We start from the raw sequence: 72,089 nt of genomic DNA, 5'->3' as shown, positions 1-72,089 counted from the left end.
TACTCTTTTCACTCTTATTGTCCTCTGATTTTTACTGGCTTTATTGTTCTTAACTAAATAAGCACCTTCATAAACCGGAAACTATACTTTTCCTATGTCCATCTATGGAGGCACTCTCACTTTCTGACCCTTAACACTTTTTTTCTTTCCCCTCCTTATGTAACATAGCTACCCTCCCAACTCCTTTCCCACAATCCTAACAACCAATACTCCCTTACACATAGAATAACTTAGGTATAGTTTGAAAGGTTATATCAAGCTTCTGTTTGGATCTTACCTATCAGCAAACTTCACATCCCGAGCTTGTTATTTTTGTCACAAATATATAGAACAAATAGCATAATCAACTATTGCTTTATTCTGGTTCTCTTCCTTAATTACTTCCTTAATCATATCTTCTGTTTCTGAAAGAAAAATATATACATTTCATGACATCTGATTTATGGACTACAGATTTTATCAAGTAGAGTTACATGGCTATAGTAAGACATTAATTGAAATTCAGTAAGAGAAACCTTGCAGATATCATACCTTACAGTTTAGTTAATGATTTATTTTAGTTTATAAAATATGTAGCAGCTAATTTGTTCCAATTACTCTAAATACAGTTATAAATTCAATTACCTTTAGCTACACTAATTTCATTTCTATATAATGTAAATTATTGCACAAGTTTACCTTTATTTTTACTTATTTTTTCTGAAGTATATCAAAATGATAGGTTCCACTCCTCAATTCCTCTCATACACTTACTTCAACCTATAACTTTGATTAACCCGCTACCGTTGCTGTCCTCAATTTTTAAACTCTCTAAAATCTTAACATTGATGAGCTTAAAAGCTTCACTGTGGAAAATGAAGAGGTGAACTACAATTTTGTTAGATCATCCCACATTCAATCAAGTCCCTTCAGGCTTTCCTCAAAGTTAAGTTAAAAACGTATTCCACATTTCAAATTAAAAATGGGAGAAATAATTATTTCACCTGCATTACACAGTGAACATCAAAATTTGAAATGAATGCAGCCCATAAAACAGTGTACTTTCTCTGGAAGAAGAGGATATGTATATTTCTTGGTGAATGCCTTAATGAATACAATGTATCTTGCTATTAGCGAGTTATTCTTAGCATAGAAGGAAATAATTAATGGGCTCAAGTTACAGGAAATGCACTCTGAAATTAAAGGAACTGAAAGACAATGATGAGGTTTGTTGATGAAAATGCAGTCTAGGAGGAAATGGTTATAGCTATGTTTAAGTCTGGCTGAGACATAAGTACCCCGGTAACAGAGTATTTGAATAATCAGGATTCCCAACAGGGTGGCCAGTGAAGGTTAAAGTTACTCTTCATATTGCAGTTACCTTTCATTACAAAGTGATCTTGTATTTCAAGAAGTATGCTAATAATGAACAGTGTTCCAGTTGGAAGGTGTCAGGCAATTGCCAACATTATCTTCAAGTGACCCCCCCATCAGAAGTCAATGACCTTGTCTTGGCATCTAGGTATCATTCACAGTGAAGGCGATATACTGCTTAAGACCAGTGGCTTTCCTGCCTCTAACACAGACATACTAAGTTTATGTCCCTCTGTATGTCCCACTGGGTGCAGTGCCTCAGGTCATTCACTCCCATATGGGCCACCACTAGGTTGTAGTCACATATATCTGGTCTAAGATCTTTTCACTGGACAAGCAGCTTACAGTAGCCCTCTTGATTGTGGAGTCTGAATGCCTAACTATAGAGTCACCTACGACTTAAAACTTTCCCTCTGTGTAGACAGACTTGGGTGGTCTTAAGGGGTTTAGGTCTGCTTTCCTGTTGACTCTTGGGTGATCTGTGTGGATTTGTTAAATGCGAGAGTAAGACTGGATGTTGCCTTGTGTGCTGGAGTACTAGGAAGCTTTGGCAAATTTTTCTTTACAGCCTCAGCAAAACTTATAGGCTTAGTATAGGCTCAGCTGAAAAGTGTGCAATATTTTTTTGTTTGTTTTTGGGTTTTTTTCTTTGATGGAGCTTTATATTTTCTTGTTCATGTGCAAATGCCTGCTGTTTGTCTGATGCAGATGAACAAAGGAGGACAATCTTAACATGTGCAATCCTACTCTGTCATGCTGCTGTGTACAGTATTCTTCTTATGACCGTCTTGGGGGGGGGGGGGTTTGTGTGCTTTTGCTGTTATTATTGATTTATTTATGCGTCTTTAGGTCTTGTATTGAATATCTTTTTTAAATTGAAATGTTATACGGTTGTTCTTGTTATCCTTGCGTCCTATGTACTCTGTGATGAGTTGATACTCGGAATTTCATTTAGGCTGCACTTGTGTCATCCTAAATGGTAATAAAGTTTACTTTAAATTTGAGTAGTGGTGCATTGTGATTGGTGTATATCCATATGGGTATGATGCTTACCAATAGTGGGCTGAAGTGAGAGGTTTGCTTCTATGTTTCATAAATATTTACATCTTTTGCAAGTTGTACTATCAAGTGATACAAGCAGTAGTCAATCAGTAAGCATGAGGCAGTTGCTGCATTGCCTCAGAATGCTAGACTGGCCACAGATAGGGTGAGATCAGACTGTTGAGCCAAGTTGCCACAGAGTGCAAGACCAAATCTGTCAGACCATTCAACTGTTCAGATTTTGGAAGGGCACCCCTATTTTTTATCAGGCATTTGTTCCATCCCTTCTAAAACCTGAATTTATTTTGAGAAATTCTAAATTAGTAGTACCAGCATTTAAAAAGTGTCACTAATTTGGTGCATTTTCACATAATACTTTTTGCATTGCTTCGTAATCTGGAGATAAATATTGAAACATATGAGGGCATGTCATAGTAATCAGGGGTTGGAGGGAGACTATTACAGAAGACCCCTGAAGTTTCATGGATGAAGTAGTTAGGGTGATGCTTTGAATTTAGGTTAGATGATTTCTAATCTAGCAATACTTAGTGAAAAGGCAGAAGAAGGTTTGCCTTGAATGTTAAACAGTGATGATTTGCCTATTGGCTACTACCTTGCTACTACAAGTTCTGGTCTGCTGCTACAGTCGGTTAGAAATCAGGCACTTAGTTTAACAGCACAACAGTATAAAGGCAGGTGAGTGGGAAAAATATCACAGAACAGCAGCAGAAGTCATAGATCAGTGGCAGTTCCCAAACATTAAAACTTTCTCCAGTTCTGCTTACCTTAAATAATGAATGCTATTTTTCATCTCTTCCCACAAATCACTTAGATTTAAACCCTTTTCAGTTACCTTGCCCTAACCAATAACCAATAACTTTTAAAACTCCAAGAAAAAACAACCTTACAGTAAAGAAAATTTTAAAATAAATCAAATTTAAAGCAAAGCAATCTGCAACAGAAAGAGTAAAAAAAAAATAAACAATGCAAGTATGCAAACCTGAAACGAACTCCAAAATAGTCATGCAACAGCAGCTGCCACAGACCAGTGGCAGATCTCATAGATTAAAATCTATTTTGATTACCTTAAATTAATGAATGCAAAAATGTTGGTAATACAAAAAACAAAACAAATGTTTTGTTAAGTCTAGCTAAAAAACGTTTTTCTGGAGAGTGGCATGGACTGTATCTAAGCTAGATGGAACATTAGCCATGCATTTATTTTTTTAGTTTTTTTAGTTGAATGTGTTTATTTCTTAATAGGGTAAATAAATAGATCATATGCTGACCCTTATCAGGCACAATTCCGGCCACAAGGGCAATGATAAACACAACTGACTGGATTCAGAAAACTTTCCTTCATCACGCTAAGTGAATTTGTAAGATGTGTGGCCATAAGCAGGGTGTGTGCAATTCAAAAACACATACACCGCTAACAGGCAATGCCAAACAGCAGGGTGGCTGTGTGCAATTCAAAAACACATACACCGCTAACAGGCAATGCCAAACAGCAGGGTGGCTGTGTGCAATTCAAAAACACATACACCGCTAACAGGCAATGCCAAACAACAGGGGGGCTGTGTGCAATTCAAAAACACATACACCGCTAACAGGCAATGCCAAACAACAGGGTGGCTGTGCGCAATTCAAAAACACATACACTGCTAACAGGCAATGCCAAACAACAGGGGGGCTGTGTGCAATTCAAAAACACATACACCGCTAACAGGCAATGCCAAACAACAGGGTGGCTGTGTGCAATTCAAAAACACATACAACGCTAACAGGCAATGCCAAACAGCAGGGTGGCTGTGTGCAATTCAAAAACACATACACCGCTAACAGGCAATGCCAAACAGCAGGGTGGCTGTGTGCAATTCAAAAACACATACACAGCTAACAGGCAATGCCAAACAACAGGGTGGCTGTGTGCAATTCAAAAACACATACACTACTAACAGGCAATGCCAAACAACAGGGTGGCTGTGTGCAATTCAAAAACACATACACCGCTAACAGGCAATGCCAAACAGCAGAATGGCTGTGTGCAATTCAAAAACACATACACCGCTAACAGGGAATGCCAAACAGCAGGGTGGCTGTGCGCAATTCAGAAACACATACACCACTAACAGGCAATGCCAAACAGCAGGGTTGGGCTCAGTATATCCTAATGGCCATATAATGACATAGTAATAAACAACATTATTAAAATGAGTGCTTAGGGTATGCAAATGAGGCAAAACAAGATGGGAAAGTGATTCATAAATGTATATAAGCTGTACCTCAGAAATGCGCCTGACATATAATTGAACTCAGATGAATGTTCACATTCATGCTAAGGGAATAGCTTAATAATATTTGAACTTGATAATCTAGTAGTGTGTATCTGTAAGATGTTCTTATTGCTGCTGTTGTACATGACAATGCATGTTACTGCCCCCAGAGACTCCTGGTAATCCAACCACTCTTAATGTTACAAGGACTCCTCAGCACTGACATAATGGACCACTACTGTGTTGATAGGGACTTTAGGTAAGATGTTGTGGACATGCGTTGGCCTTGTCTGCAGCTCTGTGCATGTCCCTGAGTGCCTATCCTATACTAAGGTATGTGTGGCTTTATATATATTAGCTATGGGAACAGCAGTCTACTGGGGATACAGTGGAGACTTTTCAAAGCTTCTACCTCAAGAATACTCCATCAGTTTCTCAGTGACAACCTTCAGCATCTGAGGGAATATATGTGGTTCCCATGTACCCCAAATGAGAGAGGGAATGCCATGCAGGAAGTCTATGAGATAGTCTGTTTCTCTGAGTTACTGAGGGCTATAAATTGTAGCCACATTGAAATAAAGGCTCCACCTGGTGAACTGGGAAGGGGATACATGAACCACAAAGGGTATTAGTCTGTCAGCTGCCAGGTGGACTGCAATGCACAGGATATCACCTGCTATGTGCCTACAAGCCATCCATGTAGTTATCAATGACTCCCATATATGGTGCATCTGTGTCCTACAACAAAATTTTGTGAGGGATGACTTCCCCGGGAACATCTTGCTGGTAATTCTGGATATGCTGTCAAACACTGGCTGATGTCACCCATAAAAAAAAAATCACAAAATGAAAATGATCAGGGGGACAACCATGCCAAATCACAAATAAGGAACATTCAGGCTGCTGATGACATGCTTTTACTGTCTAAATTCATATGGTGCTGCCCTGCAATATGACCCTGGCAAGTGTGCAGAACTAATTTCAGTAGGGGCAATGTTATACAAGATCATAATTAGAAGGCAGTTACTGCAGGGTGGGCATCTGCAGGACCACCAGTCCCCAGCACAGCAGGCAGTGGAGACTGAGTCATATAAGGAGTCAGTGGAGGTGCCAACAGCAGGGGATGATCAGACAAGACAGAGGTGAGTGCAATATGCCTTGGCAGTGGCAAAGAGGCAGCAGAGCTGCACATAATTTCAGGACATAATAGATAAAAGTAAAGCAGATACACTACAGTAAAAGTGATGCACGCAAAAGCAGCACTAGGCTGTGCTTACCTGTTCATAAACTAGCCACACCATATATTAGATATAGGCAACCCAAGTAACTCTATACAAAAAGTAGAGTACAGTTATCATCACATCCACAGATGAGAAAGGGAACACATGTGCGAATACCTTTCACAGGCAAATATGTGAGTGGTGAGGACCATTAAAATAAACAGTGCTTTTGTGTTTATGGAATTTCAGTGCATGATGCTACTTAATGTAAAATGACCTGTGAAGGGCCACTATCAGTGGAAGTGTGTGTATGTGTGTGTGTGTGTGTGTGTGTGTGTGTGTGTGTGTGTGTGTGTGTGTGTGTGTGTGTGTGTGTGTGTGTGTGTGTGTGTGTGTGTGACATAGTGTAGGCTGTGGTGGTGTGAATGTGTGCATGCTGGGACACAGCCTCAGCAGTAGTTGCAGCACTGTGGCTCGATTTACTAGACAGGCACAGGACATGCATGGTAGAGCTATGTCCAGCCTATGCATGCACCTGCCCATGATAGCCAGCTCTGTCAAGAGATGCACTGATTGTACCATGATCCTATCAGTATGCTGTATGAATGTGAGCCATGTCTGCTATCAGATTTGTCCCTGCCATGACTGTCACAACAATAAGGACATCCTCTCCTGGGCATAGAGACCTACACAAAAGATGCAGCCATGGAAATGCTAGTGTTGTGGGAGTGTGATCTAGGTCATCCATGCCCATGCTAACTACCACCTTTGAAGGTAGTAGTGGAATGGCTTAGTGGATGGTGCCTCTCATCTAGCAGATGACCTTGAGAAGACCTGGTATGTTTCTGTATATGACTGAGTTTATCAAAATTATTACACATATGGGACATGCACTCATATAGGTCATCTTGCACACGCTGTATCATCCTTCCAAACTCCATCATGGCCATGGTAATACTAACCTGTGCTTCCATGATAGCCTGCATGTATGATGACTTGCACCCACTGACACACCAATCTCAGAGGAAGGTCAGTAACAATGTCTCCAGTGACTGCCATTACCCACCCTCTGTAAATTCCTCTCCCACCCATGTGAGATCTGTCTAGGGACAGATCTTGAGATGTCCACCAGGGGGTCCGACATTTCCCTAAATGCTAGTGTCCCCAGTAGTCTGTGCTTTCTGTATAGTGCATGTCTCAAGGGTGTCCACAGGAATAGAAGCTGTGTCCAGGGTCTTTGTAGGGGATGCAGAGTTCACATCCCCTATGTACAACACACATCCTGCTATACCCCATGACTGCATTAGCTCATCCTCACCATCATCATCATCAGAGGTTGCATATCTTTCAGCATCAGATGGAGACAGTTCCCGTGCTGGAAATGAATCACCTGTGAACCTACCAAAGTCAACATCCTGTGTAAATATGACCCAGCACCAGAAGTATATATGAAACTGTGGTGAAGAAGTAGTAAGAGAATCAAAATACAGATTTATTAATTGTGTACCTTGTGCAGATGGCCATGCAGAGGGAATCCCTGATGTTCCTGTGTACCATAAATCAGACAGGTTTAATAAGTTGGACAGTGATGGAGGGGTTAAGGGGACTCACAGGCACTCTTACCTAGAAAGGGCCTGAGCATCTCTAGTACATACTCTTGTTGACCACTCAGTCCCTGCCACAGCATCCAGCAATGCAGTGTCAGATCATGTGGAGATGTCACTGCATCTGACAGAGGCCAGAAACTCCACTGTCTCTGTGAGTGATGGCTTGACCAGTGGCCCAGCACCCATTGACCTACCTTCCTGTATAATATGGACAGTTCTTTGTTCAGCAGCATGTGTAATGTAAGTGGTCTTGCAGTCCACCATTGCATAAATACAGTCCTAGATACCAATCATATTAATGACCACTACCAGGTCTTTCAATGCATGATCCTGTTAGTCCCAGTTGTTAGCTTCCAGCCCAAAGTCTTGTCAGCTGGGGAGAATGAGGCCCTGGAATAGCACATCATTCTCTGCACTGAAGAACTTTGCTTTACATGCAGTGTTTCCAGCAGACTGCAGTATTTTTCTGCGAAGAACTTTGCTTTGCATGCAGTGTTTCCAGCAGACTGCAGTATTTTTCTGCGAAGAACTTTGCTTTGCATGCAGTGTTTCCAGCAGACTGCAGTATTTTTCTGCGAAGAACTTTGCTTTGCATGCAGTGTTTCCAGCAGACTGCAGTATTTTCTGCGAAGAACTTTGCTTTGCATGCAGTGTTTCCAGCAGACTGCAGTATTTTTCTGCGAAGAACTTTGCTTTGCATGCAGTGTTTCCAGCAGACTGCAGTATTTTTCTGCGAAGAACTTTGCTTAGCATGCAGGGTTTCCAGCAGACTGCAGTATTTTTCTGCGAAGAACTTTGCTTTACATGCAGTGTTTCCAGCAGACTGCAGTATTTTTCTGCGAAGAACTTTGCTTTACATGCAGTGTTTCCAGCAGACTGCAGTATTTTTCTGCGAAGAACTTTGCTTTACATGCAGTGTTTCCAGCAGACTGCAGTATTTTTCTGCGAAGAACTTTGCTTTACATGCAGTGTTTCCAGCAGACTGCAGTATTTTTCTGCGAAGAACTTTGCTTTACATGCAGTGTTTCCAGCAGACTGCAGTATTTTTCTGCGAAGAACTTTGCTTTACATGCAGTGTTTCCAGCAGACTGCAGTATTTTTCTGCGAAGAACTTTGCTTTACATGCAGTGTTTCCAGCAGACTGCAGTATTTTTCTGCGAAGAACTTTGCTTTACATGCAGTGTTTCCAGCAGACTGCAGTATTTTTCTGCTTTATCTTTTCCTTTAGGCTTGCTCTGTTGGTGTGGAAAACACTGGTATTAACAGCTTGTTCATGAGCGGCCTGAAAACCCTTAAGCAGCACTTTCTTACTAGAACCCATACAGGTAGTTATTGGGAATCTTTGTAAAGGCTCATTTCACTTATATAACAATGTATGTACCCTTGAATAGGTCTAAGTATATCAGGAAAATCCGAAGAAAATGAGTAAATCTAGGGAAGGAAGGAAAAGTTTGATGGAAAAAACATAGTAGTTTCCCTAAGTCATAGCAGTTGAGAGATATATCTATATGTAAAAGATACGTAGCGTAAAGAGTGTCATGATTACATTCCAAAATTGGGTAGAGATAAACTCAAGCATATATGCTAGTAAGATTGGGGCTCACTCTATGGATTTAAAAGAGACAGTGTCAGCCAACAAAGAACAGTAGCAGAAAATAAAATAGGTTTTTGAACAGCTCTTGGGCCTTCACTCTACCTCACTTACAAACAGAAAGTGTGGCAGAATGAAGTGTCTTAAGTTTTACAGTCATTAGTTCTACAAAGGGTCACTTAGTTTCCACCTGCTGTCTGTTTGACAAAGCTAAAGCATTGTCTTGTTTTTTCTTTTTTTTCTTTTTGTGTTGTAAACTGATAAAACGCGTTGTGCTCTTGCACTTTTTTCTATAACTGGTAGTACATAGAGCAGATAAAGCTCTGTGTTGGGTTTGATACAAAAAGGGGTGAGTTTGACATAATGGTTAAGGTCTTCACCTCATAAACACAAGACATGCGGTTTGATTCTGAACTCAAGACAGTAGCTAGGCTTAAATAGTCTTTTAAGACAGTTAGCCTAGTATTAACCTATGTACTGTAAAGAAATATGATCAAGACTGACCAATCATAACTCTTTTTAATTGTTCACAGCATGGATGCCAAGAGTCCTCTCTCAAACTTCACTGTTTAGGTGAAATTCCTGGCATCCTTGTCTCAATCACATAATTAGCTGCTTATGATTAGAGATCTCATCATAATTATCTCTATTTTCTTTAGTTGATAAGTTAAAGGATCATAAGTGGAAGTAAAGACAGTAGTTAGTAGTGGTAGATGTGAAATCAGTTTACACTTCTCCTAATTGTGAAACAGGGGTAAACAGGGGAAAAATAATGTGAATGGTCACTACAGTTGTTAGATTTTTATTTTTTTAATTTAAGAATGAAAATGTATGCAGTCGCCAAGGGAATTTTCCACAAATATCTGAGATAACAACTAGACAACCAGTAAGGGATGACTTTGATTCACAAGTAACATTACCCAAGGTTTTCGATAAGTTGCAGTCTGGTAATAGTTATAACAGTATCATAAAGGCACAGGATTAACAGCAGTATAATAGTAAAAATATTATGTGTTTTGCAACTGGTTATACGTCTCATATTGAAATCCTTGCAGGGATACTGCAGAAATATTGCGGTCTTCTTTCAACAATTAAATACTCCAGCAAATGTCACAGAGTTTAACCATTTCATACTGAAGTAATAACATCTATTTGATTAGCTTAATGAAATCTTGGAAAGTGAGAGGATGCCTCAGGAATGGAGAAAAAGTGTTTTGGTACCGATTTTTAAGAATCAGGGTGATGTGCAGAACTGTAGTAACTACAGAGGGATTAAATTGATCAGGCACAGCATGAAGTTATGGGAAAGAGTAGTGGAAGCTAGGTTAAGAAGAGATGTGATGATTAGTGATCAGCAGTATGGTTTCATGCAGGGACTACAGATGCAATGTTTGTTCTGAGAGTGTTGATGGAGAAGTACAGAGAAGGTCAGAAGGAGTTGCATTGTGTTTTTGTAGACTTAGAGAAAGCATGTGACAGGGTGCCTAGAGAGGAGTTGTGGTATTGTATGAGGAAGCCAGGAGTGTCAGAGAAGTATGTAAGAGTGGTACAGGATATGTACGAGGGTAGTGTGACAGCGGCGAGGTCTGCAGTGGGAGTGACGGATGCGTTTAAGGTGGAGTTGGGATTACATCAAGGATCAGCTCTGAGCTCTTTCTTATTTGCAATGGTGATGGACAGGTTGACAGACGATATCAGACAGGAGTCCCCGTGGACTATGATGTTTGCAGATGACATTGTGATCTGTAGTGAGAGTAGGGAACAGGTTGAGGAGACCCTGGAGAGGTGGAGGTATGCTCTAGAGAGGAGAGGAATGAAGGTCAGCAGGACTAAGACAGAATATGTGTGTGTGAATGAGAGGGAGGATAGAGGAATGGTGAGGATGCAGGGGGTAGAGGTGGCGAAGGTGGATGAGTTTAAATACTTGGGGTCAGTAGTTCAGAGTAACTGTGAGTGTGGAAGAGAGGTGAAGAAGAGAGTACAGGCAGGATGGAGTGGGTGGAGAAGAGTGTCAGGAGTGATTTGTGACAGACGCATACCAGTAAGAGTGAAAGGGAAGGTCTACAAGAGGGTAGTGAGATCAGCTATGTTATATGGGTTGAAGACAGTGGCATTGACAAAAAGGCAGGAGTTAGAGCTGGATGTGGCAGAGTTAAAGATGTTAAGATTTGCACTGGGTGTGATGAGGGTGAACAGGATCAGGAATAAGTATATTAGAGGGTTAGCCCAGGTTGGAAGGTTTGGAGACAAAGCCAGAGAGACAAGATTACGTTGGTTTGGACATGTGCTGAGAAGGGATGCTGAGTATATTGGGAAAAAGATGCTAAGGATGAAGCTACCCTTCTGTGAGGGTTATGCAGCCAGACAAGGGGGAGGACTGGTAGTGATGGAAGAGGTAGATTACATTCAAAGAATGGAAAATATTCTGGCATCTGAAACCTATAGGGAGGTTTCAAAAAATGAGTTGAATCAGAGTGTGACCAGGGTCTGTACTTATTTCAATGACATGTTCATTAATGGAGTCATTAATGTGGAAGTTATTAACTATATCTGTACCCCTAACCCCAGGATACCTTTCCTGTTTGGCAATCCGAAGATTCATAAGAATGTGCATGACCCCCCCTGCATGCGCCAATTGGTGAGTGCAAGGGGCAGTGTGACTTACACTGGGGTGAAGGTGGTGGACACAATTGTGAAAAAGTATGTGTCCAGTGAGTCCCACATTTCTAAAGACTCCTAGTCATTTCTTAAGAGGGTTAATCATACTCCTTGCACAGGGGAGAATAATTTCTTGACAATCGATGTTATTGATTTGTACTCCTCCATCCCTCATTCCATAGCGTTAGAATGGATTGAAGCTATCATGACCATTAAATAGGCACCTGTTGGAGACATTCTGATGGTGAGGGAGTTATTGGACACCATTCTGACCTGCAATTTTTTCTCCTTTAACAACCGTTGGTTCCACCAATTAATAGGGGTCCCTATGGGGTCTCCTTGTGGGGCCAGCATTGCCAATTTGGTGATGACTTACTGGGAGAGAGAGTTTGTTTTCCCTAATTCTATCATTCAGGAGAAAACCCTGCTTTACACTAGATTCTTGGATGATATTTTATCATCCTACAGGGGGAGAGGGAAGTGGCTGAGACACTGTTAGATAGTTTTAATAACTCCACCAGTTTTTTGAAATTTACATTCAATTTTTCCAAGGAGAGAATCTCTTACTTAGATGTGGAGTTATTTAAGGATATCCCTCTAGGCTGTTTTACTGCCAAAATTCATCATAAAGTAACTTTTTCTAACAGTTATTTACATTTTGAGAGCAGTCACCCCTTCCATCAGAAGAGGTCGATAGTAAAGGGGCAGTTGATGAGGGTGGCAAGGATGGTGTCTAAGTTTAGCGACTTCCTTGAAGAATGTGAGTTTATTCGTGGCCTTTTCTTGAACAGGGGATACCCGGACCATCTCATATCAGAATTGGTCAAGGAAGTTTGTGGTAAGAGGAAGAATGGGTTCTACGTACCAATTTTGGGCAATAATGTAGCACCCCAGAACCCCAAACCATCCCATATGCAAGCCCATGAGAATTACCTTTGCAGTTTTATTACAACTTTCAATGTTGATGCAGGGGACATTTCCTCCATCATAAAGAAAAATTGGAGTATTCTACTATTAGACATGCAAGGTAACTCACGGTTTGAGATTACACCCAAGGTGGTGTTTAGGAAGGGGTTGAATCCGAAGAGTATTCTACAGATGAAATTGAACCATGCCCCGGTTAAGGGGATGTACAAATGCAATATGTGTAAATACTGTAGGTTTATTAAAGCAGGGACCTTTTTTAGTATTGGGGAGACCAAATACACCATCAGGGATAGATTTAACTGTGCCAGTTCACATGTGGTATATTTGGCTAGGTGCTCTTCATGCCCGGTGTTTTATATAGGAAAAACTGACAGGAAACTTCAGGAACGCCTTTATGAAAACCTTTATGCCATCAAAAAAGAGAAGATGGAGAATGCCTTCAAATCTTTGAACATATTAGAGACATAAAAGGTGCATATTAGCTAGCCCACTGGCATAGCGGTAAACACTTTGTTCAATTAAAGATGAAAGTCAAAGTTTCATATATTTTTTCAAATTTTACTTAATTTAATTGCTGACAAAGTGAGTAGATGACTACAAAACAATAAGTCATTTTACACTGAAATATTATGCACAGAAACCAAAAGATTTAATAATGATTTCATTTGAAAATGATGTTATAAAAATATTTAGTTATGAAAATATAACTGCAGCTTGCAATCTAAAGAAATATTCTTCAATTTCCTTTCATTGTGTCTCTAACTAGTACCTGATAGAACAATGCCTGATAGATGAAACATTTTGATTATTTGCTAACAAAAACGTAAGGTGCTATAAGATTTTTTGTAAAACTGTGTGCTTTGAATCTCTTAGAAAACATTGAAATGAGGTACCAATTTTCAGCATCAGTGTTGAAAAGAAATGAAGTGCCTTTATGCTTGGTGTGTTTAAATAAAAATGAAACTGTATTAACAAACTGATGACTTGTGGAATTATTGATAGATATTAAATTCATCTGGAATGAAATTTCTGTAGTGAATCCATGCTGATGTGAGTGCTGTGGCCCATAGGTTTCCAGATATACAATAGCAATTCAAGAACATTTACTAAAGCTGAGCTCAAACTGACATATTTAGGGCACTCTAGCTATATGGTATAGAGGAATAAAACCTTGATTATTATTCAGACCAGCTATTGTTTGATTAGTGACGTGGACTTTGAAGGAGAGCACCTGTGAGGGTAAGAGCCAAGAACTGGCACTGGCTCATCTACCCTAGAAGCAGGTAGGTACACCAGCAAATTGTAATGGGGAAAACTGCTGAAGAAATTGATATACAGCATGCAACACAGGCCCAAGGATAAACATGTGGGTCTGTCAAACTACACATGTGAAGTAATCTTTCATGGGGCACATGCCCAGGAGGGTGCATATGCTCAGAGATGAGAGACAGTGTAGCAAGGTGTCATGGGTGTTGTGACACCCCACCATTGGCCCAGTAATTAAGAAGCCTCAATCCTTACCACTAGCACCAGTGGTGGATGTACATTTGGAGGATGACAGTTACACACACAGCATTTCCAGATGCAGCTCTCTGCATCCAGTGCAATTTCCCTTAAGAGCACACAGAGACCACAGTCAGTCTGGGGCTGGTTTCTCTCTCTTTCTCCAGATCCCCCAAAAGACTTCCCACTGGTACACCTATAGGGCTGAGATCTCAGCTGACTGGCCAAGGCAAGACCTCCAGCACCCTCTCTGTCCAACCAGTGCTTTGTGTTCCAGCCCAAGTAGCTGACATACACACTCTTTGAGGTTTGATTTACACACCCACACTCACTCACACACACACACACACACACACACACACACACACACACACACACACACACACACCCACACACACACACACACACACACACACACACACAGCTGGGAAAGGCTGGAACAGGTTTACTAGCTATACCCCCTTTTGCCCAGACTATAAGTAGTTATTACTGCCACCAGCCAACTCCTTATCAGCTACTCTAAGGCACTTACCAAAGGGTGTCCAATCTTACTGTGTAATATTACTATTAATACAAATGGTAGTTTGACCAAGAGCAAGGCTATTAAGAGTGGCTTACACAGTGTCACCAAATGAATATGCAAGTCCTCTCAGAACTTAAATATCTCTACACAGATCAGCCACAATGAAAGGTTTAAATACATTTAATAATAAGTAATAAAAGAACAAGACAATACTAAATATCTATTTACAGCAAAAGAATTCAAAATCACAAGAAATATTTAAAACAACATTGCAGAACAGTCTCAAATAAATAAAGTAAAACATCTAAACTATGCTTCACTATATTCCTGACTGAATCTAAGAGAATTATACTGTTGCCTAGACATACTTACTCATAGCAAGGCAGGTGTGTGGTGAATGGATCTTGTCAGGTCAAAGACAAAATACAGAATGCCATCTCTCTCTCTCTCTCTCAGAGAGGTCACACATTAATATCTCAAATATTACTGCTGGGATAGCTTGCCAAATGACATTATTTCTTGACATCTGACTCTATCCCAGGTAAAACCCTACTGCTGAAAGCTAGCAGTATTTAGCATCCACCTGTGAAAATACATGGACCTCAGATCTTTTGGCAAATTTATTTATTTTTTATTTATTTTATTTTACATTTATTTTACATTTGTTGACCGGGCTAGTCTAACTGGATATATGTCCATTTTCAGTAGAGGCCCGGGGAGATAAGCTCCATAATACACAGATAAAACAACAGCAAATAACATAAAACAACATGAGTTGTATATACAACAGACATTTCTGGTTAACACAGAAATATTCAGTGAGGGCAGAAATCATTACAGTGTAAAATGCAGGTTCAAAACAACATATAGGTACAGTACATAATGAAAAAAGAGGCATACAGGCAATACAACATACAGGTACAGTACATAATACAAAACAAGAGGCAGTTTAATGTATAATTATATTAATAAAGAGTTTTTCCAAAAATAAGTATCCAGAGGGATAGAAATAATGAAATGTAGTGGGAAATGGTAATTATTGTTAATAAGGAATGGTGAAAATCGTAAAATAATTTGCATTCCTCCATGTTTAAAGACAGTACAGAAAACTTCTCAAGTACAGACATCTCCCAGGATTCAGCAAGCTCTGCACTACGTGCAGCAATAGTGCAAAAGCTGCTGCAGGCAATATGGCTGCTGTGCGATTCAGGAATAAGATCCCGGGACGTGCACGAGCGCTCCTGCACTATTCCTGCACGGACACAGCCCCTGTATGCTAATTACCTGCTGGTGAAAATCATGCAAATGAGGTGAATTAGTGATCCAGGAAGCAGGCAGACGTCCATGTAGGAATAGTGTAGACTGTAGAAATGTTTTCAGCCAGTAGATGAATACATTTCTGCAAACTACAAAACTGAGGCATGACAGCTCGTACAAACGCATGTATTAGAAGGATTAGGCATGCCAAAGGCCAAATATATGGCCATAGGCATGAAAAATAAATTAAAAATTACAAAAATTAACTTTTTTTGGCCAATTTGGCCATTTAAGTGCAGGGCAGCGGTGTGCAAACGAGATCGGCCCAAAAATAATAAAAAAGGTGGAAATAAGCTTTTAAACCAAAATCATAATTTTGCCATAATAGTCAATGGCATACATAACACAACAAGACCATGGAATAGTGGTTACTAGGGGGGAAAGCTGAGTGTCAGATTTGTAACCATGCATTAGCAGTCAATCCTATGCAAATGAGGCAATGATACTGAATCACAGATTTCCCCTTGGTGCTAGCTTGGACCCAACCATGTAGGTGCACTAAGACCACGGTGGGCTTAAGCCTAAGAGTTAGATGACTTTATAAGAGGGTATGTCATGCATGCTGTAAGCTTATTGGAGCCCTGGGGCCCATGATTGCGCTTAACTAAGCACAGCTAAGGCAGGGGGTGTGTCTAAGGCTGTATTGTCTTCTACCAAAAAATGCAGAGTGTGATCGTGTCCAGGGAGGGCCAGTTTCTGCTAAACGATGTTTACCTTGCCTAAACGGGTGTGCTCAGTGTGCACTGGGTTTAAAAAAAATGGAAATAGCAGCTCCATTCACATCTGAGCACTGGGTTTGTGTGGCATGCTTCGGGGCTTAAACAGGAAGGCAATGGGAAGGGAAAATAGGAGTAGGAAGGTAATCAAGGAGAACTAGCATAGCTGGCAGGTGAAATGTATCAGAACCAGCCAATTACACAGGCAGCAGCCCAGCACACTACTATAAACTATGCAAACACCTTTCCCCCTGGTTTTTCCCACAAACTCTACACCACCGGTGTACACAAATGGGGACATTTTACCCAAGAAAACCAACAAAATGATAGGGGCTGCTTTTGCTCTCATAAATCAACATGTGGAAGAGGCTGAGGGTGGTGAGGATGACAGTGCTGATGACCAACCCACAGTGAAGGGAAGGAGAAGAGTGTACAGACCCAGGGTAACCCACCAGGGGCTACATGAACTGGAGATAGTGGAGCACTATAGGCTGGACAGGGACCTCCTACAGCAAATTGTTGAGCTGTGCCGGCCACACCTCACACACAGAACCAACAGAGGGGAACCCATCCCAGTGGATATCAAGGTATGTGTAGGCTTAAGGATACTAGACACAGGTACTTTCCAAAGGCCAACTGGGGATATCATGGGGATCTCACAGGCATCAGCATCCAGGGTACTCCACCAGTTCCTGGATGCCATGTCAGCACATGCAGGTGAGCACATATATTTCCACAGCACCCATGAGGTGTTGACCAGCAATATGCATCTCTTCCACCAAATAGCAGAATACCCTGAGGTAGTGGGTGCTATAGACTGCACGCACCTACACATCAAAGCACCACCCGGTGAGTGGGGTAGGGTCTACATAAACTGCAAGGGCTTCCCCTCCATCAACTGCCAGGTCATGTGGGATGCCCAGGACATTATAATGAATGTGTGTGCTGGCAGCCCTGGAAGCTATCACTACTCCCACATCTGGCTTATGATGCAGCTGTACCAGAGATTTGCCAATGGGGACATCCCATATTGCCACCTAGTGGGGGATGTTGGTTATGCACTGGAGCCATGGCTGATGACACCCATCAAAAATGCACACACACCCGAACAAGAACTCCATAATGAGGCACACGCACAGACCAGAATCATAATAGAGCATGTGTCTGGGATGCTCAAGTCACGGTTCCAGTGCCTGGACATATCCTGTGGAGCCTTGCAGTACTCACCAGCTACATGTATCCAAATTGTCATTGTATGTGCCATGCTACACAATACGATCCTGCGGAAACAGCTGCAGCAGGAACAGCATGGGGCAAGGCCAGACAGCCCCCCACCATTGCCAAGGCCAGCACAGGCACAGAGTGACTCAGAGGAGGAACAACCTGAGTCTGCCCATGTAGGCAGAAGGAGGCATGCCCAGTATGTCCAGGCCTTGGCAAAGAGGCAATGCATAGCACATACACTGACACAGTAGGAACCCAGGGAATGATACCTCTCTGACTTGCACATACAGTAAAAGGGATGCCAAACATGACACTACCTGTGCTTAACCATGTATAGGGAGTGTACTATGTTCATCCGACATAGTCAGCCCCCTAGCATCATCATCAGTACTGGCACAGCCACAAGGTAAGTCACTCTCACTATCAATTGCTGAATGGAGTAGTATGTTCTGCTACTTGTATCTATGGTACGGATGTGAGCATGCAAGTGAATCTGGTGGCTGAATGGTATGGCAGCAGATAGTAGACACCTATATAGGCAGCATGAAATCCATAACAAATACTGGTGTCAACATAGTAGGCAGTACTAGACAAGGTGACAAAACCCACTGCAGGACATGTGGTGAGCCGAATGTGTGTCCATAGGACACAGACATGCATGTCAGTGAGGCTCACGTACCCAACAACAGTCTCAGCCAGCAGGGCAGGTGTAGATGACCCCAAAGAAAGGCTGTGCTAAGGCCTCCAATTGATGACAATGGAGAACAGCCCCCCTCCAGACCTACACAGACAGACTACAACAGGTCAGGCAGTGGGATGTTAGTTTTGAAGGGTAAGAAGTCTGAAACTGAAATGTAGGTCAATAAAACCTAAGATCTGTACTCCACTGATATGCCTCTAGTCTGCATGATAGGTCAGAATACAGAATGAAATGGAAACCAACAGAGTACCTGAAATACTAGTACATTCATAGCAAATGTTTACAGTTGTCAGGTGAGCCCCCCCCCCCCCCACAAGTCTATGTAGAAATGTAGTAACATCTACATGTGGGTATAATAGTAGAGCACAGATTATCTGAGCTGGCCAAATTAGCAGGATAAATTGTTGCATGTGTACAATATGCAGGGCACTGTGTGTTAGGTTGTTGTGTGTTGTATATTGTGTGAAAGTGGTCAGCATGTAGGCATAGAGGGTTGTGTCCCAGTGGCCAGTGGCCAGTACTGTTGATGACAGGGCCAGGTTCTCACAACTGCAGTGCCAAACACAATGCATCCCAGCAAGACACAATCCAGCAGTAATCCATACTAATTGTTTGGATGTAATATCTGTCACCATCTGAAAGATGGACATGGCATGAATGTGGGCCCAGACATACAAACAGTACACAGGTGGAAGTACCCTAAACAGAGAGTGAATAAAATGTTACTGTCAAATGGACACACCTTTGGATTTGTACATACAAGTTAGCAGCACATTAGTTGGCTGTGTAGTATGGAATACTGATGTAATCTTGCCAAACTTTGGCAGCCACAAAAGGCACAGGTATGAAGTACTGAGAAACCTCTGATGTCCCCGCATAAGCCAGCATAAGGGGAATAGCCCATGTATATCTGTGAGTCAGCTGCAAGTAGCTTCCATAGCACACATGCACTCAGCACACCCCACCATCAGCCATAGGTACCTCATAGGTCATATCCCTGCTGTTGGGAATGAGTATAAAATGACCCCCACTTCTGTATGGCAATACCCACTGAATGCAGCATGCTGAAGAGGTGTCCCATGTGTGTCCCTAGCTGTAAGCAACACCCTGCCAGCATCCACACCACTAGATTAATAAGAACAGAAACTATTGCCATTAACACCTTGCACACCTACCCTGTCACCCCAGGGGAATACAGTGGCTTGCAGCCTGGGACTGTAGGAGTGACAGAATGCACTGGCCTGCTACAGATGGCCTGCATCACTACCAAATGCCCTACAGTCCTCTGTCAAAGGTCTATGTCTCACCCATACTGCCAATGTATGTCATCTCATGGACTCCCAAATAACAACATAACACAGTTCACAGAACACAAATGCAAGGCCATGTTGACAAATCCGGGTAGCATGTCCACCATGTCCTACTGTATGAACTGTGGACCAACCCCCTAAATAATGCTGGGATGAAGTGATAACTATAGGGATACTTATCAGATATCATTTGCATAATGTTAGGAAGAGGATAGAATAATGAGGGGGGGGGTAGAGACATGGATGCCATGGAGTGTGTGAAGTCTGAAACTCTGATGTGTGCACATACTATCCCTGCATGCAAACTCAGGAATGGGTGGCTACAAACCTGCTCGTAAACCACAATGTGAAGGGGTAATGACCAGAAATATGAGCCCTGCCTCTGGGTAACCTGTGTGAATCTGTACAGCTGTGATGTATGGCCACAGCAGGATATGGCCATTCTGTCACGTCAATAGATGTACAAGCATGGGATCCTCAGCCACCACAGTACCAAGGTGCTGGACCATTTACACAGACCCATCAGCAAGTGTCTGCAGCTCCCCCTCCAGAATGGCATGATTGTGCAAGAATATGTAGGTTGCAGACCACAATACTGGACACAGCTTCATTCATGTTGTATTCCCCAGGAAATTACTGCGAGCAAATACGTATATCTGTCAGTAGTTGATGACATAAAGCATCACAGTGTAAAACAGTACATATGTCTGAATATCTCTGCTAACACCAAAATAATGGATCAGAAGCAGCACAGACACAATTATTTACAGTATCCCACTATCCTTTGTCCATTGTGACCCCATATTGTCAACCTATCTACAGATATCCTGCAGAAACAGGTTGATACCTGTAGGTGTAGAACACAAATGCCTGCACTGGAGTACAACCTACCTGGAATGGATTCACACATTCAATACAGAAGGTCATACTGGGCATGCTCATACACTTAGAGAAACAAAGCCCATGTCTGACAACAAAATACAGAAGGGTCTTACTGGACATGCTCCCACACTTAACAGAAATGAAGTCCATGTCTGGCAACAACAGTGGACTATACATATCTATCAGTCGCAGATGTCTGTGCACACACTCCACATTGCACACCAGTCAGGCTTTGCACACACATTGGCTAGGAATACACACATATATCCAAAGACAACACACTATAATAAGTCAAACATACACATATATAGATGTGGGGAAGAGAGTAATAGACAGTGACAAAGAGCTTCCTATCACGAGGCCTGTCCCACCCAGCACACATCCAATTGGCCAATATCATATGATGTGCAAATGTTTATCACTGTAGACATTTGCTTCTGGTAGCCCTCAGCACTATAATGTCTGTGGTGTTTGTGATAACTGTCTAACATGACAGTACAAGTCATTATTCATCTAGCAGTTGTATACACAGTCCTGTTAAACATGAAGTGGTGTGTGACTGAGTGTTGTGTGAGTGCTTCTGGAGGAATGGTTTATGGCCCTTTCACACACTGCACTCCCCACTGCCCTACTTTAGCTAGCCTGCTGATGTCAGTCACCTTGAAATACCCCTTTGGACAAGTAACATGCCTATAAGCTCTGTGGCTCATGCAATAACTGAGTAATGCTATAGTGTAATATACTAGTTAGGTAGGAGTTCTAATCCCAGACATGACAACTGTGAACTCTGTGAGTGTTTGTAGGGATCAATGCTTTTGAGGCCATTCACAGTCACTACACTTTCCATTGCCCTACTTTAGCAAGGCTGCTGATGTCACCTACCTTGAAATATACCTTTGGAGAAGGGCTAGCCCTATAAGCTCCATGGTGTGTGCCATAAATGTGGAACAGTGTAGTAGCAGTAACTGCACAGCTATGGGCTTGAATCCCATCTGCGGCAACTGTTTGTGTGTGTAGCTCAAAGTATTTGTCCCTATTTACAGCCTGATTTTAGCAGTCCTGCAGATATCGCCCACCTTACAAGTATCTGTTGCAAAGCCTATACCATGTTAGGTCAGTGGTGCATGTGGTAAATGTGTCACCATAATGATCTGTAAAGGTTGTTAGATAGAGGTTTGATCCTCACCCCTGGCAAATGTAAATGTGTAATTAGGGTGGAATTATTTTTGGGATCTGTCACCCACTACATCACCCATTGCTAGTATTTACAAGGGCTGGTGATGTTCCTCACCTTAGAAGTACCTTGGGACAGCATCCATCCAATAAACTCTGTGGCGCATGCAATAAATGTGATAAACTGTAGTAGTAATACATAGCTAGGTAGGGATTTGAATCTCAGTACTGGCAAGTGTGTGTTTGTCATCAGTATCCTGTGTGGAGATAGCTGTGATTGTGTAATAATAGGATTCATTGTGGGGTGGGTTTTGCTAAATTCTTATATTGAGGACCTACTATTTGTCACAATGTCCACCTTATAAGGACAACAGATGTCAAACAGCAGAGGCTGGTGTAGACACTCTATACCGCTACATGTGACATCATGGATCGGTGAACAATATAGGCAACACTTGTATTACCCAGAGAACACTCTCCACCCATGTCTCATACACAAATACACTTGGCTAGGCAGCAACCACTATACTGGTAGTTCCCTGCATATTGCCCACACATAGTAACCACGGTGTGATTGCAGTGGACTACAGAGGACATAGCACCCTGTTCCATCCCTACAATAGGCAAATAATTGCTTACAGTGGTCCTTTGCTATGTTCCCCACTGGACACCTGCAACAACTATAGAGTCTACAAATGTAACCCACAAAGGGAGTACCATGCCTTATACACATGCCCTGTATGGACAGATGCCACTAACACCAGTGAATACCTGTATAATGCTGTCAGTGTAGGTGCAGGCATGTCCTCAGTTCCATAGCCAGTTCTCACCACATGAGGTCAGGAATGCCACATCAGATGATAACAATCTGTCAACACAACATGCCCCACATGTGCACAACCCAGACACTGTCCATGTTATGGAATATCAAACACATACATGGAAAGCATTGCACAGCACTGGTCACCCACAATAGTAACCCAGATGAGTGAATGGTGAATACAATGCCCACCTGTGTAGGCCAATCCAGGGACTACACCCCTGAGCCACACTAGAGACCATTGTCGTGTGGCCCAATGCCAAGGTATGCCCTTTTGCCTAGCCTTGTTCAGCCTTCTGGCACAGTCAAATACTACACACCTGTGAAGCAATGAACCCATGCATGTCAGTACTGGCAAATGTGTGTCTCTCTGTGTGTGGAAATTAATGATAGTGAAGCCAGTCACATTCTCTACACCTCACATTGCCCTATTGCCACATTGTCAGTCACCTTGAAATACCTTTTGGCTATATATCAGCCTGATAAGCTCTGTGGCGCATGTGATACCTGCGTAATACTGTAGTGTAGCAAACTAGTTAAGTAGGAATTTTAATCCTGATCCTGCCAACTGTGATAATGTGTGCAATTCCCTGAGAAAGTGTGGGTGTGTCTTCCTTGACATCTGCTTTTGTGGACAGCCACATGTACTACACTTCCCTTATCCCTCCTTTATCACTGTTGCAGATGTCACTCACCTTCAAAGATACCTTTGGACAGCTCTCCAACATGTAAGCTCCATGCCACATGCAATAACTGCACAACAATTTAATAGCAATACATAGTCAGGCAGGGGTTTGAAACACAGTACTGGTAAGTGTGTGTTTGTGTGTATTATTAGTGTCCTGTTGGGGTGATTGTGCAATGACAGGGTCCATTGCAGTGTGGGTTTTGCCACACCAACATATTGAGGAGCTTCATGTCCCATTATCAACATTACAAGGCCAACATTTTCCAAACATTGTAGAGATTCTAGTCAACAATCCTCAGCCATAAATGTGTACAGCCATGCACAATTACTATGTGACAGTATGGATTAGTACACAATATAGGCAACCATCATAATGCCCAGATACCACTCTCCACCCATGGATCATACACAAACATGCTAAACTCTTATTCTCCTACTCCCTTCCTTTCTTACTTTGTCTCTGTCTGTCTCTCACACTCCCTCTCTGGTGAAAGTGGAAAAGTACACCTGCTTTGCTTAGACAGCAGTTTGTGTTTTGTAAGTGATGCTCATGATCAGCTGATGGCCTGTGCACAAATTGCCATCCCCCACTAGCTAATTGCATGTGGAACAGCTGTGATATCATTCATATAGCCAATTGCATGGAAACACACTCCTATAACTAAGAACATCATGTGGGTGTTGGTCCTTTTCATTCACTGTGAGCAGGACTTCATGTTGGTGTTTGACAAACAGCATCACAGAGGGTAGTTGGATATACCTCTTACAACATACACTGTGGAGACAGGCCAACAAACAGGAGGGGAATGTTCCAGACATGAGGACAGAATGTAAGTATTGCTCTTCTACATTTGAAGTAATGTTGGTTTAACAGAGTTTGTGTGGATATGGCTGGTCTACATGATTTAACATCTGTCATGACAGTGTTATGTGGTTGGGGAAACTCCCACCTCTAGGGCTACCTGCAGACTGGTCAGTGTTTGGAGTCTTACATGTGTTGTGTTACTCACACATTTCCTATCTTTAGAAATGCAGTAGCATACTCTGATGATTGCAGTCAGTGCATGGTGACAGCCATGTGAGTTACTGACTTCATATCCCTCAGAAGAGATATATCACAACAAACCCTGTTACGTCAGTAAATGTATGGGTTTATCACAGCAATATGTCAATATTGGCCCTGTGTTTGTGCCTCTGTCCCCCAAGTATGTCACCCTTTGTCCATATGTCATGCAGTAAGAGGTGCACATGTACAGTATATCATTATTTACCGACATCATACCTGGTAACAACCCAGTGAGATATCAGAAAGCTAAACATGTTATGTATAGTAGGCCTTATATTTGAAACAAAACTTGGATATTCTGTTGTAGTGTGTACAGTAGTGAGGTCTGTGTACTTATGGTGATTGCCAACAGAGTGTGTAATGTGAATATGTACCTTGGTTTATGTACAGACTGTGGCAGATGTCATTGTTCTTGGTCCTGTTCTATGTGATGTTGCATGCTGCTGCAGTGTATGGTACCCTGTTGGTGTACATGTTTGTGGGGCCAGCCTGACACATGTCCCATACCACAGTCAGGCATCAGAATACATTGTGTATTGGCCCAGTATATGTAGGCGTGGTGCGTGAGTGGCAGATATGAGGATGCTGTTGTTCACACAGTCCATATATTATAATATTAAGTACACTTAACATATGTGACTGTGGCTGTGTTCAGATTGATTGTGGGTATGCACTTTCACACTAGTGTCTGTTACTCCATGCTGTTACATGCCTGTAGTGCCTGCTATATTTGCAGGTGCATTTGTATTCCTCCATAAGAAATGTAGGCTAGTGCTGTGGCAGTCTACCTGTAGTTTGCACAGTACTTTGTGACATGCCTAGCAGCTCAGTGTATTTACCCAGTGTGATGTTATGTCCAGATATTTGTCACATGTACTGTTGTAGGACCACCATAACTGTTGTGCATTTCTGACAAAGCAGTGGGATACTGTACTGATATATGTCACTAACTAGTGGGTAGTATGTGGGCTTGTGACCTCTTCTCCTCCAGTTGTTATGTGTCAGGAAAGATAGGTGTGTGTGAATGCATAAACTGTGTGAGCTTGTCTATTCCAGTATTTTCATGATATCCCCATTTACATGGCTGTAAACATCCACTTTGTCAGGCTTGGTCCACACAACTTGCAGTAAGGGGTGCTGTGTATACAGCTGGGACTGACCAGAGTGTGTCAGGCTGTCCACATTTATTGGTCATATCTCTGCTGTATTCCACAGGATCATTACTGTGATTTGTGTGGTATTGTACTATGATGATCTTAAGATGTCAGTCAGTAACTGATGGTGTACATGTCAATATCAGACGTGACTTCTCACACAACATTTCTGTTAAGATAACCCCTGTTGCAGTAGCAAAAGTCTACATGTATACCTGCAATATTTACATGACATCCTCTTGCACTAAGAGGTTGTGACTATGGCTGCTGAGGTATAACTCCACTATGTGTTATGGACATATGTCATACATACATACACACATATTTATATATATATATATATATATATATATATATATATATATATATATATATATATGTATATATATATATATATATATATATATATATATATATATACACACACACACACACACACACACACACACACACACACACACACACACATATATATATATATATATTTATACACACACACACAGATAGAGCTGTATATGTCTATATAAAGCAATATACAGATGTATAGCAATACATATATATAAATATATATGTGTATGTACATATATACATATATCTACATATATATCTACATATATATATATATATATATATATATATATATATATATATATATATATATATATATATATATATATATATCCATATCCTTGTTATGTGTGCACATGACTGATGCATATAGCTTCCCAGATGTACACACCGTATTTATCTGATATGTGTATATTTAGATACAACTACATACTTGATTCAACACTAATATCACTGACAAGTACTACACAATTGTTGAAGTCAAAGCAGTTGTTCACTACTATTCAGTATGTGTACTGACATATATTGGAAAAAACATCAAATGTCTTCACACCTGTGATGGCTTAGTGGTTAAGTGCTGCGACTGCAGTGTACAGCTTCCTGGGTTCAAGACCTGCAGGGACTATTTATTCTGTTGTTAGGCAGAACAAGGCTGTTGGATTCAGAGTGTTTAAGAGAGTTATGAGCAGCTTGATCACATTCCAGTCTAATAAAAAAGCAGGGTAATGACATGTTTAATAAGTGTATTTAATTCCATGTACATACCAGGCATCTATGTGCTGACATTACAGTAGCAAGGGGTGTGAGTCTACTGTCTGGGACACCTGAGTATATATGGCTTGTACAACACTCTTTTCCATTTGAATGTGCTACATACATGGATAGTATCCCAGGTTATATGCAGCCACACTGGCATGTAGTGTATTATTACATTACTACTGTTGACAGTGCTTTCCCAAGTAAGAGTAGATTGCAGACTGTAGTACTGGAACCAAACACCCCTGCATGCAAAGATGGACTCTGAGTCCTCACTGTCATGGTCTTGGTGTATGAGCTGTGTGTCATTAAGTATTCCCTACCGGATATTGATCTGATGTTGATATTAACTGTAGACTACTGTGTGTATAGGACATGTCATTGAGGGCTGCTGTTGTGTAGTAATAGCATACCTATCAGTGTCAGACATCAGTCTGTCAACACTGTCATCCTACTGCATAATCAGTTGGCTAGCTGATGTCTGACTGTCCTCTGTACAGATGTGCAGATGTCGGGAATCCATCTTGGCTGCTTACAGGCAATCTATGCTTGAGTGACACTGACATGTCTGCCCAGCTGTGTTATGAATGCCACAGCTAGGAATCCACACCCTGTATGCACCACATGCCTTGGATACCTCAACTACACTACCACAGTCAACAGAACATGCTTGGGTACAGGTCTCCAAGACAGACACTGACCATGTTATGTAATACATGTTGCAGACATGTCAACTGGAGCACCTCACTGGCTCTCTGCAAGAGGCAACCAGATCATTGGATGTTGCATGTAACTCTCACCCTGAAGATCACCCCCGTGGCATCTGTTGATAGATGGCCTGCTGGCAAATGGCAGGTGGCATGATACCTCTGTACACACATACCCTACTCTTCCCATCTCTCCATGGACGATATCCTGGTACACACCTATGAACACCTGCCCCTATGGACCCCAGTATTGACAAATGTGTCAGTGTGCATTACTGAGAATAACAGTGTCTGTGTGTTTGTAGGCCTGTAGTTGATAATACCCTGAGGCCCACCCCCCCCCATTGCCATACTTAGATATGGCTGCTGCTGTAATGGACATTACATGTACCTTGTTACACTCTTCACCCTATGGGCTACCTGGAGCTTGAAGTACCAGCACAACACTGTTGTACACATGGGTTGATAGGCATGAGTTACCCTCTGAGTTCTGGCAAGTGTATGTGTGCAAGTGTGTATATATGTAGGATACAGCATGCTGAGGCCACATTCTCCTAATACAATACACCTTGCCACACAGTATTAGGGATAGTGATGTTGCTGACCATAGGAGAGCCATGACAATGCAGCACCCTACTATCCCTGTGGCATGTGCAATAGATGCATATCCCTGTAGTAGCACTCTTGAGATAGACAAGGGGTCATATTGCAGTCCTGGTCATTGTGTGATGGTGGGCATGTCAGAGTATTATCATGGGTTTCAGTGAGTACAATATCCAATGTGGGGTGTGGGTGCTGGGTATACTGTCTTTACACCTTGGTACCTCCAGTACATGTCCCAAGTTCCACTGTATGGGGACCACTGTCAACAACAGCCATACAGGTAATGGATAACACTATCTGGCCCAGTGATGCATGTGCTGTGTGCAACTTATCTGTGACAGAATGGACACACTGACAAGGTAGTTAGCACTGATAAGCCCAGGTCTCTCAGATGTGTGTATAACTGTTATGTGTTTGTCAATGTGTATATGACAGTATGTCACGCTATGTATTATTCATAAACAACCAGTACATCCCCCATTGCCATATTGTACAGGGCTTGGTGATGTTCTTCACTTAATATGTAACCTGGAACACACCTCATCCTAAAAACTGTGTGGTGTGTGCAATTAAGGCCACACACATCAGTAGCACTACATACCTAGGTAGGGGTTCTAGTCCCAGTGTTGCCAAGTAAGAGTGTGTGTGTATGTGAAGGGATCTACATCAGTTTGCCGAATATACATGTCCCAGGAGGTCATCTGTCTGAGAACTGCCTGGCAAATGCTAACATTTCACAGGTATTATCTTGTGGAAATTCATTCCATCACAACTAGTAGTAGATGCGTAAATGCCCTCTTCCCCACTGTATAGCTGTACAGTGATACTGAGGTTGGTATATATAGCTGGGGGTGGATCTTGTGAACACAGCCACCATCATTGCAGTTATTGTTGAGTGTATCCCCCTGCTTAGTTGGCTGTAATACTGTACAGTTCATGTTAACAGGTTAAGTAGTTGTCAATCACACTATCTGCAGTTCTACACCTCCTCACACCCTCCAAAGGGTAGGACTGTGCCACCCACACCAGCACACCTATGTTTACCCAGTTGTGGATTGCACTACATTGAGGAAGGGACATATACCCTGCCGGTACCATCGTCAATGACATTAAACTAGCAGACTGCTTATTTTCCAATGCGTTGTTGCGCCTATTATGTCTTGGTGGAATTACATAGTCTAAAATGGGTTCCTTGCACAAGTACATACATCCATGTGTACAGTATTCTCTGTGTATTGCATCAACACAAAAGCCTCTGTGTGTGTTAAACACAAACATGTGGTGTGTACCACCCAGTACACTTACCATTGTCAACTGTAGAAGGGCTGCTGACATCAGCCACCATGCACTCACCTGTATACACCCCCAGATCTATCAGGCATGTGGCACATGCAGTAACTGTTATACAGACCTGTGACGTGTTCAGCTGTACTCAGGATATGGCACAGTCAAGGTGTCACCACAATGCCTTACCCCTTGTAGAAAACAACGCATTTATATTACCCTATCATACAATTTAAATAGTGAATGCTATTTCTTCATATCTAAACCACAAAATATTGAACATTCAGAACAGCGAATTTTTTCCCAAGGAAAAAATTTGCTGTTCCAAAACACAAACACACAACACAAGCACACCAAAATAAATAAACCACACACATACACTTAACAAAACCATAATTCTAACCCTACACTACTACCTATCCACTCACCGTAACCCAACCCTAACCCTAAAGTCCCTAACTACCGCACACTCACCTTACCTGCTCCTTAAGCCTAAAGTCCCTAACTACCACACATTTACCTTACCCACTCCCTAACCCTAAAGCCCCTAATAACCACACACTCACCTTACCCGCTCCATAACTCTAAAGTCCCTAACTATCGCATACTCACCTTACCAAATCCCTAACCCTAATGTCCCTAACTATCGGACACTCACCTTACCCCAATCCCTTCCCACACTTACCTTAACCCGCTCCGTAACCTCCATTCGCATACTTACCTTACCCCGGTCAGTAACCTTCCCACCATAGTAGAGTAAATAGTGAAGCCATGGAACGGAAAACCAAAATCTTACAGTAGGTAAGATTTTGAAGTTCCGTGGCTTCGCTATTTTCAGTTTTTGACAAAAACAGGTTGATATTATAGCATTCGAAGTTTAAAAACTTTGATACTATAATATAGACCCGAAAACAACAGCAGACCAACAGCCTGATAATACATACACACCTACAACACAAACTAAATACGTTATGGAGACCACAATCAGTCAGTGTTAATAACAGTTATAATGCATCATGGCTAGATAGCTACACATCCTGACATGTAAGCATTAAACCTTAGTGGTGAAAACATCTTACATAGCATTACATTGGTACACCTTAGTACAGTCACCCTGTGCATCAGAACCATATTAGCCTGTCCCTGCATCGATGCTATGGATGACAGGGATGTGGCACAGGTTTCATCATATGCACAGGGTGTGTTGTTGGTTTGCCAGGGACCGAGGCTGAGCCATACACTTGACATCATGTGTGTGTATTAGGAGGTTTCATTATTAATTGTGATGTTGCAGTGTGGTGTGTGTAGATATGGGATTGCCCTAGCGGTGTTGGTGATTGTGTGTGTGTGTGTGTGTGTGTGTGTGTGTGTGTGTGTGTGTGTATGCATGCACACAATTCTGCCATGTGGCTGCCCTATTCAGGGGGTTTCTGGACTGCTTCAGACTGTACCTGGCAGGGTGTGCAGTTCACAATCTCCGGCCATGGACATGAGAACTGTGCCTGCCAGGGCTTCCACGGGCACCACCAGGTACAAGCCAAGATATGGTACTCTCCCCAGATGATGACATATGTCTGCTGGATCCAGGTCCTTCTTGGTACTGGCCAGGGCCACGTGCACATGACCTGCTGTATTGTGGTGTGGACAGCACCACCCCTGCAGTGCTAAAGCTGGTACTGCCACTACAGGAGCAGCTCTGACTTCTTGCATGTCCAAGTCGACCTCCAGCTGTTGGTGTTGCTGGCCTATGTCCATGTGGCCATCACACTACTCCCACCATATATTCAAGCATAGACATTCCACAGTCGAGGATTTCCACCATCTCACCCAACCATCTATCCATGTCCTCTGCAAAATAACGGTGGGCACCTGCAAGATCACGGATGTTGTCAATAACAGCTGCATAAGTAGCCCTCTGCAGCCTCAGACCCTGTCTGGTATACCATTCCATACATGCCTGCACCTCCATGATGGCCTGAAACCTGCGTCTGGTGACACCAGATGTGACACTTCTGCCAGGGGCATGATGACCAGCAGTCCTCCTATGAGCACCCCTGTACATCTGCCTGTGTGGTACCCCACTGGGCATCTGGCTATAGCTGCTGTGTCCAGTCACACATGCCATAGACACCACACTGCCTGTGCTGTGCCACCACCCACCAACTGTCCCTCATCTATGGCCACTGGTGATGGGATATGTATAGGCAATGTGACTGTGTGCGTGGATGGGGTGGATAACAGTGGGATGTCAGATGATGGCACAGCTTCAGCCTCTGACAACCCTGCCTGTGCCTCAACACACCTATCATCATTGTCAGTGTCTGTATGGACACTAACATCAGTTTGCCTGCAGGTGGGACCCTGACCCACTTCACCACCTGTGAGGGGAAAAAAATGGACTTTAAGACCTGTACATCATTGCTTAACAGTACACACACACACACACACACACACACACACACACACACACACACACACACACACACACACACTTACAGGTGAGGTTGCAAAATGATATTACACACAGACCTCTCATTACCCATCTGTCAACATGCATGACATATGGCACTCAACAGCATACAGTGCAGCTATAGTCAATGCCTGTTACCAACATTATACATCTCTGTGATGTATGGGTTGTCTTAGCAGGTGGTGCCCCCTCCCCTAGAACACACTGCACCAATGTAAACAGTATTGCTGTGCACCTGTTCAGCACCCTGGCATGTACTGTGCACCATACCTCACAGGTGTACACGCCATTGCTGAATGTGTATATGTGTGTCAGCTATGTTTGCTCTGCTGCTCACAGCCCCTATGTGTTTATCCGACACATACCTGGGATGATATGTGGGCAGATGTCATTAGTGAATGCCTGATGTCTAATTTACAGATCTCATCATCAGCAGTGAATGCATGGCCAGTAAAATACAATTACACTGATAACCTTCAAGCTTTACTGTGGCTATGAGGAGTGTACACACCCTTATTGACATGGCACCCTCTTCCCTGATATGCCATGCGGCCACATTACTGCATATGTTAACATTATACATACCTGATATGTGACATATGACCTGTGCAATCAAATGCAGTATCAAACATATGTGTTAGTTGTGCAGATGCTGATTGAGATACATACAATTTGTGGGTGCATAAGTGTGCACACCCTTAACATGATGGTTTGTTGCACCAACTGTTAAGTGTACTACAGCAGTCACTATTCCTGGAAGGGGTATACTAGCATGGGCCGTCTGCATTTCCCAGTATTTGGTCACTCTGCCCTACAAATGTCTCCCACCTCTGCATGATTGCAAGGTCAACTCATGTGCACAGCCCTTGGAGGTCATACAGTGCTGTCACTATTGCTGTGGAGTCAGGGTTATGTCTGCCACAATTCATGACCTCACTGCATACAGATACAGCCATTCTTAGCAAGCTTTGGATGTCTGCTTCAGTTCACTGTTTTGTTTCAGGGTGACTCCCCCTCCCCATCCTCAGCCTTTTTACAGATGCTTGACAACTATGGGCTACACATGTTTTATTTTGCAGTGTCCCAAATTTAGAACACCATGTGTACCAGCCTAATCCATAGTCTCACCAGGGGCTCAAATATCCTAGACCTGGTCATTACCAACATGGGAGATCAATGCTCCATGCCAGTGGTCACCCCCTCATTGGTCAGGTCTGACCATAAGCTAATCACCCTTGATGTCCACATCCCACCCCCACCCCCCAGTAGGGAAACCTCCATTAAAAAACTTGTCCAAAGCTAACTTCATGCTACTGAAGTCAGAAGTGGCACACTTTATGACACCCATGCAGACGGGAACTGAAAGTTCGACTGCTGAATCCTACACTAAGACACTGTACAAGCACATCCACTCATGCATGAATCAAGCCATTCCAAATAGAATCAAGATGCCCTCCTCCAAAAAAAAAAGCCAATCTGGTGGTCCCCTGCCATAAACAAACTATACAACAGAAGGAAGAAACTGTTGCAGAAAAGAGGAAAATCCCAGGATGCAAAATACACCCTTACCAGCCTCAATAAGAAGCTGAGATCCCTCATAAAATCCTCCAAAGCTAGTTACAAAAATAAAATTGCCAAAGATTCCAAGAACAACCACAAGGCATTCTATAGTTATGTCAAGAATCTAAATGGCAATGCTCAAATCTGTTCTGAGCTACAACAGAATGTCATTAAATGTACTGATCCCAAGGATATTGCCAATATGCTGGCAGATCAATTCAGTGCCAACTTCACCCCACTCTCACCCCCTAATGGGCCCAGCCCAATACCAAAAGATTGCCAAATTCCAGTAATCATGGCCGCACAGGTAAAAAATGCACAAAAATACAGCATCCATGGGACCAGATGATATCCCAGGCTGTGTACTACATGAACTACAAAATGAGCTCGTGCCTCACCTATGTGTCAGGTTTAATCATAGCCTCACCTCAGGCTTTGTGCCCAATGAGTGGTGCACAGCTACAGTTATCCCACTCCACAAGGGGGGATCCATCTTGGATCCCAGGAACTATCGTCCCATCAGTCTGACGAACCTGACCTGCAAAGCCATGGAATGCATTATCATGCAACTTATAAACAAAGACATTGGCAACCTTCAAACACTGGACCCCACCCAGTTTGGTTTCGTAAAGGGCCGATCTGGTCTCCTCAACCTGATTGACTTCTTCGAATCAGTATCCAGAGTTTTGGATGAAGGCAAGGTGGTCCACACAGCCTATCTGGACCTCGCCAAGGCCTTCGACACCATCCCCCACTCTGGAATCATAGATAAACTTACTAAGCTGGGCATTAATCCTTATGTCACTCAATGGGTTGCCAACTGGCTTACTGACAGAACCCACACTATAAAAGTAGATGACTCAAAATCCAGCTCCAGACAAGTGATAAGTGGAGTACCTCAAGGTTCAGTCCTGGGACCACTCTTGTTTGGCATCTACGTCTCTGAAGTTTAGGCCAGCACTAAGGGACTCTGGCTAACAAAGTTTGCAGATGACTGCAAACTGGGAGCCATTACTGAATCCCCAAATGATGTGGATATTCTACAAAAGGGCCTTACAGAAACATATGCTTGGTGCCAAAGCCATGGGCTCAAACTCAATGCCAAGAAATGTATAGTTATTCCCTTTGGGAAAAAAACATGTACCCATGAATTACCACATATGTGGCAGTACACTAAACACTGAAAGTGTGATAAGGGACTTAGGGACATAAGTGGACAGCAGTCTCATCTTCGATAACCACATCACCACAACAGTCAGGAAATCCTTCTATGTGGCACACTTCATCATTAAGGGCTTTTCATCCAGATAAAAGGCGGTCATTGTCCCTCTGTACTCATCCCTCATTAGCCCCATTATAGAGTACAACGCCCCATTTGGTATGTACCTCACAAGACATCTGCAGCAACTGGAAAGGCCACAGAAATAGCTCACTAAATAAAATCACAAGCCTAAAGCAGATGCCCTATGCTGACCATCTAAAAAAAACTACAGCTATACTCTGTCGCATATCGCTTGCTCAGACGTGATCTCTGCTTAACATACAAGGCCATGTCAAACCCAGAGCTGTTGGACATGCTACACTTAAGGAAATCTCAATCCCTCAGAGCCATATGGTCCAGGGATCTAAACCTGGTCATCACAATGAATAAAACATGCTGGAGTGATAGGTCCCTGACCCAGAGACTCCCCATACTCTGGAATAGACTGCCCATACATGTCAAGCTGAGTGCCTCTTTGGCCCTCTTTAAAAAGGACCTTGATGATTGGATGGGAGATAGGAAATTCACCCCAGGGATCACATCAATCACCCTGTTAGACAGGGGACCAGGGAAGTAATAGCCAGGGAATTGTTATGGCTAAGCTTGTATAGGCCCTAGGGCCAATAGTCTACTACCAACCTATGAACCTATGTTTCCTGTGGAACAACTGTCCAATCTCATTACCCTAACCCATAGGCCACACTTATGCAGAGTCCAAGGCAATTGTCGACACAGGTACTGCACAACCAGTACTTTCTAGACATTCCTGCAACTCCCTCAGTGTTGCAGCATGTTACTAGGCAACCTGCATGACCAGTTTGCAACACGTGTCATCATCTATCTTGGATGGCCATCTGTTTTTCTACATTAATCTTGTCCCATACATCCTCGCCACATACATGACTGTCTGCACTGTTTGCCATGGTATATGCAATGGTGAGGTAGGGCTACATGCCCCACTCCTGCATGCTACGTGTTGGGTATGGGATCCATTCCATGGCTTGTAAGATGTGTGCAAGCCACAGTTGCCTCTGTTGCAGGTAAGTGGCACATTTGATGGCCAAACGTCTTGGACAGCAGACCATTTCTTGATATGACATTGAGGACCTGTACTTGCTGGAAGGTCCATACTCATGAAAAATGCATGTTGTCAGTACCTCAAAAGCTGCTTCCACAATATGTTATCTGGAGTGTGTGCACACATATGCTTCCAGTGTTTGTTACGGTATTGTGTATTCCCCATATTTTCTGTCCTAACCTAGGATTCCATATTACACATTCATTGCTTATGTTAGGGCCACATTACAGGTTGTAAGGGTTGTGGAATGCGATATTGTGATATACCGTTGTGTAGATCTGTAACAGTTGCCATTGTAATAGTGGTATATACACTGTTGTAGCACTGTATAAGGGTGATGTTTCAGACATGTTTCTACTGTAGGACATTTGTCCCACAATTATGTTCATCTCTGTGCACACATTTTGCAATGGCAGGTTGTTAGTTATATTGCGAGACTCTTGCATACCCTTCAGATATGCCACCATGGTGACCACTGTGATGCAGTACAGCTAACAACAACAAGTGAACATGTACAGCATGCATTATGGGTAGGTGTGTTAAATGTGTGCATGGCAAATACCATGGCCATAACATGGCCGGTGTATTGACAAACCTGAACAAACAACACCATACTCACCAGCTGCATGCTGCTGCCCCAGAGGTATACCAGAGAGACCTACATAGTTGTGTGAGAGATGTGATATCAGCAGCCACACCTGTGGCACTGGTACAGGGTGGGAGCAGTGTTACAGTACATCAACAGTACAAACCCACAATACTACAGATTATGCACATCTGTTTATTACTACAACGCAGCAACAGACCATATATATTTTATCTCACATATGCCTGATTAAACTCTACAGATGCAGTTGGATAAGCAACAGTGGTCTACTGATGTGCCCTGTGGTCTAACCTGCACACTCCTTGTCCATTGTGTGGGTAGCACCCACCTCCACAATGCTCCCTGTAGGGTCTTGTGTTTGTGGGCGGGCAGGTGCCCCGAGGCTGGTGAGTAGCTCCTCAGCATGTGTCGGGGGGGCTGGATGGCATGACCCCCCCCGTGGTTAGCTGGTCCCTCCTAACTGCAGCAGCACACTGACGGTCATGGTGGAGTAGGTCAGTGCGCCATTGTCGGACCTGCTCATAACTGTGATTATGCAGGCTGACATCGCTTAACCTGTGGATGAGCTCGTTCCACTGGGTGGTCCATACCTGCAGATCATGGGCTGTACAGCTAAACAGGGTGTGGTAGTGCTGCACCAAGTGGTGTATAATAATCTCATTCTCCTGGATGGAATAGACCGGCAAGCACTCCCGTGACATGGTGCCTAAAAGGCATAAAGAGGAAAAAAGGTCTGAAGACCTCATACTGCAAGGCTATAATAGTTTTTAATACACATCTCTGTCTTCCCCCCACCATATCTGCAACAATAATCTGAACACACAACTCAACGGGTATGTTTACAGCAAACCTACTGTAGGGATGTATATCGTATTGTACAACAAATTGTGCAATGTGTTTATAGTCATGTTCCATGTTGAAACACTATCATTGGTGGCCTGTTGTGAACAATGTCACCTGCATGCTATTGTAAGGGCCACTATGGTTCCATATATGCATGTGTTCTGTTTGCTATGTGATTGCTCCAAATCTGGTGCTTTGTCTTAATGGTGGTATCTATGCATGCTGTTAGACATAATCCTGGAATGTGTGGACTATTACTACCCACATATGTTCTATAACTGTGACACAATAGCATGTTTGGGAAGACAGTTCCCAACATAGCCACCTCTCCCACCTCATCTGGCCATGTTACCAGGCCACAGCATATCTGGGACCCACCCCAGGAACTCATCATCTGCTGGTCCTGCACTACCTTCAGATGGAACCACCTCAGGGGACAGTGCCCCCCCCCCCCAAGGAGCACACACAGACAGGATCCTGTTACCTGAAGTCAGGTACAGGGTCTGGTGCATAGGGACTTCCACAGAGAGTTGGGGGATATGCTACACCACCTTGAGGCTCTTGGTACACAGTCACAGGATCCGCATGCTCCTCCTCCTCAGCCCCCAGCCCAGGCACCTTCAGGGCTGTGAAGATGCAGTTGTGACTGCCCATGGGTGGGGACCTTGGTCCCATTGTTTCCATATGGGGACTCATGGGCTTCCACATTCCAGACACCACTCCCCATTCAAGGTGTTTACCCACCACAAGTATCATATAACGCCCCTGTATGATGTCTTGTCTGTCTTCCAACCCAACCTACCTCCCCAAATATACCTACTATCCTTCCCCAATATACCAATCTCACCTACTCAAACAAGGGCAATGTGTTCCCAACATGGATTTCACATCAGACATAACTGTCCATTTTGCACCCGCTTACTACTGTATATATATATATATATATATATATATATATATATATATATATATATATATATGTGTGTGTGTGTGTGTGTGTGTGTGTGTGTATATATAGATATGTGTGATGTTTTCACACACATATCGTGCAGCACTGTCATTCAACAGTAGGAGAAATATATTTATATATATATATATATATATATATATATATATATATATATATATATATATATATATATATATATATATATATATATATATATATATATACACACCCACACACACACACACACACACACACATACATATATATATATATATATATATGTGTGTGTGTCTGTGTGTCTGTGTTTGCATATATGTAGACATACATGTGTATATATATATATATATTTTTTTTTTTTTTGATATATATATATATATATATGTGTGTGTGTGTGTGTGTGTGTGTGTGTGTGTGTGTCTGTATATCTGTAGACATATATATATATACATATATATATATATATATATATATATATATATATATATATATATATTTAAAACTAGACTCAAACAACATTTGTCACTTAACTGGCTATGTCAGTGTATCAAGCCTGGCTAACTCGAATGTGTAAAAATCTGTTAACCAGTTTACTGTGTAATTTAATTTAATCCTGACTTGTGCTCAGGACTAACTTTAACCTGTGGAATTTGTTTAACTTGCTTACTTATGTAATCTCTGTAAATAATCTGTTTGTAATATGTAATGCTGGTATTATGTAATGCTGTATCTGCTTACCCTTGGAGCTTTTCTCCCCGGGCCTCCGCTGAAAATGGACATGCATCCAGTCGGACTATCCCGGTCAACAAATGTAAAATAAAATAAATAAATAAATAAATATATATATACATATATATCTATAGGGGGTGCATTCAAACATCAGGTCCACACTCTCTAACTCTCCTTCCTCCACAGCTGCACTGTTCTGCCTTGCTACAAAACAAACAGGTGTCACATGTGGACCCAGCCTACAAATTAGGGAGGGTATATATAGAGACAGATTGTAGGTAAGCCTATTACACACCTATGGTGTTTGTGCATGCTACGTTTCACATTAACATGACTGTCCTGCAGGTGGTGGGGTCTGAAACTCATGTGTCTATCATAACAGCATTACTTCCACCACCAGATATTTGCCACACTACTATACATGTCTTGAGGTACAGAACACACACTATTATGGCTTACATCTTGTCTCTCAGTGCTGATCTGCACAGTTGACAGGTATGACCCACTGCCCCAGGGCAGATGCTATGTCCATAGTAGTTGTTCAGCAGGACATCATTACAACAACTCCTGATAGCACATATATTTTTTCCACATCATCTATCCAATTATTACAAACCAAGTACTACATTCAGTTACATGCACATACCTGTTGTAGTATTGTCCTCTCTTCTAGGTACACTTTTATGGGTCCCCTGTGTTATATAGGCTTGGTTAGTAGTTTTAGTTGTTTTATATATTTTTTCCGGTTTCTCTCTCTCTCTCTCTCTCTCTCTCTCTCTCTCTCCAATACAGGGATTAAGCTGCTTTGAATAGATTGCAGCATGGATTTTGTAGGTGATGCACATGATCAAATGATGGCCTCTGCACCAATCAGTGTTCAACACTTGCTAAATGCATGCAGCCAGCTGTGTATTACTTCCAATTACCACAGTCATGGCAACCCACTACTGTAAGTTACTATATCATGTGGGCGTTGTCCCTCTACCTTTCCTGTATGGAAGAAGTCCTTCCTGTGTATGGGTAACAGTGTTACAGACAGCACTTAGCAATACCTCTTACAACAGTACTTGCAGACACAGGCCAACTACATATTTGTATAAGGTTCCAGACCTATGGGCAGTGCATTGTATACTGCTAGTTTTACATGGTTTGTGTGTACATGCTAGTTTAGCATGGACTGCAGTCTGTCTGCATAGCTCTCAACTGTGGGCCTGTCCACGTCATGACCAGAGGACTGGCTGTTATGTTTTGTCTGTTCACCACACAGGTCTTGTCTCTGATATATCAGGGGCATTTTGTCTGTTGAGTGCTATCAGTACATGGCTACATCCATTTGTGTTTCTGACTTCATATTCCTGAGTAAGGGTATGTTGCAACCAATCCTGTAACACCAGCAACTTTCACAGTGTATAACAGCAATATTGCAAATATGGCCTGTGTTCCAGCCTCTGTCCCTCCACCTATATACCAGGCTTTGTCCATATGTCTTGCAGTACGAGGTTGTTAAGTAGTGGTCTATCATTATGTAGTGCTGGCATTCCTGCTATCATTCCAGTGGTGTTGTGGACCCTCACACATATTGTGGGGTAGGGTCCATATATATGACGGCTACAGCTGGACAAAACATGTGTGACCTTGTACAGTCCAAAGGTCAGGGTATGTAACACTGTTATATGCCCTTGTAAGTCATTCTATGAGGGAGGAGTATGCACCATGTATAACCTAGGCTGTTACAACATGTGAGGGATATCAGTAGTAAGACACATTAAGGTATATGGCTGTACATTTTCATACATTTCACCATGGGAACAGTGGTGGGCTAGTGCTTACTGTCTTACACACAGTTCTGTTTGTCAGTGTGATAGTGATGTCTTAAGTTAAGCATTATTTTATGTAACAGATGCATTTTCATTGTGACAAATTAATTCTTTTCCCCCTAGGGGTTGAGTACAGAGTGTAATTGGAGGTTGCTGAACTACATCTGCATTAATTAGTGTTGATTGATTCTTATCTTCTGGGCCAGTGTTTCTTTACTGTTGTGTACTTGAAGGCCTTGGCCTGGACAGCAACATATGTTATGCTTTCAGATTACTGTATAAAATGTTTTGCTTGACAGTTGCATTACTCATTTATGTATTTCAAATACCTAACTGCTATATAAAATGTCATATACAACTGAAATAGTACACAAATAAAAATTTCTATGTATATAAACCTGTGTGTGGTGTCATATCCTTTGACTTCTCTGTGGGTATTATGTTTCATGCAGTACTTGTCCTTTGTATGAGAGAACCAAACAATGGCCATTTTAAAAGGTGGCAACTGTAGGAATACCGGATATTCAATATGATGCGCACCCTCTAAATATGTATCTTCCTATACATATCTATATGCAGTAATATATGTATATGTGTATGTATGTGTATGCACACATATATATATATATATGTGTGTGTGTGTGTGTGTGTGTGCGTGTGTGTGTGTGTGTGTGTGTGTGTGTGTATATATATATATATATATATATATATATATATATATATATATATATATATGGGTCTACTTCACTTCACCGACCATACAAAGCCGACACCCAAAACACCGAGACCAAAAGACCGACGACGCAGATGATCGACAAGGTGAAATCCCGACAGCCGAAACACCGACATGGGCAACGTGTGAGCACAACTCGGTAAGTGTGCGATAGTGAGGGATTTAGGGTTAGGGAGCAGACAGGTAAGTGTGCGATAGTGAGGGATTTAGGGTTAGGGTGCAGGTAAGGTAAGTGTGTGATAGTGACGGACTGTAGTTTTAGGGGTGGGTTAAGTGAGTTAGGGTTAGGGTGCGGGTAGGGTGAGTGTGCGATAGTGACAGACTTTATGTTTAAGGGTGGGTTAAGTGAGTTAGGTTTAGGGTGCAGGTAGGGTAAGTGTGCGATAGTGACGGACTTTAGGTTTAGGGGTGGGTTAAGTGAGTTAGGGTTAGGGTGCGGGTAGGGTAAGTGTGCGGTAGTGTCAGACCTTAGGGTTAGGGTTTGGGTTAAGGTTAGTGCATATAGAGTTGTGTGTAATGTGTAGTTTACGTTTTGTGTGTCGGTGTTTTGGGTGTCTGTGTTATGGTGTTCGGTTTTGTGAGTTGTCGGTATTGTGTGTTTTCATTGTTTTGGTCTCGGTGTTTTGGGTGTCAGCTTTGTGGCATGTCGGTGAAGTGAAGTAGACCTATATATATATATATATATATATATATATATATATATATATATATATATATATATATATACATATGTACATATAAATGTATATGTATCATTGGAATGTTTACTGCTTCCACATTGTACATTCCCTATGGTAGACACACTGTTCTGCATGATATGTTATTGATATCATCCTGACATCGTACACCTGAGATGGATTACTGTTAACTTGTGGTTATGTTCTGTAGGATCCTGGGTATGAGACTTGCAAGTGTTGGTACTGTGTTGCAAGGCAGATTTGTTCAGCTGTGGAGGAGGGGATGATATCAATAATTACAAGAGGTACTTAATTTGGACCCCCTCACCCCCATTAAGGGTGCCTTTGGTCGTATATTTATTTGTTGTGTTCTTATATATATATATATATATATATATATATATATATATATATATATATATATATATATATTTTTTTTTTTGTTTGTTTTTTTTTGTTTACACACACACACACACATATATATATATATATATATATATATATATATATATATATATATATACATGCACATATACGTAGACATATATATATCTATAGATGTATAGATATATTTTTATATATATATATATATATATATATATATATATATACATATATATATATATATATATATATACACACACACACACATATGTACAGATATGTACATATATAAATACATTTCCCCTACTGCTGAATGACTGTGCTGGATGATATGTTTGAGTCAATGGGGGAACCGAAATCAACATTGATTTGAATATTTCAGGTCCGTAAAGTGAACTTTTGGGCATATTTTGTGATAGTGATTGGATGCCAAGTGTTAATAAATGTGGATATTGATATTGGTGTTTTTGAATGTAGTACTGGTGATTCATCAGAAAGGGGTAAAGAAAAGAGTGTTGAAAACGTGTTTGAACCGACTATAATTCAGAACGTAAAAACGATTTTCAGGTGTATAATTATTCTACAAAGGAGATTTGTGTTGAACATGCCAATTTATTCGCCAAAGGGTTCACCTTTGCATCATTTAGAAGGGCAAAGATAGATAACACATTAATAGACCTTAAATGTCTATGTATATGTAAAGATTCCTGGCAGTTTTTGGATAAAGTTGGAAAGATAAGTATAGATGAGAATGTGATTATGGTCACCATTGATGTGGTCAGCTTGTTCACGGTCATACCCCATGAGGAAGGAATAGCTTGGCTGGAGACCCATTTACTTAAAACCGGTCTATATGACCAGGGGCAGGATTCATGAAGGCTTGCACGGAGTGTAAGAGACGTGCAACACTCCATGCAAGCCTCGCGATCCAGGAACAGCCCTAAGCTCCGTGTAAGAGACCAGTAAAAACGTCTCTTACACGGACTGGGCGTGGACATGCTAAATACCTCACTTGCATCTGAAAGGTATGCAAATGAGGTATATTAGTAATCCACGAAGCAGAAACCAGTCCGTGTAGGAGACGTTTTAGCTGCAGAAATGTACTCAGCTGACAACTGAGTACATTTCTGCAAATCCCACAACGGAGCGATGTCAGCTCCAAATAAAGGTTGCATATGACTCAGGCAGCATGCCAATGGCCAAATATGTGGCCATTGGCAAGATAACCCGATGCAAAAATATTAAAAATATAATTTTTTTTTTTCGGCGATCGCCCATGTTTAAACCCAGCGCAGCCCCGCGCAAACGGGCTGCGCTGTATAAAACCATGAAAAAGAAGGTTATAAACCCACAAATGTGGGTTTCATGCAATACATGGAATGATAATGCAGGGACGAGCAGACCAAAACCAACATGGCCACCGTGTAGTGGTTGCTAAGGGGGGAAGCTGAATCTAAGACATGTAACTAAGCATTAGTAGGCAATCTCATGAAAATGAGGGTTTGGATACTGGATCTCACAGTCACATACCAAATGAGCACAGTCTGAGTAGTGTAAGAGATACAAAAGGGGGAGGAATAGAGTAGGAGATAGGTGACATCACAGGGGGGAATGGTAGAAAGAAATGCAGTTCATTGGAGGCCAGTGTAACATGACAGATGACAGGCACAGATCATGGAAAGAGGTGTGCCACTAGATAAGTCATGGAAAGTCAAGAAATGGAAGGTGTACACTGTTACCTACACCAAAGTTTCTTGCTGGCCGTGCATGCGCACGTGTGTGCGCCATGAAGCGCGAGTAGGACAGGGTGTGTGCGTGTAAGGCAGTGTGAGCATGTGGGAGCGTGTTGGGAGATGTTTAACACTGTTTGCGCGGGTGTGCGCGCGTGTACGGCAGTCTGAGTATGTTGGAGGCTGTTGGCAGATGTGTAACAGTGTTTGCGCGGGTGTACGCGCGTGTAAACCCGAATAAGTAGATTCTGAACTGTGTAAGCATGTGTGCGCGCGTGTAAGCCACTGTGAGCGTTTTTCAGATAGTATGCACGTTGCTCCTTTCTGAGGAAACAGAGAGGAAAAAGGAAGCAACAGAATTAATAGGAAGCTAGCAGGGATAACTGCTGAAGCAAGCAGGTGAAAATAATTAGAAGCAGGCAATTACACAGGCAGAATAGTAGCCCAGCCCAGCACTTAAAACTCTGCAAACAGTAGTGCAGGATGTTTCCATTAAGAGACACTGCAAGACAGGAGTAAGCTAATAGAAGTGAAAACTGAAAAAGCTTCACTCAGAGCAGAAATGTTAGGGGCTGCCATAGCTGTCATAATGAGACATAGGCGACTTGCTGAGAGTGGTGACAATGCAGATGGTGCCAGACAACCCACAGTGAGGAGACGGAGAAGAGTGTACAGGCCCAGGGTCACCTACCACGGGTTACATGAGCTGGAGATAGTAGAGCGCTATAGAGTGGACAGAGAGCTCCTGCAGCAAATTGTTGAGCTGTGCAGGCCACGCCTCACACACAGAACCAACAGAGGGGAACCCATCCCAGTGGAAACCAAGGTATGTGTTGGCCTAAGAATACTAGCAACAGGTACCTTCCAGAGACCAACTGGCGATATGATGGGGATATCACAGGCATCAGCCTCCAGGGTACTACACCAGTTCCTGGATGCCATGTCAGCACATGTCAGTGATCATGTATATTTCCCCAATGCCCGTGAGGTATTGGCCAGCAATATGCGTCTCTTCCAGCAAATAGCGGAATACCTTGAGGTACTGGGTGCAACAGACTGCACGCACATACGCATCAAAGCACCAGCCGGTGAGCAGGGTAGGGCCTACATTAACCGCAAGGGCTTCCCCTCCATTAACTGCCAGGTCGTGTGTGATGCCCAGGGCATAATAATGAATGTGTGTGCTGGCTGCCCCGGGAGTTATCACGATTCCCACATCTGGCATTTGACGCAGCTGTACCAGACATTTGCCAATGGGGACATCCCACACGGACACACAGGTTATGCACTGGAGCCGTGGCTGATGACACCCATCAGAAATGCACACACACCTGAACAGGAACTCCATAATGAGGCACACGCACAAACACGTAATGTAATAGAGCGTGTGTTTGGGCTGCTCAAGTCACGGTTCCGGTGTCTGGACACATCTGGTGGAGCCTTGCAGTACACACCAACTACATGTACCCAAATTGTCATGGTATGTGCTATGCTACATAATATGATCTTGCGAAAACAGCTGCAGCAGGACCAGCATAGGGCCGGGCCAAACAGCCCCCCACCATTGCCAAGGCCATCACAGGCAGAGCGTGACTCGGAGGAGGAACAACCTGAGCCTGCCCCAGTAGGCAGAAGGAGGCGTGCCCAGTATGCCCTGGCCTTGGCAAAGAGGCAACACATAGCACATACACTGGCTCAGTAGGACCCTGGGAATGATACCCCTCTCTGACTCACTCATATAGTAACAGGGATGCCTAACATGACACAACCTGCTCTCAAACATGTACAGGGAGTGTAGTATGTGCATCCGACAGTGGCAGCCCTGCAGCACCACCTGAGGCATGATTGCCATGTGTTAAGCAATGTAACACCATCTAGTATATGCAAACATGAAGACCCTGCCTAACATCTCACCCTCACCAAGCATGATGCCACACTATGAAGACAAGAAGATCAAGTACAATAATTGGCTGAAGTAATGCAGTCAGTCAAAGGGGAGCCAATGTGTTACAGGCTGGGAAGATATGCGGAGTTTGACATAATGCACCACCTGCTAGGGGTGGCGTGCACCTATCATGCCATGCCCCATGGATACTGGCAAAGGCTGTCAGTACCCACAGCAAGCCCTGAATAGGTAAGTCTCAAAACACAAACCCAACCTCATAGGTTCTACAAGGGATAGGAACCTAGATGTAATACTACCCCATGACAGATGTATAAACAGCAAGATGTGTGCAGTGTAAACGCACACAGTAAGGAGAATGTAGATACCAGTGCTGTAATAGAGAACTGGGCAAGGCTCACATCAGCACCCTAACACTACCAGGTCACACCTCATACTGTGCTGTACAGCCGCAAAACATGGAACAAGCTACAAAAGGATGGTGACTAGCAAGAAATGGCAAGGATAACCACATCCCCATGTTGGTACCACAACAAGAAGCAGCATGGAATATCCATGGTCAAATACCAATGGCTAAAACTGCCTCACAGTATATAGCCTGCTGCAGACCACTGTCCTATACCAGGAACAGCACCTGGCCTATGTCGGAATACATGAATATATCAAGCCCCCCAAACCACATTATATTGCTCGACTGAAAATACCCAGACATACATAGTAGCATTGTACTAGCACCAACACAGTAGGAGAAAATTACCCAGATTCCATAAACCAAAATGCCCAGGAACAATGTACTACTCCCACAAGAGGGGTAAGCATACTGGATGTGATAATCAGCAACATGTGTACTGGATGGCAAGATGAGAAGTGTACCCCTCACTGGTAAGACCAGACCATAGAGTAATCACACTGGATATACACACCCTGACCCCAGTCCCTGGCCAGAATACCACAGTGAAAAACATGTGTAAAGTATAGGTTGCAGCCCTCAAAACCGATGTTGAATCCACAAAAGGCCCTGTGCAAGTGCAGAATATGGGACACACCACAGAACATGTTATACAGGCATTCCATGAACACAGCCAGGAATGCTTGGAGTATGCAATCACAAATAACAACAACACACAATGCCATACACTCAGGCATCTGGCATGCTGGCCTCCAGCCATTACCAAACCATGCAAGAGAATGAGGAAGTTACCACATGATAGAGCAAACATAAAAAGGGAAGTAATCACTGACCAGTAGTATGGCAACAACATATGTCCACACATACAATCCACTAAGTCCAGCCACAACAAGTATAATCTATGAATCCAGAGGCAATGTGACACCAGTACCAAGTACACAGACAACCACAACACCCCCCAATAAATACAAACATATGTGATAGATGCATCCATGTATCCAAACCAGAGGTTGAGCTCCAACAACTCAGTACTGTCAACACTAGTCAGGAGGAGAAGGTAACCACATACACCACAAACCCAGTCCCACAGAGACCTACCACAACTGTAAACCAAACACATAAACACAGACAAATAGTCCCAGAGGCCTCAGTTACAAACACACCACACCAACAGAAGCCTCCAAAGTAGATCACAAGCAACCACAACCTTCAAACATAGCACATGCAACGAATAGTACGCAAAGCTGGTGTGCCAAACAGTCACAGGCCCGAAGGAGAAACAACATGCCTGATACAGTCGTAATAGGTGTCTGTATAGGCAGACACACAGCTGTCCCACTCACCAGACTGAACAAGGGAAAGGGTAGAGTAAGCTGCTTGTAGGTTGCCACAAAATGCCACTTAACACAAGTACGCAGGTCACCCCAAAGCAAGCAGAAATATGATGCACTCAATGTCCATGCTGGTGTGAATTACCTGAGATGTACTTCCCTGGTCAACATCAAATGAGACATGGATGGTCCCTCCGAGTATGTACCCCAGGGCGGGATGACACTGGCTGTGTGCAGCATCCAACCCTCACCAAGAATGATGCCACAGTACAAAGACAGAATGCTCATGTTTAACAGCTGGCACAGTTACAGCTGTCAATCCAAGAGGGTGTAATGTGTGTCTGCTTGAGATGTCAAGCATGACAAGCCATGCTGCTGTTACAGGGATGGCTGTCAGCTGTTACCCGTGTGCGTCTGGATACTGGATAAGGCCTATGCCGCCTCCATAGAGCCGTATGTAGGCAAGGCCAAAAAGACTACCCACCACCCTAGAAAACATAAGTGGTAGGAAACATAAGGGTAATGCTGACCAATGCCAGATGTGTTAACTGCAATATGCATGCCCCTGAGGCACTTCCCATTATGGAGAATATTGATGCCTGTCCAGTGACAGAAGCCTGCTGCAGGCCTAGTGATAGCACACCAGCACTACTAGGTTATACCACATACCATGTGTTATGGCCCCAACACCTGCACCAAGACATCAAAGGAGGGGGAGTATCCATATGCAGCACAGACACCCATATAGCCAGGTAACTGACAATGCACAAAGCAGCGGACACCACCCATGTGCACATAACTGTAGTCAAAACTGCTGTACAGTCTGTAGCATGCGACAGACCACACTCTCACACACAAGAACCCCACCCAGACATCCGAAGACACTGGACAGTATGAATGTCCCACCAAATACCAGACAAGGTACACAAAGTACCACATAGGTGTCAAACCATTATGTATGCAAGGAGTCATCAGGGACCTAGGGACACAGGTCGACATTAATCTGTCATGTGACAGCCACAATGCCAATGTGGCTATGAAGACTGTTGATACTGGACACCGTATCATGAAAGGATTCACATCAACATCAACAGAGGTCACTGTGCCGCTGTACTGTTCCCTTATCAGACCCATAATCTAGTACAATGACTAATATGGGATGTACCATACGTGACACCTGCAGCGGTTCGGAAGACCTCATAGTTACCCCACCAACAGGATAAAGGGTGTGAAATATATGTCATATGCTGCCTGGCTGTAGACACCCCAGCTGACTGCAGTCACACACTGCCTACACAGAGGCATTGTATGTCTGTTGTACCAGGCCATGTCCACACACACACTCTAGCTAGGCTTACTAATGGCCTAGGGTGTCTAGCCTACTATGAACCCATGAACCTATGAAGATACAAAACATACAGGACACTAAGGATAATCACAAGGCATACCCAACTGATGGTAGGAACCATGTTGGGCATCCACAGATATGCTCCGAATCACACAGATATTACAAACGACATACCAAACACACACACATATTGATAACATACAACCTGTCAGGTGCAGTGCAAACCCCCCCCCCCGAGTGCAAAATACCTATCCCAGCAGATGGTCCCCTGACATCGCAGATGCTGAGGTAACAGCCATCATCTGCAAAGCAGAACACACAGCAGCAAAGGTATGTGATGGTGTCCTGTGCTGAGGCCAACATGGACCCCAAGAGTAATGGAATGCAAAATCACACTACTGGCCAATGTCAGCCTTACCACAGGATATGTACCCAAAGAGCAGTGTACAACAACAGTGGTCCATCACAACAAAGGTGTTGCCTAAATGGATACTCCAAACTACCACCCCAGGATCCTGACAAGCTTGTTCTGCACAGCTATGGAAAGGATCAGTATGTACCGCAGACAGAAGGCTAATGTGGACCTACTGATACTGGACCCTACACACTGCGGCTGTTGTAACTGCAGAACCGGCCCCTAAACATGTCTGACCCATTTGAAGCAGTCATTAAGGTCATTGATGAGGGCTATGTGGTCCAAACAGCGTAGCTGGACCGTGCACATGCTTCTAGACAATACCGTACGTGTTCAGTATGGATATGTTCACCAGCTTAAATATACACCCCTATGTCAGTAGAGGGGTTGCAAAGCAGACCAAGGACAGAACTGACATGGTCAGACATGCCGCATCCATGTCAGACTACAAAGCGGATATGAGTGGCATCCCACAAGGCCTGGTCTTGCCCCCACCCCTGTTCTGTATACATGTCCCATAGGTATAGGCCAACATGGAAGGACTGTGACTGAGCATGTATGCAGAGGAGTACAAACAGCCCACCATATCCGACCCCCAGCTGACACAAGCAACCCACAAAAGGGCCACCTACAAACAGACAACTGTAGCCATAGCCATGTCAGCAAGCTAATCGCAGAACTGTGTATAGACAACCACCGTGGATATACAGTAAGTGCCCACAAATTACCACACAGGTGTTAACCCATGAGGTACCTAACATGTAATGTGAGACATGGGTACAAAAGGTGATAAATATCCTGCACTGGACAAACATGTGTCTGTAGTGTTCGCAGAAACATGTACCATATACCCACCCAAACATGACGGCTGGCAGATGTAGATAAGGGGAATTCACTCTGGCTCTGCAGCCATCCTCCATCAGCATCACAACTGACTACAATAGCCCCTGTGGGATATACCACAGCAGACACCTCCATCAACTGTAAAGTCCACAACAGTACCCCACCAGGGGTAGCAAAGAGCATGAACAGATGCCATGTGTTGCCTGAGTAAACAAACTGCAGCCCCACACACCACCATCCTTCCCAGCTACAGGAAAGCTGTGCCTGATGTATGAAGCCATGTCCAACCTGGAATGAATGAACATGTTGCACCTTGTAAAATCTGAATGGCAGTGAGCTATGCACATGTGAGACCTGAACCTCAGCACTGACATACATAGGACAAGCTGTACAGAATGATCGATAACACAGAAGGCACCCCCACACTTCAGTAAACTCCTGGTACAGGTCAGCCAGAGTGCCACATATCGACACCCCTCAAGAGGCATCCTGATGAGTGTATGGGAGATGGTAGGCTACCCTGGGTATCACTGTTATGTCAGAGGTAGACAGAGGCACAGTATACCAACCATGACATATGTAATGGCAAACTCCAGTTACAATGTGTGTCGAAGGACAAACACACCCTGTGACTACCATCAGAAATGGCCTACGGAACATCGCTAGTGTTTGCCAATGTCCACCCATGTTGTGGAATACACTAGCAATGTTGGACGAGCCTGGTGTAGGTAGTCCATATCTGAACATATTGCAACATGGTCATATGTGCACAACTGGCCCCTACACAGTCTGTTGTGCTCACTATGAAGATGTCAAGCAGTGATAGGACTAAAGCCCAGGATACTGTCCACCACAGTGAAAGTACCGAACCAGTACACTATACGGTACTACAGTGTTAGGTCATTATGAAAGTATGTTGAGAACTGTCTGCAAAGTATCCCATGCAATTCCTGCAGGCACAGTATAATCCCTGTTGTGGCAGACACGAAGCAGTTGGCCAGTTAGTACACAACATGACACCCAACACACAATCATAAACGTGCGATAATGTTGAAGGTCACACACACCCAAATATGTGGTGGACTTCAGAGTGCAACATATGGAAAGCTCACACTGGGCATGCTCGCACACTTTGATAAATGAGGCATATGTCAGACAACATGCCATGGAAAGGTTGAACTGGGCATGCTCACACACTTAGGCCATATCTCCATTTAGCAGTTGGCCACACATATCTGGTATTTGTACGTGTCAGTCCAGGAACCAACCACAACACAGCAATCAGCCCAGTGCACACAGTAAATGACCACAGAGACATAAGTGATATAGTGGATTGCCGTCATATGCAAACATCTGCCACAGATACACAAGTTGGTCATAGGAACAGGGAATGCTATGGCAATAAAGACCTGCAAACAGTAGAACAGCATAACAAATATTGTGCATCCGACAATTGAACATATGGGTGTAGAGGTCAATACTAGGCTTCTTGCCCCAGGGAATGACAGCTCAGCCAGAGTGTCCTTGGCATCTGCATCCCCAGGATAGTAGGCTACCGTGCCACTGTAAAGTAGGTCACAGAAGGCAACATGTGAGGCTAGTGAGCTGTGCCTCTGTCAAGCAGGGGCACCGTGGAGGTCTCAGGGATTGAATGTGCTAAGCCACAGCCATGTTGTCGGTGTGTGCTGTGAGAGGGTTGCTGAGGATCTCTGACAGTAGGTGTCCGTCAATAACAGACTGAGGGGAGCCCTATCTGCATTCTCTGGATGATTCCACTATCAACACTGTGTTGTAATGAGTATGTGTGAATGAAGTGCCATGCTGGAACTGTCCACAGATGTCCTCCCTCTGTGGGCTACAGCTCTGCAATGTATTAGGTCACTCTGTCTGTTGAACGGCATATATGGCCGGTGTACAGCTGACAGGTGTCTTGTTGTGGAGCAGTCATGGGTATATGTGGGATAGCATGACCAATGCAAACTGCACACATGCTCATAGGATGCAATTGTCAAGGATTATGCTGAGTGGCCAGTATAGTCCTCCAGCATGGGTCCTCTGAAGTCATCCACCCCAGTCTACACAAGTGTAGAGTCTGCTTGTGCTAAACACAGTTTGTGTGCAGTGACAACCTTGCCTGGGGGTGGAGATGAGATATGGATGTCCAGGGAAAGGTGGGTATGGTCAGATATCAACAATGGTGGTCTACCTCTGGTGTGGAACAGTGAGTACCCACGTTGCAGATGGACAGGTGCAATATGTATTCACCCATGTGGCTGTGGTGTGTGGTTCTGCCATAGCACATGGACCCACAAATTGTAGTGGCTGTAGGGTAAAGTGGTAGAGGCCTGAGTAGTTCTCACACACAATATGCCTGTACCTGATGTTAACAACTGGAATGGTGTATGTGAATACCTGCATATCCTGGCACTGTTCCCAGGGAAGCTAAGTGTGTGTCCTGGATGTGGGTGTGGTGTTCTGGACTGGTTGTGTTGTGTGTTACAGGTCCTGTGGTCCCAAAGCATGGTATAGAACATAACCTGCCAGTGCGATGTGCATATCTGACCCTGACGTAGGTGGCTGCAAATGCATATATATGCTATCCCCCACCTGACAGGTAGTACTACATCTACATACCTCTGTAGAAATAAAGATGTCAGCACCCTAGAAATACTACAGGTGCAGAACAGGTGCCCAGTAATTCGGATAGTGCGCTCTGCTAATGCGTCTCCCTCAAGTGTCATAATATAGTTAGGTAGGGGTTCGAATCCTGCAAATGCTCAGTGTTGGTGTGGGTGAGTGGGATTTGTGTGTGTGAAAGGCTGTGAGAGGGAAATGTCCCTTTTGGCAACTGGGAAAACACACTACAGGATGCACATTCACCTTACTAAACACTGATGATGTCAGCACCCTATAAGTACAGCAGGAGAAGGGAAGCCTCCCAGTAATGCTAATAGCGCACTCTGTTAATGCGTCCGTCTCGAGTGTCATAGCATAATTAGGTAGTGGTTTAAATCCTGCAAATGGCAAGTGTGTGTGTTTGGATGAGGGGGGTTACTGTGTGTGTGCAAATTTGTGTGAGGGAAATGTCCCTTTTGGCAACTGGGAGAACACACTACAGGATGCACACTCCCCTTTCTAAACACAGATGATGTCAGCACCCTATAAGTACAGCAGGAGAAGGGAAGCCTCTCAGTAATGCGAATAGCACACTCTGCTAATGCGTCTGTCTCGAGCGTCATAACCTAGTTAGGTAGTGGTTTGAATCCTGCAAATAGCAAGTGTGTGTGTTTGGATGAGGGCGGTTAGTGTGTGTGAGGGAAATGTCCCTTTTGGCAACTGGGAGAACACACTACAGGATGCACACTCCCCTTTCTAAACACAGATGATGTCAGCACCCTATAAGTACAGCAGGAGAAGGGAAGCCTCCCAGTAATGCGAATAGCGCACTCTGCTAATGCGTCCGTCTCGAGTGTCATAACATAATTAGGTAGTGGTTTGAATCCTGCAAGTGTGTGTGTTTGGATGAGGGGGGTTAGTGTGTGTGAGGGAAATGTCCCTTTTGGCAACTGGGAGAACACACTACAGGATGCACACTCCCCTTTCTAAACACAGATGATGTCAGCACCCTATAAGTACAGCAGGAGAAGGGAAGCCTCCCAGTAATGCGAATAGCTCGCTCTGCTAATGCATCCGTCTCAAGTGTCATAACATAGTTAGGTAGTGGTTTGAAGCCTGCAAATGGCAAGTGTGTGTGTTTGGATGAGGGGGGTCACTGTGTGTGAGGGAAATGTCCCTTTTGGCAACTGGGAGAACACACTACAGGATGCACACTCCCCTTTCTAAACACAGATGATGTCAGCACCCTATAAGTACAGCAGGAGAAGGGAAGCCTCCCAGTAATGTGAATAGCGCACTCTGCTAATGCGTTTCTCCCGAGTATCGTAATATAGTTAGGCAGGAGTTTGAAACCTGTAAATGGCATGTGTGTGTGTTTGGATGTGGGGAGTTTGTGTGTGTGCATTTCTGTATGAAAAACATGTTAGTTTTGGCAATCAGGAGATCACACTACCTGATGCACATTACCCTTTCAAAATACTGATGTTGTCAGCACCCTATAAGTATAGCCAGAGAAGAGGAACTATCTAGTAAACCGAATAGTGCGCTTCGCTAATGCGTCTCTCTCACGTGTCATGACTTAGTTAGGTAGGGGAATGAATCCTGCAAATGGCAAGTGTGCATGTGTGCGGGGATAGTAGGGTGTGTGTAAATGCAAGTGTGAGCGAACAGATCCATCTTGCAAATACTACAATACACCAGATGCTGCATACTCCCCCAGTAAATACAGGGGATGTCACCACACTATCAGCACAGCCAAACTTGGCTAGTAATGCCAATAGTGTGCTCTGCTACTGTGTCTATTACCATTGTCAGAGTACAGATAGGTATGTTTTGGTAACCCCCAACTGTCACGTGTGGTTGTGTCACACAGTATGACGTTGTGTGGGTGTTTGTACATAACAATACATGCCATTGCCTAAACCAGCAATGGCATTGCACACATGATGTATGTGTGTGACACATACACATAAATACCTGTGACCTGCAGTACTTACCATGTCTGATACATGCTTCGAGTGGATAAATGGTATTTGCAATGTATACCAATATGACTGTGTCTTACTGTGCAGGGTCCGCACGTGGTATGTCTCTATACAGTGTGGGTGTCTATGGTGAAAGACCTACAGCAGGGGATACACATCTGGTCTGCGCCATATAGTGTACATGTAGTCGATGTACAGGTGCTGCATGTTCCCACCTGTTGTGGTAGTGGTAACATGTCATTCCACTGCAATTCGGTGACCACATGCTGTGAACCCTTCAACTAGTGTGTTGTAGCTACAGTAATGCTCACACACAATGTTTGGCTGGATGCAGTCCGGCCATATAAACACAGTTCTTGAGACTGTCATATTGCCAGTGTTGTTATGGAGGATAGGTGGTCTTCCTGTGTATGGGAGGGTTGTGTGTGCCAGGCTATGAACCAGATGGCAGTCCGACACACTGTTAGTGCACATGAGTAGGCCCTGATGGTTTGTGCTGTGCCAACAACCTGGAGGTGTGTGTATCTGTGTTACCTTGGGATACCACCCCCCTATCCATGTGTGTTACATGTGTAGGGGACAACAGGCATAGTATGGGGCATAACCTGTCAGTGATGGGTAACACCTGTGAGCCATGAATCATGAATCTGGTACTGCACAGACATTGCAGTTCACCGTGCTGAGGGCAGTGTCTGGTGCATGCATCTTCTGGTGTACACTGCTGTTGTTGTGTAGCAGCACTGTTAGTGTCCTAACCTGTGTGATACCCACGGAGGTTGCTATGTAAACCATGTCCTGCAGCATAAGGCAGTATGTGTGTACCAAGGAGCTTTGCCATTATACATCGGGCCATGGGTGTCACGTGCAAGATGACCCTTGCACATCATTGTGGCTTCCCTAGCATGTAACCACACGATGACAGCCAGTGGATACCCTATGAATGACAGTGGAGACTGAGCATAATGTAGACATACAACACCCTTCCCACATATAGTGGTAGAATACCTGGTGAGGGTATGATGGCAACCAACATCAGGCTCATACTGGCCTGTGCCACATGCTGAGAGATCCATTCTATGTTCCCTATCATGTAGTCCAGGGAGATATGTCTCAGGCAGCCATACTGGCATGGTCAATGAGTGAGTCATATCTGTCCATGACTCTGACTGACCTGTATGCATGTGTGCTGTGGTGGACCATAGTGCCCCTGAGGCATATCACTGTGACCTTCACCAGATACAGCCTGTTGAGCGGGACCCCAGTGCAGCACACAAGACAGGTACCTGACACATCTGTAGCAGGTGTGTTGTGTAGCCCTACAGGCTGTGAGTGTGTGGCACAGGGGATGTGCGTGCCATGTGTGGCATGTGCTGTGTTCCGACGGAACATATGCCTGTATGCCAGCTGCGGAGGTGTGTGATGCCCAGGCAGGCTGCTATTCTGAGTCCCCACGTATGCCCCAGTGTGTTCAGCATGCTGTCAGTGCGTGTCAATGTCTGACTGGTATTGTAGTCACTGTAATATATTTTATTGATTTATTTATTTATCCTACATTTGTTGACTGGGATAGTCCGACTGGATGCATGTCCATTTCCAGGGGAGGCCCGTGGAGACAAGCTACGAGGGTAGCAGATACAGCATTACATAATACTAGCATTACATATTACAAACAGATTATTTACAGAGATTACATAAGTAAGCAAGTCAAACATGTTCCACAGGTTAATGTTAGACCTGAGCACAAGTCAGGAGAAAATTAAAATTACACAGTAAAGTGGTTCACAGATTTTACACATTCGAGTTAGCCAGGCTTGATACATTTACATAGCCAGTTAAGTGACAAATGTTGTTTGAGTCTACTGTTAAATTGACCTAAGGTGGACAGTAGGGTAATATCAGCTGGAAGTGAGTTCCAGGATCTACTTACAGGGTTTGCAAAGAGAGAATCACCGGCTGTGTTATTAAACTTGCTAGTCTGAAGTAGTAATTTGTTAGAGGATCGAAGCGGTCTAGGATTGTTATAGGGGGTGATAATATTTGAAGTGCAGGAGTATTGTCCGGATTATAGAGGATTTTATAGGCCATAATCAGTTGGTTATACTGTATTAGGCTGGGTATTGCAAGCCAACCAAGCTGATTTAGATTGATGCAATGATGTGTCCTAAAAGGCAGCCCAGTGGCAAACCTGGCAATATGGTTGTAGCAAATTGAGTGTTTATTAAGGACAGTCTTGTTCATATTCGAGAGTAGAGGGGATGCATACAGAAGGGTTGAAACAAGGTGTGAGCGAGCTATGGCACCTTTAGCTGGAGGGGCTAGGAAGGCTTCAATTCTGTAAAGTGACCCTAGTTTTCTATTGATGGCTTTGATAATCTGGTTAACATGTAGGTCACATTTGAGATTATTGTCTATGATGACACCTAATAGTTTCGGAGATGGGTCAGGGGAGATTATTGTGCCATCAGTTGATGTTATGGTAACGGTGAAAGTGGTAGACCTACGTGTTGGTGAAATAACAGCATTTTAGTTTGATTGGGATTTAGGATCAGATGATGTTCAGAAAGCCAGTTTTCTATTGTATTAAAGGTGGTCTGGGTAGCTGACCATAACTCTACTGGAGATGTGGCTGAGCAGATCAGAGTAGAGTCTTCAGCATATTGGATACAGCTGACTTTTGGGATGACAGTATAAAGGTCATTAATGAAGATGGAGAACAGCAAGGGCCCTAGTATAGAGCCTTGTGATACTCTGAGGGTGTTAGGTAGAAGGTTAGAGAGTTTGTTCTGCCAGAGGCCAGCCTGCTGTCGACCATGCAGGTAGGATTGAAACCATTGGAAGGCTCCAGTATCTAGACAGTCTTTGTAGGGTGTGGAGTACAAGTTTATGATCAACCATATCGTATGCCTTTGAAATATCCAAAAAGAGGGCTGCGGATATATAATTATTGTTGCAAGTATGGCTTATGGTGTTAGTAAAGGCTAAGAGGCCTGAAGTAGTGCTGTGATGAGGACGTAAGCCATGTTGAGTGTCTGCCATAATGCGAGTTTGGATTAGGTGGTGCATGAATTGTCTATGACGAAAGTTTCCATAATCTTTGCAAGTGGAGAGAGTATAGCTATTGGCCTATAATTGGAGACTTCAGTAGAGCTGCCTCCTTTGTGAAGTGGGATTACATATGACATTTTCTAGATGGTAGGAAAGTTAGATTCTAACATGGTTCCTTTGATTACCTTTGAGATGGGGTAAGCAATAGCATCATCTGGTTTTGATAGGTACTCGGCAGGGAGTTGATCAGCAGAAAGTGTAGTGGGTTTCACTGTTTCAATCAAGGTACGGAGAAGTGAAGTGGCGACTGGTTGGCAGCTGGACGCAAGTAGTTTTCTAGGGGTGCTACTTTCAGGACCAGGGGAGCTAGGAGGTAGATGGCTAGCTAGGGCCTGAAATGTCTCAGTAAAGAACTGGTCAAAACTATCAGGAACATCTTCAGGGGTATTATCAATAGTAGCAGCAGGGATTGGGGTTGATGTTTGTCCAGGATGTAGTATATATGACATGCCACCTGACAGGGTATGGCATTACTGGGTTCAGAGAGACCAGTCCCCAGATTGGCTGTGTGGTGGCATCCCACACATGTGTTGTACGTTCCTGGCCAAGGGTGATGGCTGACTGCATACATGTGGCAGCTGTGAAAATGACACATGACTCACATAAACCACAACTGGACCATAAAGGTGATTCACAGGTTACCTTTGCACATGCTACCCTAGTAGTGTGATTGCCATGGTGAGTACCAACACATAGGGCCAATGGGGAACAACATACTGAAGGTGTGTATGTGTGGGTGTACCACTACTGTTTCATAGCACTGACATATATGACTGCACACATGGGTAAATGCCAGGTAAGATGTGTGCAATGTGTCACAGGCAACGTACATGTGTACAGGACAGAGAGTGACGTTCTGTCATGTGTAAAGTTGACATACGTATCGTACGCTATGCAGATGTCACTAGAAGTCTACAGAAGCACTGTAACTCTGCATTGCAGGTGTAAGCAGTGTTCCAGGGAACCCCAAGCGAACATGCATGCAAACAAAGCTACAGTAAACAGGGCTGGAAGTAGTGCATTATACAACAAAGAAGGGGTAACAATAACAGTAAGTAACAATGCAAATATGTAGGCACTATCAACATGTACCCAGGAATACGCAGCGCAGATGCCCATGGTAGAACTGATATTATGTCATACTTATTTGTGATTTGGATTACATTGGTACTGCACACATATCTACATGTGCCAACATCCACATGGCATAGTCGTTGTGGGCAACTTGACACCATTACTGTACATGTCCACCATTGCATATCACTACTTGCATTAGCTTTCCCCCTGTGCTACCCATGTATGCGGCTATCTGTTGACAACCTTACCACCGGCATGCAATTATGTGCAGCTGTTATACTTTGGTATGTACTATGGGTGCAGATAACAATTCAGGACATTCATACAGTTACTGCAGCAGGCATGCTGGGATAAACACACAGTCATAGCAGCACACTGTACTGTTACCAACATGATACTACTAATACACTTCTATGTAGTCACCCTGTGCATCAGCAACATGTTTACCTGTTCCTGCAATGATGTTGGAGATTGCAGGAGGTGGCACAATGTCATCATATGCACAGGGTGTGGATTAGGTATGCCTGAGTCAGCCACTGATACCACCAATTGGCATGTGTGTGTATGTGTGTTGGTGAGGGGCAGCATTACAGGGTGGGGCAGTGTTGGTGCAGTGTGTGCGTGTATGTGGTTGCCCTAGGTGTTAACATTTCGCATGTGTGTATGCACGCACACAGTTCCACCTCATGGCTGCCATATACAGGGGTTTGTGGACAGCCACAGACTGCACCTGGCAGGCCATACAGATCAGTGTCTGTGTGCACGGACACGGTACCTGTGCCTGGCAGGGGTGCTACGGACCATATCCAGTACAAAGCCAGACTGGGTACTGTCATCAGAAGCGGGAGTGTTTTGACTGGACACAAGTCCCTGTTGGGATTGTCCATAGCCATGTTCACGTGGTCTCCTGGGGCATTCCGATGACAGCACAGACCCAGCATTGCTGGGGCTGCTGCTGGCACTATGGGGGCATGCACGAGCCTGTTGTCATCCGCGCCGACTGCCAGCTGCTGCTGCTGCCAGCATACGGCCACGTCGACGCCGCAAACGCCCACCATTGCCCTGGCTCATGGACATCTGGTTGTGGAACTGCTGTAAAATGTCCCCACAACGTCTGTCTATGACATCGGTGAAGTTACGGATAGCATCCGCAATGTCACGCATACTGTCTGTCATGGCTGTACGACATGCTCTCAGCTCCCTCAGACCCTGTCTGGTGTACCTTTCCATAAGTGACTGTGCCTGCATGACAGTCCGAAACATAGCTGAGGTTGACAGACCTCTTTGGGCACGTCGGCCAGAGGCAGTACGCCCACGGATGCTCCCACGAGAACCCATGGGCAACTGTCTGTGTGGTACCATCAGAGGACCCTGCCCATGGCTGCTGTGTGGGGACGCATGTGCCACAGGTACCACATTACCCTAGTCTATGCCCACTGTATCCTGTCCATCACCTAGGGACAATGGTGACAAAGGATGTACAAGCAGGATGACTGTGCGCAATGATGGGGTTGACAGCTGTGTACTGTCAATTGGCTGACCAATGGCAGACCCTGACACACCTTCCTGTACTATTACACAAATATCATCATTACCAGTAGCCGTGGCACAGGATTCAGGTTCCCTGCTGCAGGTCACCAGAGCAGCCCCAGAACCTGTGGGAGGAAGACAGGAAACACAGTTTACAGTCTCCAGACATTGTTACCAGTGATGCACTTATACACACATGCACACATGCACACATGGACACATGCACACATGCACACATGGACACAGGCACACATGCACACATGGACACAGGCACACATGCAGACATGCACACGTGGACACATGCACACAGGCACACATGCACACATGCACACATGCACACAGGCACACATGCACACATGCACACGTGGACACATGCACACGTGGACACATGCACACATGCACACGTGGACACATGCACACATGGACACATGCACACATGCACACGTGGTCACATGCACACATGGGCACATGCACACATGCACACATGGTCACGTGTACACATGCACACATGCACACATGCACACATGCACACATGCACACGTGGACACAGGCACACATGCACGCATGCACACGTGGACACAGGCACACATGCACAGATGCACACGTGGATACAGGCACACCTGCACACATGCACACATGCACACATGCACACATGGGCACAGGCACACCTGCACACATGCACACATGCACACCCCGCAGTATACACACAGAGCACTACTGAGTTACACTACTGTTACTAGCATTATCAGGACTATTATAGGTTATGTTAAACACACTCACCAGCATGGATGGCCTGTCTTGCTGTAACCCTGGAGGGACCTGCAGAAATGATGAGATTAATGTCAGTGGGCACAACTGTGCCATTGATATTGCATATGATACAGTGTACAGAACAGTCAAGTGTACATATGGCATATTACCTGCACGCTCCATGTCGTGCTGCTGTGTGGAACCAGCCTCCATCATAATGCAGGTGTACTGCTGTTGGTGTTCCGGGGCTGGAGCCACAACACTTAGGAGTAGCCCCTCCAGTCTGGTGATGGGGGATGTGTGGCCACCCCACCTCCTGTGGCGACCTGTTACCTGTGGATATCTGATGCACGCTGCCGGACACTTCGGATTAAATCACTGCAGTGATGTCGTACCTGCTCATATGTCCTGTTATGCGTGCCAATATCATTTACCCTACGGACAAGGTCTTGCCACAGTGCGGCCCTCTCCTGCTGATTTTGACTGGTGCGGGAAAACAGGATGTCATACTCCCGCACCAGGCTCTGGTGGATCTCCTCATCTTCCGCCACAGAGTAGGCGGGGTTAGGCTGTCGCGCCATCTCCCTGGAAGAGAACACAAACAAGATATCAGCAGACCATGTCAGCAATATATGGCACACATACTATACATGATACTCATGTGTAGTGATATACTACTACTCCCATATGTTGCATGTGTGTGTGTCGTGGTGGATACACAGGTACATGGCCAGATATCAGTGCTCAGCCAACACCTGTGCAACAATACCTGCCACATTCCACACAACATAGTAGCATGGCCCATCGGTCAGCACACACTGACAGGTGCAATGCACAACCTCACTCTGGGGGTTCATCCCAAGGTACTGTATGTGGGACACCGTCCACTACTGTGATGTGGACAGAAGTTACTCGGCCTGGACATACATATCCCACCACCACCACCAGCACAGTAGACTACTTTGATATGTATGTGATTAGACAGTTATACACTTGCTGGGACTGAGATGGTATCCATGCAGCACACTGGGCCAGTGGAAGCCAGAAGCCACACTGCTGACCCCTTTGCAAATGCTTACCATGGACATGCCACAGATTGCATGGAACTTGCACACACATTTCTAACCCAGACCCTATGCACAAAGGTTAGGCATCCTGTCCGGTGGACCCCAGGCAGAGGCAGATTGTATAACAATAGCAGGAGGCTACTGCAGGACAGAGCACATTCACATTAAGGGAAGGCATCTGTGGTCAGCACTGGTACTACGCTACGGTCCATCATAACAATGGCCACGGCCTACTCTGGGAGGGAAATGGACACAAATACTATGGATGACCACAAGGCCTTCTTCAGTTATGTTACACATATGGACCACATGCCTCAGATATGCTCTGTGTTAATACACACCTACTTAACATTCACCAAACACACGGATATTGGCAACAATCTTGCAGACATGTTCGGTGCACGTATCCCCCCTCCTTCTCCCCCACCAGTTGAAATATTTATCACAGCTGGATGTAACCTCCCTATCATTTCACATGTCCAGGTGAGGGCCGCCCTCAGCAGAGAAGAACACACAGCATCACTGTGACCTCGTGGTATCCCTGGATGTGTGCTACCGGCACGCTGAGAGGACATACAACCGCATATAACACTGATAGTTTATCTTGGCCGTACTACAGGATATGTACCTGGACAGTGGCATACAGCAACAGTGGTCCCACACCACTAAAGGGGCACCTCGACTGACCCTGGGAATTACCACATCATATGCATAACGGGCCTGGTCTGCTAAGCTATGGAATTATGCAGTATGGGATGCATATGCAGTGACATCGGGTACCTGCAGACACTTGTTACCAGCCAGTGTGCCTTTGGGATGGGCTGATCCTGACTTTTGAACCTGGCTGACCTTTCAAAGCAGTCACTACAGCCATTGCTGGGCTAACGCACAGACAACTGCTGCCAGGATCATGGCCTAAGACTGATTGACATGTAATGTATGGTCATCCCCTTTTGGTGGAACTACGTACACACAACATATCACATGGACATACCTATGGATACAGACCTATGACACATTTGGAGGGTTCACAGTATGCACACTATTAACCTGCTACTTTGCATTACCTCTGTTTGTCGCAGCTGGTTGCGTTACCACAGCTTCTGCTTGTTGCTGCTACTGTCAGTGCTGACAGCTTCGGGTGACAGAGTCACAGTGTCTAATTTTTTTTTTTTTTTTGCTCTCTCTCTCTCTCTCACTTCTCGCTCTCCCTCTGTCTGCTTACAGACAATGCAATGAATGTATTGCATGTGGGGAGCGTTAGCACTGGATGCTTTTGTAGATATCTGCATAGGTCCATGTGATGGCCTCTGCACCAATTGTAAGCCAGCATTTGCTAATTGCATACAGCCAGTTGTGTACTGATTGCAGTTCTCACTGTGATTTCAGGTCAGTGCTATAAAAGGATATGTGGGATAGGCGTTGCCCTTTCAGATTGTGAGGGTGGGGACCATGCTGGTATGCTGTGGACAGTGTTCTGTGAGTGTAAAGGTTAGTATCTCTCTCATGATTCAGGCTGTGTTGTATATTCACATTTCTCCATTCCTCTCTCATGTTCCCTGTAGCAAGTGTGTATGCACATTGACTCCTACAACTATATATAGATATATATTTATATATATATATGTACATATACATACATTTATATATGTACTTTCACTGACCTTATTATCTACAAGCTGCCAACTAGCATGGCTGTTTCTGTGCACACACTACTATTATGGAAATCCAGTAGTTTTGACAGTAATTTTAAATGACATACTTTGTGTACTACACATCCTATATTCCCTTTACATTCATCCCTACTATTACATGTTATATTTATTTCAGCACAATGTTTTTGTATAAGAGTCATGGCTTAGTGGTAGGTCGTACAGACTAGTGTTTCCAAGGTCCTGGGTTCAGGACTCACAGTGGGATTTTATTTTGCTTTTGAACTGAGTACAGGACCTGTCAATCAAAGTGACTAAGGCACTTTTAAGCAGTTGTAACCGGGTTAGCGCTGGTTTGCGTGGAGCTCACGCATGCGCACTGGCGTTTAGCTCCACGCACACATGCGCACACCCGCTTACAACCGCTTAGCGGTGCTTACTCTGGCGCACACCCGCGCTATTTTCTTTGAAAGAAAAGAAAATGGGGAGACAGGAAAGTGGTGAAAAAGGGGTCACAAAGAGGGTAAGACAGTAGGGAAACAAGCTTGGGATGTGCAGGAGGGATGTAGGTAAGGCCCATAGCTGCCCATTTCTTCATCAGCAACAGCTGTGCATATGTATGTAATTTGGTGTGACATTTGAAACCTTCCACCCATGAGAGAGGTGTCAGGACAACAATAATACTTGTTGTACAGCCAATTGTAATTGATAGGTTCCATGTCCAGCAGACATGTGTGCGGAATGGGCAGCTATGTATGGGGCGTAATTTTTTTGTGGGTACAGAGTGCCCTTTCTTTTTTTTTCAGGTGAGAGTGGTATGTCAGGTGAAGGAAGTCGGTACAGCTGGGGAGGTAGGTTGGGTAGGTAAACAGACAAGACAAACAAGACGCATTCAGGGGCGGTGTATGACACGTGTGGGGGGGTCACACAATTGACGGGGACGGAGGTTTGGATATCCAGAGCCCATGAGCCCACAGATGGCAACAGTGGAACTGATATCCCCACCCATAGGCAGTTGCCACTGTTCCTTCACTGCCCAGGAAGGGCTGTGCTGGGGGCTGTGTAGGCCGGGCAACAGGCATGCCCGTTAGTTGCGCCACCCGTGCCTCGAGCTGGCGTAGGGGCTCGAGAACAGAGTCCTGAATCTCCCTACGCACCACAGTCCGGACGCTACGGAGGGTGAGTGGTGGTTCTCCTCCAGCCACACTTGCAGAGGGGGGGCAAGCCCCATCCCCTGCAGTGCTTCCACCCGCAGGTGGCACAGGGCCACTGGAGGAGGGTCCGGACTCGGCACTAGTGCCAGGTGCACTCGCCAGCTGAGGTGGGAGAGGTGGGTCCGCTGGAACCCGCCTTCCCTGTCATCCTATGTTTTGCATTATGTCATGACAGTTTGAGTTAGTGACATATAATACCATTCACAATTAGTTGTAACAGCATGCATTAGTATTCCCATTAACCAAACACCCAGATATTCACACCATTGAACAGCGTGCATAACACATGCATAATTTGAACAGAAATACACAGTCCAACAACATGCAGGGTTAATTGATGGCAACAGGCCATCAGGTGTGGATGTATGAACAGGGCAGATGCATCAACGGACATGCAAATATATATGACCCAACAGGACAAATGTCCAGGGGTGTTAATTGTGATTGCACATACCATTTTCACGTGGAATGGGTTATATGTGGTTATAGGGTGGGGTAAAGAAAGTAATATTAACACCTTGAATAACAATACATATGCTGTACATTTCTAATAGCTACAGTTATATACACACTACTGTTCTAACTACAGTTTCCTATATGATAACTATTTCAACTTGGTGATAGGACTGTTAATGCAACATCAATATACATTTTATTGTTCTTCATACACATTCATATCTAGCTTTGTTCAGCTACATCATCCTGCTAAATTTGCTTTATATAGCTGTAGACAAGTGTGGATGTTTGGTATATCAGACAATCATCCTATCTGCATATTGCAGACTGAGAGCAACATATCCAGATTTTGGGATACACATTCCAGATGCAGCAACACTTTGAACAGATTTCGCTGTTTGGTTTTGAATCTCACATGCATTTCATTCTGTCTTGACTGCAGTATACTTTATTCAGGGGTTATTACTACTGTATTGCTGGATTCATGACACTTTCTCACACTCTCTCACTTGCTTTCATTTTACTATTTAGGATGGTACTTACTTCTAGGCTTTATTGACATGTTTTACCTGTAGTTATTACAATCCTTTCCAGCAGTCTCACTTCTGTCATGTTTCAGTATTTCCACAGGGATATATTTCACACATGTGATTTCATCATCTTCTGCAGCTATACTTTTCAGCCTGCTGCAGGTTGTGTACTATTTTCTTACAGGTAGGACATTTTTATTTCAGAATATATGTCAGACAGTTTCATTTTTCGGTTTAACTTACAGGCTGAAACACACTTTTGTAATCAAGCAATACTTGCAGACACTTTCACACTGTTACTTGCAGATTTTATTCCTTACTGACTACACTGCACTCTTTTGCTGACTGTCATACTTTTATATTTCTTTACAGTTACTGGTAGTGGATTACTGACCTGCCTGGTGGCGCAACCGCACCACCCTATCGCCATAGGCTTTGCGGTTCGCAGAACGGACACCTGCAGCTGTAATATAAATGAAGTAATATTGGAATACACATCTCCATAATATCAGCTAGTTTAATTTCTTACATACATAATTAAATGTTACTTACTCAGTAGTGGGGCGTTGGGTGTTTGCCGGGCCTCCTGGATCCAAAGGTTCAGTTGGTCCTGCTTGCGTCTCTTCAGGTCCGCATGGTGGTGACGGACCTGCTCACCAGTCCTTGGAATCCCTGTGGCACTGGTGAGATCATGAGCCAACCGGTCCCATGCCTCGGCCCTGTATGCTCCCCAGAGGACCTGGCCCTGCATGAGTTGGGCCTCATGATTATGGACTAGGAGCCAGACCATGTACCTGGACTCCTCAACACCCCACCTCTGTGCTCGAAAGCAACTACCCTCTCTTACTCCTGTCATTCTGCCTGCAGGTCAGTTCTACAATCATTTATGTTGTGTATTCCCGCCTATGGGGCTTATATAGCCCGTTTTTCCCGCACATATCTGTGATTGGCCATTTTGGAATTGTATCAACTTCAGTAAACCTGCATTGTCATGCTCTAGTTTGTATTAATTCCTATATATTAGCTATTATTGCATTTCTAGGTACTGCTGTCATGGCTTAGTGGTTCTGTACCTTGACTATGGTGTATAGTATCCTGGGTTCGAACCTGGCTACTGCTTTTTATTTTTCATGACTGTCTAGACATGCTGAGGGGTGTGTCTGTGTAAAGGCAGTTTTGATATGGCTTGCTCAACGTTGCCCGTTGGTTAGCTTGTTTGCGGTGCGCAGCTCACGCAAGCGGGTACGCTGCTTTAAGCCTCATTTGGCTATCGGCACGCATATTACGCTCAGCTCAGTTAGGGGCACATAGATTTAGCGTGTTAAACCACTGCTCAGCTACGGGCACTCATTTTGCACCAGTTAAACCACTGCTCATCTACGGGCACATGCACTCACTCTGTTAAACTGTAGCTCAGCTATGAGCACATCTGGCATTTTTTATTCTTTTGCTACCTCACATTTCTTCAATATAAATGGGCTATTTCATTACATTTTACATAAATTGTGGTTTTATGTGTACATATTTGTCAGGGACTTGTTTCCTGCTTATTTTGCTAAAAAAAAAAATTGGTGTTGTGGGGGCTCGAACCATGAATGCCTGCTCTTCAGCCAACATCTCTACCGCTACGCTATTGCTTCCTGGCTTATTTTGCATATTTAGTTCTTATATGCTTTCCCACTGACTGCTAACTGTAGCTGCACTACGGGCACGCCAGCAAAGCGCACTCACGGTTAAACATTTTTACAATTTAAAAAATATATATATAAAACGTGTTTATTTATATGTTTTCTGTTCATAGTTTGTGGGGGCATGTGTTGTGTTCTGTTTATTCACATTTCAGTGGACTCTGTCGTGGATGTTTACTTTGGGTACTTTTCCTCTTCTGGGGGCGTGTCCGCTTACAGGGCTCGGCCTACGGACATGCCCCCTACTGTCTTACATGGACCGTGTTGGCCTTAAGTGTGATTCAGCATGCTCTCATGAATATGCAGAGCATGCTGACATCACTCCGTTTAACTGCAGCCTCCATGTATGAGTTATAACTCTTACACGGAGGGTTCGTGAATCCTGCCCTAGGACAATATTAGTTTATATGTAACACGTATGGAAGTGGTGCTTCAGAATAATTACCTCTATTTTGAGGGCCAGTATTACAAGCAAAAAACAGGGGTTGCTATGGGCACTGCCTGCGCCCCCAATTTTGCAAATTACATCATGTCCTATTGGGAACAACAGCATGTAACACAGAGTGCTTTGAATACCAACATTTTATTCTATACAAGGTTTTTTGATGACTTGTTCATCTTATGGAAGGGTTATGAGTTGGAAATGGAGCAGTTTTATGAATACATTAATCACACAGCTAGTTTTTTAAAATTTACACATCAGCATAGTAGGGATATAATTTCTTATTTAGATGTGGAGTTAGTTATTACCAGAGACAATAGGATGGAATTGACAATATATAGAAAATCAGCATTCTCAAATTCTTATTTAGAATTTACTAGCGCACATCCTTATTTCCAGAAAAAGTCTATAGTGAAGGGACAATTGGTCCAGTCCACCAGGATGGTGAGCTCGGACATTGTTTTTTTGGAAGAATTAAAATTAATTTTAAAAATGTTCAAGGCTAGAGGATATCCTGATGTTTTACTTGATGAAATTAGCAAGGAAGTAATTTATAAATGGCAAAATGGTTTATATTAACCAATTCTAAAATACAGCAAGGATGCCAATAACAAAAATAATTATAATATGGATAAAAATATTAGTTCAGGTTTTATTACATTTTTTAACCAGGATGCATGGAATATTGTTGATATTATTTTCAATAACTGGGGCATACTGCAATTTGATTTTAATGTGGGGCAAAAAGTTGGGGGAAAACCTAAAATTATTTTTAAAAAAGATAGGTCCTTCAAGGAAATTATGGAAGTGTCCAAGCACAATAGTGAGATTAGTATGAACAGAAGTAAGGGTAATTATAAGTGTAAGCGGTGTAAGTTTTGTCCTTATATTTTGCAAACAGGGGAGAAGTTTGTCTTGAATGGGAAAACACTAAGGATTAATGGGCATTACAACTGTAGTACCACCAATGTGGTATATGTGGCTAAGTGTCTTGATTGCCCTATTTTTTATGTAGGGAAAACTGCTAGGTCTTTTAAAAATAGGCTAAGTGAACATCTATTAGATATTTGGTATGGTAGGCATACGAATGCACTTGCTAGACACATTAATGAATATAAGAATCATAGTTTTCGATTTTTTATGATTCAACATCTGATTAAAGATCCACAGGGTAGATGACTAGATGTACATTTAGATGTGTGCGAGTTAAGATGGCAGTTGAGGCTTGATGATACAAGGTACCCAGGTATAAATGATGCTATTAGCATGTCTAGCATATTAAAGTTAAAAAATATATTGGGGTAAGACATTACCCTGTAGGTGTAAGTATTTGTTCTTTACAATACCCTTAACACTGTACATAAATATATTTTTTATAATACATTTTTTAATAATATATTATTTTTCATATACATAAATTATGTAAATAAATTATTTAATATCTAATATGGAATTATTTCATAGAGTTTTACGTATAATACATGGATTTTATTATGGTATGTCTTTTTAAGTTTAATTGATTTATTATACCAATTAGTGTTATTGACTTATTGACTTATTGACTTATTATAAAAGGCTGGGGTTGTGTTCTTTGTACTTGTTCTGAAGAAGTCCCTTGTTAATAAAGAGAAGATAGCGCTCAACATTTTTTCAATAAAGCTGTTTGGTACTAGCTGTTTGCTTCCTCACTGTAGTGTTTTGGTTCTGATGTTTGAGAAAACATCAGATTTATTTGCATCTGATATGGCTAAGTGGTAAAGTGGGTCCTGGGTTTAAGACTTGCAAGGGCTGATTATTTTGTTGCTGGGCAGAACAGGGGCTGTTGGAGACAGAGTGATTAAGACACTTTAAAGCAGTTGTAAGGGGGTTTGCATGGGTTTCCTCGGAGCTAAGCCACGCTTACATGAGCTTGCTTTGCTTACATTCACTTAAGGCTGCTTAAACCCATGCTAATTTCAAATAAAGAAAAGAAGAATAGGGATATAGGAAAGTGGTGAAATTGGGGCAAGCAGGGGGACAAACAAGAGGAGAAACAAATAGGAATGCACAGAATGGGTGTAAGAAAGGACCATAGCTCTGCATTTCTTTGCCAGAAACAGCTGCTTTCAATGTGGGCAATTTAGAATTTGGAGCCTCACACCCTACATGGAGGTGTGTGGGCATCATACAATACGGATGATTGGTAGGGCTAGATTGTGTGCTGGGTACATGTCTCTGGGCGAAATGCAGAGCTATGTATGGGACGTCCTTTTTTGTGGGACAGATGCCCTTTTTTTTTTTTTTTTAAGGTGAGAGTGTGATGTTAAGGAAAGATTATTGGTAAGTGTGGTGAGGGAGGTTTGGTAGGAGAGGTTGCATTTGCAGACAGACAAACATCTTGATGGGGAGAGTGGTTGGTAATCTGAGGCTCATGAGCCCCCCAGATGGTAGTAGTGTCACTGATGCCCCATTTGATGGCAGTCACGACTCCTCCTACACACCCCCGAAGGTGGCTGTGCTGGGGGCTGGGCTGCAGGGGCCACCTGCCTCTCTAGCAGCGACAGTCTGCCCTCCACCTGGCGCAGGCAGTCATCCAGCTATGTCTGGAGGACACTGCACACCATGTCACAGACCTCATCCTGGGTGACACCATCTTCACCGTGTCCACTTTCAGGGGGCAAGCCCCATCCCCTGCAGTGGTTCCACCTGAGGGTGGTGCAGGACTAGCAGATGAGGGAAGTCTGGGTTGGGTCCCAGACATGCTGGGAGCCAGTGCCTCAGCCAGGTGGATGGGAGAAGTAGATCCACTGAGATCTGCCTTCCCATATGTGCTATGGTGTGGAAATTAACAATGAATGTTGGTTAGTCATGCACAACACATTACAACATTAGTCAAAATAGAATGCATGGATATTCCCATTAACCCAAAACAGTGCAATTATAACAGTGCCATAGTAAACAGAACCCAATGCATATATGGAATGGCATTCATGGTTGCAACAGCATGCCAGTTAGTGGTATGTCAGGCAGGCAATATGATGATTATTCAGCAGGCGATATTAGTATGCACACAGTTTAAACAATGATAAACCAAATGGAACAACGGTCCCAACAGAAGGGGTTTGTTTAGGAACATACCCATGTTAGTTTCAGTGTGATGGTTAGATCAGTTGAGTGATGGGGGAAGGGAACAGATTCAATTCACAACTGCTATCACGTATATTTGTCAGTACACTACTTTTCACTACTCTACATTCTGACCACACTTTCATTCTACCTGAGCCATGGGGCTGCTACAGCACACCAACAGCTGTAGATATCAACAGAGCAATTGTACCCTTATTTTAGTTATACACATCAGACCTGTTTCTATATCAATTTATTTACCTGTGGGCCTGTGCAGATGAACTGTGTGCACATTACATTGCTGTTTCTACACATATTTCAGATTCACATATTAGTTGCAG

Source organism: Protopterus annectens, chromosome 1.part1 (genome assembly GCF_019279795.1).
Source record: "Protopterus annectens isolate FY-2018-M chromosome 1.part1, PAN1.0, whole genome shotgun sequence".
NCBI lineage: Eukaryota > Metazoa > Chordata > Ceratodontiformes > Protopteridae > Protopterus > Protopterus annectens.
The sequence above is the reverse complement of the archived record's forward strand: the minus strand, read 5'-3'. Positions refer to the sequence as shown.